Source organism: Bufo bufo, chromosome 7, assembly GCF_905171765.1.
Source record: "Bufo bufo chromosome 7, aBufBuf1.1, whole genome shotgun sequence".
Lineage (NCBI taxonomy): Eukaryota > Metazoa > Chordata > Amphibia > Anura > Bufonidae > Bufo > Bufo bufo.
In genome coordinates this window covers 31,270,628-31,342,716 of record NC_053395.1, presented here as the reverse complement: position 1 = coordinate 31,342,716, position 72,089 = coordinate 31,270,628, and positions in this window count along the sequence as shown.

Genomic DNA, 72,089 nt, shown 5'->3' with positions numbered 1-72,089 from the left:
CTGATGGCTGACTGGTGCTGCAAGAAGATAATTCTAAGGTGGAAGTGGAGGAGGAGGCGAAGGAGGAGAAGTGGGGGTTGGAGCCACTAACGTAGGGGATGGCGTAAACCCTGATGGAATTAGGGCCAGCAATCCTTGGCGTTGGTAGCACCTATGCCATCCCAGGATACAACTCGCTCTCGGCCTCCACAACGTTCACCCAGTGTGCCATCAGGGAAATGCAGCGTCCCTGGCCGAAAGCACTTGTCCATGTGTCAGTGGTTAAGTGGACCTTCCCAATAACTGTGTTGGTCAGGGCACGGGTGATGTTACGGGACACATGCTGGTGTAAGGCGGGCACAACACACCGTGAAAATAGTGGAGGCTGGGGACTGCGTAACGAGGGAGAAATACTGCAGATAATGTCGCTGATGTCAGCAGCGGCTAATATAAAATTACAGGGACTGTCACAGGTATTTGGGATGTGGAAACGTTACACAGGAGAAATACCGCAGATAATGTCGCTGTCCGCAGTAGACAACGTCTACGGAAAAAGTACACTGGATATCACTGATATTTTTTGGATGTGCACACGTTACACAGGAGATGTTACCCTGATAGTTATGCCCAAGGTCTGGACAATGAGTGACCTACTTTCAGGGGCGTAGCTAGAAATGCATGGGCCCCATAGCAAAAAAATGTATGCCCCCCCCCCCCCCCCCCCGTGCCATCCACAGATCCCCCCTCCCCTAAACAGTGCCATCCACAGATCTCCCCCCCTAAACAGTGCCATCCACAGATCCCCCCTAAACAGTGCCATCCACAGATCCCCCCTAAACAGTGCCATCCACAGATCCCCCAAAACAGTGCCATCCACAGATCCCCCCCTAAACAGTGCCATCCACAGATCCCCCAAAACAGTGCCATCCACAGATCCCCCCCTAAACAGTGCCATCCACAGATCCCCCCTCCCCTAAACAGTGCCATCCACAGACCCCCCCAAAACAGTGCCATCCACAGATCCCCCAAAACAGTGCCATCCACAGATCCCCCCTAAACAGTGCCATCCACAGATCCCCCTAAACAGTGCAATCCACAGATCTCCCCTCCCCTAAACAGTGCCATCCACAGATCCCCCCTAAACAGTGCCATCCACAGATCCCCCCTAAACAGTGCCATCCACAGATCCCCCAAAACAGTGCCATCCACAGATCCCCCCCTAAACAGTGCCATCCACAGATCCCCCAAAACAGTGCCATCCACAGATCCCCCCCTAAACAGTGCCATCCACAGATCCCCCCTCCCCTAAACAGTGCCATCCACAGATCCCCCAAAACAGTGCCATCCACAGATCCCCCCTAAACAGTGCCATCCACAGATCCCCCTAAACAGTGCAATCCACAGATCCCCCCTCCCCTAAACAGTGCCATCCACAGATCCCCCCTAAACAGTGCCATCCACAGATCCCCCCCCGCCCTCATAACAGTGCCATCCACAGATCCCCCTCCACGCCGCTCACAGCAGTATATTTATAAACTAATCAGTAACTACTTTAACTTTAATCATTGCTCATTGCTGAGCTCTTCACTTGGATTTTTTGGATATCTTACTCTGTCTTAGCTCCTCCGGTAACAGCAGGCAGTGCGGGGGGCGACGCTCACTCACTGACGTCACGCGCCTGCGCCGCCTAGTGGGAGGAGCAGGCGCGTGACGTCAGTGAGTGAGCGCCGCCCCCCGCACTGCCTGCTGTTACCGGAGGAGCTAAGACAGAGTAAGATATCCAAAAAATCCAAGTGAAGAGCTCAGCAATGATTAGTTTATAAATATACTGCTGTGAGCGGCGGGGCCCGGGATATAGTCTAACCCCCAGGCAAGCGTCCCTGTCACCATGGAAACGCCTGGGGGTTCGAATATACCATCGGATTTGAGTTTTTACAATCAGCCTCGGACCGCCCGCGTCCCACCCACTACACTAGTCTAGTGTAGTGGGCGGGCGGTCCGCGGCTCGGGCCTGGCTGCCTGTGTGTAGTGTGTGTGGAAATAAAAAAATAAATTTAAAAAATCAACAGAAGTCGGCACGGACAGGCCCCCAGTGGCGTAGGGCCCCATAGCCACTGCTATGGTTGCTATGGCGATCCCTACGCCACTGCCTACTTTACATGACAGAACAGAAGAAGTACAAGAAGAAAAAGAAGAAAGATGATGTATGATGATAATTAGTGATGGACGAACATCGGCCGGGACGGTTCGCGAAAGCGATAGCGCGAACGTAATCAAATGTTTGTGAACCACAAGTTCGCGGCGGGCCCCATTCCATTTAATGGCAGGCGAACCTGAAAAACCTTCAGGTCATATTAGCATCCAGCAAACACTTACTAGAAGTACACAAATAGTCCCACAACATGGACAGTGATAGAGCAGAGGGGGGATCATTGGCAAAAATTCCCACAAAAAAATATGTATTTTAATCAGGGAACATTTTTATGCGTCTTAAAGGGATACTCTCAAAAATGTGCCCTGCTAGAGCCTAGAAAATTTTTATTTCCTATCGGTTTGATGTATACAAATGTGCAGCACTCTACGTTTTTGTATCCCGCTGAGTCCGTTAAAAAAATGCATACGTTAACGTAATTTTATTTCTCCCATGGAACTGTATGGTGAACGGACGCCACTGTACGGCATCAGTCTGAGGCATCTGTTAACGCATGCATTTTTAGTATGCATTAAATTGATGGCAAAAATAGGATGTGAGCCCAGCCCTAGTGTCAGAATAAGCACCAGTACACAGCGGAGCAGCGTGGTGGAGAGGGGAGGCCACCATGTACTGACAGAGCGCTACCTGGTCCTGGTGGTTAGGGATGAGGACTGTGTTTCCCAAGGATCATTTTCTACTGGGAAATACAGGGCACAGTATAATACACTAGAATCTATATAATATAAAGATATTATCTCTACTTCCGAATAATAATACAGTTAGGTGATAATTTATTATATAGAAATACATCTATGTTAGGCGTATTTCTGACACAGATTGTGGCGCAAAGGTCCTTAGCACCGCAATCTGCATATTTTTCTCGCTCATGCCAGGTCTAAAAATATGATGGTGTGGGCAGGGAAAGGGATAAAGTTATGGCCATCCAGATATTGGATACCACCGCCATACATTGACCAGAAAACACCCTGTGTACAGTGACCGGATAACACCGCCATACTGTGACCGGATGACATCTCTGTACAGTGATCGGATAACACCGCCATACCGTGACCGGATAACATCTCTGTACAGTGACCGGATAACAACGCCATACCGTGACGGGATAAAAGAGTATAAGTTGGCACAGTACAGGGAATGAATAGGGGCACTGCACAGGGTGTGGTAAGAGGGCACAATGCAGAGTATAAGGGGGCACAGTACGGGGTGAATGCGGTTCATACGCCACTATAATGAGAGGCAGAGGAGTGAGACAAGGGTGTGATTATGTGGCTAGAGATAAAAAAAATGTAACTGTCGGCCAGTACAGGCCCCAAAAATTAGCCAATAGGCATTCACCTCACAGCAAAGAACTTTGGATTCTGTGGCTGGAGGTACATTAGGTTGTCACAGGCCATGTAAGATCTGCTAAAATGGCCAGAGATTTTCCTGGCCTGCCGCAAGACATCCTGGACCCCGGGGTATTTGGCAACGAATCGCTGCAAGAGATTCTCATTTCTTCTTGTTGCATGTTGAAGCTCTACTTAGAACCTTGTTAAGATCCAACAATGTAAAATATGATTTTTTGCCATTTTTCAAGTGGTCTTAAACTTTTGATCAGATCAGGACTGTATAAGTATATTACACCTCTCAGTATGTCACACCTATCGATAGCACACCTATACCAGTTCTTAAAAGGACTTTTGTGGCCCTATTAGATAGCGATTTGTGTCCTTAACAGTCTGTCCCTGCTCCACACAGCAACCTCTCCCTACACTGGCAAAAGACCGAATGTAAAATGGCGGCCAGATCGGGTCTATTTATAAGGTAGGGGGTATCTCCATGTGCTGAAACATCTCAATTGGCTGTCCTGTACCACCTGTGTCATGGGTCAAAGTTCTTCACAATGTAAAAGAATATGGCAGGCGCGAATATCGCCATATGTTCGCCCATTCGGCGAACAGCGAACGAACAAACAAAGTTTGCCACGAAACGACCGCCGGGCGAACCGCAAGGCCATCTCTAATGATAATCTCACTGAAACATGGTTTAAGTCACTCCATGTGTTCTCCTTCCTTTGCTGGTCGTTTAGCTTCCTTTTTGTTTGGACTTTTAGCACTCGCTTAACTCTCTCAGTCAGGCCAACACTGTGGCCAAAGAGAGCCACTGTAGTGACTTAATTAGAAACTCAGACATCACACAAATCAATGCTCTTTTGTGGGCATCTTTATCTAACCCTATCAAAGTGAAGAACAGAGCTGTCCTACTGTTATCCCAATTCTACACCTACTGTGATCACGAGGATTATCCTTCAGATAATCAGGATTTCGGCTTGTGATAGAGCTAAACTGTCCTCTAGTTACTACACCTGATGACAGTAAGAGCAGATGGCAATTCTCCTTACTCATTCCTTGATAGAAAATAAGTGTATCTACCGAGCTGGCTGCTCGTTTTGCTTACCCAGGCATGGAAAGTGAAGTTGAAGCCGTTTAGCTTTCCCTTATCTGCACCCAGCCTGTGATTGGAAATCCCAGGCACTTCCACGTCGCGCAACCCCTTGCATTGTCCCATTTGCCGGTGACACCTTTTGCATTTTGCTTCCATGCTTTTTAATAAGTGACGCTGAAAGCCGCGCACTTTATAAATATTCATTCCGATATGCCCCATCTGCCTCGCCTCTTTTAGATGAATTTTTAACAAGCTTCTTAATCTATTGCTCTTTGACAGAAAAGCAATATCATTTCTCAAAAATGTTGCTTCCCGTCTGCATTCTCCCACGGTAAAATTCACTGTAATGGAATTGACTTTAAAAAAAGAAAACGGTCTTTGTCACCGTGTTGCGGTGTAACACGAGCATCATTCCTGCCCTCCTGGCTCGTTAACGTAGAGGAAAAGATTGCATCTTTTTGAAAGTTTCAAAGAAATGATGCATATTTATTTTATTTTTTCAAATTTTTCGATTCCGCTGACTGGTATAGGATTGTTAAATTTCCCAGCATCCCTTATATAAAATATATAACTCGATCAAGGCAAATAATGAAATGATATTACCTGCGGTGCAGGCACAGCTGTTTGCCAGGGACACCTTGCACAATTCATTTAATATTCCCCCGAATCAGGAGTGGCAGAAGCCGTCCTCAAAAACCCACAATGTGTCAAGGGAAAGAAGAATGTAGTATCACCGAATGCTAAACTAGAATAGACAGCTGGCATCGCTCCAGTCACTGTATCTTACTCCGGGAGAACAGTATAATAATAGTAGATGAAATTGAATAAAATATCATGAAACAAAACATCTGAAATGCGCCGACTGAGGATAATTTATTTTGCTGGGATTTGACCTGAAAATTCTCCAGGTTATAGATATCAATGACCTATCCAATATGAGATCAGTGCAAGTGTGACAGTCACCACCAGCACCGATCAGCTGCCAGCAGCAGCCGCAGTTCCAGGAACATCACAGATTCATACACATTTAGCTCAGTTCCCATTCAAGTGAATGGCATACATATTTCTGATTGGTAAAGGGGGTGATGACATGAAGAAAAGTCCTTATCAGTTAGCAATGGTGCCTTGCTGCTCTAGGGTTCTGCGTTTGAATCTGACCAAGGACAACATTTGCATGGAGTTCGTATGTTCTCACTGTGTTGGCATGGGTTTCATCCGGGTACTTTGGTTTCCTCCCACACTCCCAAAATAGGCAAATTGGCTTCATAAAAAATTAATCCTGGTGTGTTTGGGTCAAGCTGCTATGGTAGCCACTGACTTCTGACTTCTGGTAGCCACTAGTCTCCTAGTCAGAGATACCGGTGCAGAGCACCAAGGAGTCAGGCAGAATCATAATCAGGAACAAGATAAGCTCCTTTCAGGCAGAGTATAAGCAGCACAGTAAATGGTTCAAGGTCTGGCAGGGTCAATGCAAAGATCAGGCACAGGTCAGGCAATGGAGGGTCACAATCCAGAAAACAGGCATAAAGTCCGTACACTGGCAGACCACAATACAGATGCCTTTTTAAGATACTAGCATGCTAATAAACATACTTCTGAGGCATCTGCCTACAGGTGAAGATGTCCTAAGTATCCCAGGGTTGAACTTGCCACACATTGGCTGGAGGAGAACAGAGTGTGTGTACACTGGCCCTTATAGAGCCAAAGGGAGCGAGCACGCACTACAAACACAGCAAAAGTAGGCCTAGTCAGCAAACCGGGCACAACCAAAGTGGAGGGACAGAGCAACCCTGGCGGCCAGGCCCACCAAGAAGGGGAGAGCAAAAGGCAGGCACACTTCTATGGGACACAGAATCCCAGGACTGGTGAGTAAAGCAGAAGCGGCCATGGGATGCCGCTGCAATACCTGATGTCGCGTGAAACATTCTCCCTCCCAATCCTTCCTTACAGAGAAACAGAACCAAAACAAAAACTTTCCAGGCTGCTTCTGAGTGCTGCACCATGACATCTGATTTTTTTACTCCTTCACGACTTCAAGGACTTAGGTGCCTAAATGACCACATCAAAATTTCATAGTTTTAAAATAACACATTCTAATGGTGAATTTTTTTTATTTGATACTTTGTAATTTTTTTTATGGCACTAAATCAAGACCAATATACAGTATTTTAATTTTAAATTTTATATACTGAAAAAGAGGCAAAGATAAAACAAAATTCAAAATTTATTCTTCTTTTTCCTATATATAAGACAATAGAAGAACCAATCAAATGTATACAGTACATCAAAAATATTCCTTTCACTCTCCCAATGGTAAATACTATATGTGTTCTTCATTTCATCTACATTATTGTGGTAATACCTGAACTTGAAGCTCCACATTTTTTATTCTTGTGTGTCTCCTATTTGCTGCTGTATGGGTTAGCTTTGAGCGCTGTGTTTAGCACTTTTTGAGAGCTGACCATTCTTACTCTCTGTCACATCAGTGGAATTCTACTGACAGTGCCAGCCTAATCTCTTTAATGGCATAGCACTATACAGCGAGATTTGCCATTTAAAGTGATGGATGGATGCAGCGAGTCGCAGGCTGGGAATAGTTGTACTCACGGTGGCAGTCCTTGCTATGTCGCTCCCTGAGCTGTGCAATGATGAGAAGGATGCACCTTTCTTCCCTTCAGGGCATTGACTGGCTTTGTAAATTCTCCAGCCTGATGGCAGTTCAGGTGCCCTTTGTGGTGTTAGGTTCTAAGGTGCAAGGCAGGGTACCCCAAAGTGTGAGTCAATGATGAGGCTTCAGCGGAATACAATCTCTGAACAGAGAACCCTTCTGTCCGTTTGAAATGACTGGGAACCTGAAGCTTATATGCTCCCAGCACATGCAGAGAAATCTGTAACCAGAATATAGAGTCATTATTACCTTTCTCTGACAGATACATAACAATCCTCCTTGTATGGACCCTAAACTTTCTGCTGCCTTCAGTAAAGGTGGCATTACACTGCCCAATGTATGGGCAATGGGATCCCTGATGGATGATAAGACATCCGTCCGTGCTTGTTTGCATTGGCCTGATTATACAGGCCGATGTAAATAGAATGCAAGAAGAACCATTAGTTCTTCCTCATTCTGTTCTATTCATTATTGGCAGCCTGATAATCGGGCATCAGTTGATGAACGAGCGTTTGCTCGTTCATTAGTGGATTGACTGCTTGATTATACAAGCCAATTATCCCTATAAACGCTTGTCCCTAATAATTCATCAGATTAGTGTGCGGTCTAATAGGGGTTTTACTCTTTCCCTCAAGGGTTGGTACATGTGATGTCACTTGGTTGCTTTTTAATCCACATGGTTGAGAGGATTTCCCTGTTAGCTCTGCCCTATGGTGCTTACTCATCTACAGCTTACACTAGACTGTCTCACTTCCTCCTGGACAGGAAGGGGTGGTGCCAGCCCTGTTTAGCAACATCAACTAAGGAAAACTCCCACTCTCTCCATATATTGCCTATGGGACATATAATTTTCAAAATACAGTGACATTAACAATTGCAGTTGGATAGTGCATGTATATATATACATTCTAGCTGCACAATGCATCTGCAATTCAGATGTACTATATAGATGAGTGATGCAATTAATATTATACCATGATCAAAGTCTCTAGCTCTAATATTTTAGCTGGAGTATGCATTTAAAGAGTTGCTGCCTGTAAGATCAACTCTATTAAACCAGACATACTGCCTGGAAGGGTTGATCCTTCTGATTAAAATGATATCTGTCTTGTGAAAATCAGTTGGGGCATTCCTGAGAAAAGAGACTTTACTTCTTAATGCAATTGAGAGCTTCAGTGTACCGAGGGGAGTGGCCAACACTGGAAAGCTAATGTTCACCAATGGGCCAGGCCCCACCCCTCATTACACTGATTACCTAATTTGTATAAAGAATAAAAGTCTTTTTTCTTGGAAATGGCAAAACCAATTTTCACAAGAAAGGTATCGTTTTATTCAGCAGAAACAACCCTATTAGGTAGTATAACTGGTCAAATAATGTTGAAAGTGTTCTTTAAAATCAGGACTTATATGATATATGTCTTTGGTAGTCACAGTATTCAAGGAGACTATTTGTCTCGCGAGATTACGGCTATCTATCGTTGATGAAAGGAGGAGACATAGGCGGTGCTGGGCTCCTTTACAGGCGGGCGTGGCTGGGCACGGCTGGGCACAAGTAAGGTTAGTGCAGCCCCTTAGACACATTCAACACTCATTTACATATCTATAAAATCCTTTTTTAAAGCAATTAAAACCACACAGCCCTATAGGACACATATATTGCGGACATGCTAGCGGCGATCTAGCCGTGCATGTCCGTATCTCTATAGCCCCAAACCTGATGACAGAATCCCTTTAAGTGAGCTGATATATATTTAATATATTAATAATAAAGTTACAATAGTTGGCTGCCTTATGTTGTTCCATACAGCGTCTCCATTATATCTAATCTGATTTTTAAACACTATTTGATAACATATTGTGCTGATTTATGTGGCTATCCTTAAAATATTATTGCATGTCATAATTACAACAGCATATTGTCATGATTCAAATGACGAGGTGAATATTTGAAAAGTGCAGTGCCAAAAAGTGCGAGTGCTTGTGCAAAGTGCCATTTTGCGCAAGCACCTGCACTTTTAGGCACTGGAAATTATGACATGCAATAATATTTTATTTGTTTGTAGTGGTATTGTCATCATATTGTTTATTATTTATCTTATATTATCAATCTTCATATATTTAGATCATTATGCACCTTAGCACTTTATTATTTAGGTATTTTCTTGTATAAATTACCTTTGGATTGAAAGGGCTTGTAATGCCCAGAGAATATCGGTATATCATTGTTTGTTTTTTCTCTTGGGGATGTCTTGGTTTGTCCGTAAAGTATGAGGTTGATCCTTCTTTTTCTGTCAGGCACTTTGTACGGTAATCTTTTTAGCTGGGGGAACAAATCACATCTTCCAATAAAAGTATTGGCATTTTTCCCTTCACTAAGTCATGTGATGGTGAAAGGTCACATGGCCGAATAGATTTGTGGTCACATGATATGTGGTGATCGCAAACAGATCATGTGATCACGAATGCACCATGTGACTGCAAATGGGTCATGTGATTGCAAATCACATCCCGCGGGATTTTGGTGCACTACTAAAAATGTGATCTCCTTCCCTCTTTTGCACAGGTATTCTTGTTTTGTAATCATGGATAGGAGGAGTAAACCAATTAGATAGGGTATAAATGATGAGTGGGTTGGATGGTATGATACGCCCCCTAGAGGAAGCAAGGCAAAACGCGTGTCAGGGTTGGTGTTCACTCCTGGCCTCTGGTCTGTATTGTTCTCTTATGCTACTTTTTGCACTTTGTTTTGTCCTTACCAGGGTATACGGGATAGTATTCCAACTTATCAGGTTAATTCCTGTTGGGATTTTTCTCTGTAAGGTTACAGTAGCTACTGGTATGGCTACTTATGGGACTTGTGCAATATTATCTGTAGCTAGATGGGTACAGAGGTGAACTTTATAAGATTTTAAGTGATATGTGTATAATAATTACTGGCACAGTATACCCTATGTAGATGTGACAATGCGGCCTTGAATGACCAGGGTGAACTAATATTGTCATAGTACCTTCAGGTATTGCTGCTAATTATTTTATTCTGTGATATGTTTGTTCTACTAATACATTTTTGTGTAATATCATATGTGCGCTTTTGATTTGGTGTTTTGTTATATATTTCTGCACATATTGCAGTCTCCTTGGATTGCTATATTTGGTGGTTCTAATATCTATTTTTAGCGCATCCTGCGCTAAATAGCGTACAATAGTTAGGCCACTGCAGACAGCTACATTAGCTGCGCCACATCTCCAGTGTAAAGTGTGTGTATCCCAATAAAATCTGGCATCCAGTGTACTTTTTCCGTAGACCGTGTCCACTGCGGACAGTGAAATTAGCGGCGCCACATCTCCAGTGTTAAGTGTGCGCATTCAAAAAATATCTGACATCCAGTGTACTTTTCCAATAGACGGTGTCTTCTTCTGACATTACCAGTGTCACATCTCCAGTATAACATGTGCGCTTAAAAAATGTATCTGTGACATCCAGTGTACTTTTTAAAAAGACGCTTTTTACAGTGACATTACCGGTGGTACCTCTCCTGTATAACGTTTCCTCATCCCAAATACCTGTGACATTCCCTGTAATTTTTTATTAGCCGCTGGTGAAAGCATTGACATTATCTGCGGGATATCTCCTGTGTGACGTTTCCTCATCCCAAATACCTTTTTAAATTTTTGCTGCATACGCTTCCAAATCTTACGCTATTTTACGTGTGAAATACTTTCAAGCATAAATAACATTTAATATGAAGAAGGCGAGCAGTAAGGGACGGGGCAGTGGGCGTGATGCTGATGGGGCACGCAGAGGCTGTGGCCCTGGGCGCGGTGAAACTGTGCCTGCTGCCAAAGCACAAGAAAAAAAATCATCCATGATACCTAGCTTCATGTCCTAGTTTGCAGGGTGGCGCAGGACACCACTCTTGAAGTCAGACCAGTGCGAACAGGTGGTCGGTTGGATTGCAGCAGATAATGCTTCCAGTTGGTTAAGCACCACCCTGTCTTCCACGAAGTCCAGTCTCGGTAGCCAAGAGTCTGGTCAACACAATCCTCACCCTGATCCTCCTTCCTCCCACCATTGATAGTCTGGGCAAACAAGTGATCCCACACTCGGATATTCTGAGGAGCTCTTTTCTGCGCCATTCCTTGATTTGACCCTCTCGCCAAGCACGCTTGAAGAAGGACAGATCTTGTGCCCTTGTTCCCAAACTCTTGAGCATCCCCAGTCACAAGATGATGTCGGTGGGAAACGGCAATTACTGTTTAATGAGGTGGCTGATGATGAGACACAGTTGCCAATAAGTCAACAGCAATTACTGTCTCAAGAGGAGGATGAGACACAGTTGTCAATCACTGAGGTTGTGGTTAGGTCAACAAGTCAGAAGGATGAGCAGAGTGAGGAAGTAGAAGAGGAGGTGGTGGACGATGAAGTCGCTGACCCAACCTGGGAAGGTGGAAAGCCGAGCGAGGACAGCAGTACAGAGGGGGGGGATCTTCTGCACCACAACAGGCTGAAAGAGGCAGTAGGGTGGCAAAAGGCAGAAGGCATACCACACCAAATAGGCCCGCAACTGTTCCACGGAGCACCCCCTTGCGGAAATCTCCCTTGCCAAGGGGTAGGTGTTCCGCAGTATGGCGCTTTTTTGATGAAAGTGCGGACAACAAAAGAATAGTAGTTTGCAACCTGTGCCGTACCAAAATGAGCCGGGGCGTGAACACTAGCAACCTCACCACCACAAAGATGATCCGCCACATGACATCCAAGCACCGTAATAAGTGTGCCGAACGCCTGGGTCCACAGTCTGTGTATGCGGGTCACACCACTGCCCTCTCTTCCCCTGTGTTACGTGCTGGCAAATCAACTGTCGAAGGTGCAGGCCCGGATGCCTCCCACCCTGCACCTAGACCTTCGCAAGCACCATCAGCAATCACATCCACTTCCGTGTCCCCGCGCAGCGTACAAAGGTCAAGCGCAAATACCAAGCCACCCACCCACAGGCCATAGCACTAAATGCGCCACTTTCCAAATTACCTGCCCTGAAAATGTTGCCATTTAGGCTTCTAGACACTGAGGTATTCCTGCAGCCTGATGTCAGCGGCTATCCTGCGTTAAGCAGTCCCCAGCAGCAACAATTTTTCAAGATGTACCGTGCCCGCCTTACACCCACATGTGTCCCATAACATCACACGTGCCCTGACCAACACTGTTATTGGGAAGGTCCACTTAACCACGGACACATGGACAAGTGCATTCGGTCAGGGACGCTACATTTCCCTGACTGGGTAAACGTTGTGGAGTGAGTAGTACCCTGGGATGGCACAGGTGCTACCGACGCCAAGGATTGCAGGCCCTACTTCCATCAGGGTTTCCGACACCACCTACGTTAGTGGCTCTAACCCCCACTTCTCCTCCTCCACTTTCAACTCAGAAATATCCTCTTGCAGCATCAGTCAGTAGCTGGAAACAGTGTAGCACTGCAGTGGGGAATCATCAACAGGCCGTGCTGAAGCTGATCTGCTTAGGTGACAAACAGCACACCTCTGCAGAGCTGTGGCAGGGGATAAGAGACCAGACTGAGCTGTGGCTCTCACAACTCAACCTAGAACCGGGCATGGTTGAATCTGACAATGGCCGTAACTTAGTGGCGGCTTTGGAGCTCGGCAAGCTCACACACATCTCATGCCTAGCCCACGTGTTCAACTGAGTGGTTCAGCGGTTTCTCAAAACCTACCCCAATTTGCCTGAGCTACTGGTGAAGGTGCGTGTGTGCACATTTCCGCAAGTCATCGACAGCTTCAGCCGGTCTGTCAACGCTGCAGTAGCGCTGGAAATTGCCAGCTCACCGGCAGTTGTGCGACGTGAGCACGCGCTGGAACTCCACGTTCCACATGTTGGCCAGGCTTTGTGAGCAGCAGAGGGCAGTAGTGGTCGTCGCCTTTCCAGTCAGCTTCTGCTATTCACAAGCGAGGAGTGGGCATGGATGTCTGACCTCTGTGAGGTTTTAAGAAACTTTGAGGAATCAACACAGATAGTGAGCGGCGATAACGCTATTATCAGCCGCACCATCCCACTTCTGTGTCTACTCAAACGCTCGCTGCTCGCAATTAAGGACGATGCTTTGCATGTGGAAGAGGTAAAAATGGGGGAAGACATTACACAGGGTGATAGCCAGACCACCCTCAGTTCGTCTTCTTCTTGGATGATGAAGAGGAGGGGGAGCAGGAGACGGTTGCTTCTGCTACAGAGTGTAGTACCCATGGAAGTTTAATTCCATCTGTTCTGCGCGGGTGGGCAGAAGAGAAGGAAGAGGATGAGGAGATTGAGAGTGATCTGCCTAATGATGACAGTGAAGTCTTGCCTGTTGGTACTCTGGCACACATGGCTGACTTCATGTTAGGCTGCCTTTCCAGTGACCCGCGCATTATACGCATTTTAGACAACATGGATTATTGGTTTTTCATCCTTCTCGACCCCCGCTACAAAGAGAACTTCTCATCTCTCATTTCTTTGGTGGAGAGGACGAGCAAAACAATGCAATACCAGAAGGTCCTTGTTGAAAAAATACTCCAAAAATTTTCATCTGACAACGCTTGCGGCAGAGTCCGTAGTTCCTTGGGCAACCGAGGAGGGGAGATAAGGGGAACACACAGCAGTTCTAACAGAGGCAGGGCAACACTCTCGAAAGCCTGGGACAGTTTCATGACACCCGCCAGCACCCTCACCCTGATGCGAGGCCTAGTGTCACAAGGAGGGAATAATTTTGGAAGATGTTGAAGGAGTACATAGCAGACCGGGTCAGCATCCTCAATGATCCGTCAGTGCCTTACAACTACTGGATGTCCAAGCTGGACACGTGGCATGAACTGGCGCTCTACGCCTTGGAGGTGCTGGCCTGCCCTGCCGCCAGCATTTTGTCTGAGTGGGTATTTAGTGCTGCTGGTGGCATTATAACATATGAGCATATCCGCCTGTCAACTGAAAATGCTGGCAGGTTGATTCTTATAAAAATGAACAAGGCCTTTATTGACCATGACTTCTCGACTCCACCAGAGGAAAGCTACTGATCATAAAGGCACTTTAAATCTGTTGTCTATAATGTAGGGAATACACTCTATTCCCATGCACCCCTTCCACTACAAACAAAGGTATATGGTTGAATCTTCCTTTTCTCATCCTCCTCCTCTTCCATCATATCCACATGCTTATTCGTTGTGTATAATGCCCTTCGCATATAATGTTTTACAGGATCAGCTCACCTGCCGGCCTTCGCATATAATTTTTTAGAGGGTCAGCTCACCAGCAGGCCCTCACATACAATCTTTTACAGGGTCAGCTCACCTGCAGGCCCTTGCATATAATGTTTTACAGGGTCAGCTCACCAGCAGGCCGGCACCTAAAATCTTTTATAGGGTCAGCTCACCTGCAGGCCCTCGCATATAATTTTTTTGAGGGTCAGCTCAGCTGTAGGCCCTCGCATATAATTTTTTAGAGGGTCAGCTCACCAGCAGGCCTTCACCTACAATCTTTTACAGCATCAGCTGACCTTGAGGCCCTCGTATATAATGTTTTACAGGGTCAGCTTACCTGCAGGCCCTTGCATATAATTTTTTAGAGGATCAGCTTGCCAGCATGCCTTCACCTACAATCTTTTACAGGTTCAGCTCACCTACAGTCCCTTGCATAAAATTTTTTTAGCGGGTCAGCTCACCAGCAGGCCATCAATCATAATTTTTCAAGGGTGTATGATGCCCTCCTTTATGTGTAATAAAGGGTGCATTGGAGCGCCAGTTCCTTGCAATTTTTGGCAGCCCTTTCACTTAGTGCATCGGCTTTATGAGTGTAGGAGTCCCACTACCTGAACAATTGTACCACAATGTGAATGAGGCCCTCCTTTTTGTGATATACAGGTTGTATCGGAGTGCCTCTTCCTTGTGATTTTTGGCAGCACTTGCACTTTATATACAAGTAAATATATAGGAAAGAATGTTTCCTAACAATTTTTCCTCCATCTAAAATTGATTTTATCTTCGGTTTGGTGCGTATTATTGTCAGTCTGTAAAAGTGGCGTACTACTTGGACAACATTGTTCCCAGTGACCTGGGAGTCCAAGATGCATCCAGACATCCACCCCATGCTGTTTCCAAACCATTTCAGTGGTGTTTCCATCAATTTAGGAACTTTTCATATGAACAAGACACCCTCCCCTCTTCAGTGCAGGGGTGCCTGGTTTAATGCTCCGGTTATCCTATTGGCTTCCATTGTGCTCGGTAGAGCACCCGAGCATCCCGAGGTTTTTGGCTGGAGCCCCCGAGCACTATGGTGCTCGATCAACGCTAATACTAATACAAAAAAACTTATGGAAACTGCAGAAGAATTGGAACACTAAAGAATATACTAATATACACCTATAAATTTACTCCAGGATCAAGGATATAAATTAGCCAGATATCCTAAGCGATTGTTAGCCATGGACAAAAGAGTAGAGATGTATTTCCATAGTTATATCCCGACCACTTTCCATAACTAATATAGACCATTGAATGTATCTCTGACACTGATTGCCCATTTTCTTGAGAATTCTTTTTATATTTCTATATTTTATAATTTTAAGTTGTTTTTATCTGATTTATAAAGATGGCAAACGTCAATATATAAAATAATATATCAGATGTATGATACAGCTAATTAAGAAATTATAGACCAGAAAAATGCATGAACATACGAAAAAAAAACGCATGCAAATCACATAAGAACCGCAACATCACGAGATACATCAATCCGTATCCCTAAATCCACTCCAGCTTTTGAAACCAAGTAGAGAACTAAGGATATAAATTTCCTAGATATTCCAAGCGAGTGCAGCCACTGATGAAGGAATAAGGGTGTACTCCGAAACGCATCTGGTATTAACCAAGTCACTTGCAAATATATCTGCTTTTTGGGATACAGACAATTGGATCTCTATTGTAAAATTAAAACAGAAGAAGCGCTTCATAATATTTTTTCCTACCTCTCCCGGGAGCTACGAGATGCCGAACCTACGGCTGGAGCTATTACAGTGACACCAACAGCCAGCAAAACTTTCTTAATACCACTTAGATTTGGATTCAACATCCAATATTTTTACTCATGATAGTTTTACCCACAACAGACATACAAGTGTGGCGGTAAGACTCTAAGTGCCGAAGACCACATGAGACACCACGGCAGGCACTGATTCCTTCGCTTATCTGCTACAAACAGTGAGTAATCTACAACAACCCTATATGCCGGTATATGTATAAACATGAACAAAAACATGGTGAATACTTACTGAATATTGTTGGAGAATTTGGAGGGAGTCATCTATCGGTCCATACCAGTGGAGGACATCTACTCCATATTACGATGCTCCGCTGTGTTGCGTAACAAACAGAGAATAATCTGCATTACTCCTACATGTCGGCACATACATTTGTGTTATTACTGAAATTACATGACTAACACTTATTGAACATTACTTGGAAAGAGACATTTATTGGTCCAAATCAACAAAGGACATACTGTATACCTCATACTACGAAACCTTGCTATACTGTGCAACTCACGGCGGTACCGCAACTACATACTGCAGTACAACACATCAAGGATATCCACATAAATCAGCGCAATATGTTATTAAATAGTGTTTAAAAATAAGATTAGATATATTGGAGATGCTGTATGGAACGACATAAGGCAGCCATCTATTGTAACTTTATTATTAATATATTAAATATATATCTGCTCACTTAATGGGGAAGTAAGCTAGATAGCATTTTTCTATCGATGACTTGTTTTTCTATCGTTAACCTATTATCTCCATTCATTTGTGTGTGCCACATTTGTTGTATATTCCTTGGATTGTGGATGTCTTATATTGTTTGGATTGTGGATGTTATTTGATTTATAGTTTTATCTTTTGTATTTTTATTCTTGGTATTTTTAATAAATTTTGATATTTAATTCAAATGGCTTCCTAGTGGTCCCGACTGTTAGAGTGCCAATCTACATTTATTCTTTGACACAGTTTTTTTTTATCAGGGTGTATCAAAAGATTGGAGCACCTTACCATAGTAGCAAGGGGTGACCCGTCATCCCTTTAAAGGTCCTACTGTCCTCATGTGGCAGAGGTGCATATGGGCAGTGATGAGCGGCAGGGGCAATATTTGAATTTTTGGTAGAAAATTTGTCATATATTCGCAAATTCAAGATTATTTTCTTGATATCGAAAAATCGGCAATGTAATATTCATGTAATGCGTGCGAAATACAGGCGTGGGTCACTATAGCTACATTTTTCAAGCTGCAAGAAGTTTCCTCAGACTAGAGAAAATGGTTGGCACGGCAGAACATTACAATAGCTTTATATGCAGATAGAGTGCTCCAATATATTCGCGATTGCGAAATCGGCACTAATGATGCACATATTTTGGCGCAATACGTTCAACTTCACATTTTAGCAGGTCTGACTAGATATTACTGATTTGTGCACTAAGTATTGTTGTGACATCACAGCACTATGTCTGTAGCATGTATGTATGGACAGCAGAACCTACTGCTACACTACAGGGAGTGCAGAATTATTAGGCAAGTTGTATTTTTGAGGATTAATTTTATTATTGAACAACAACCATGTTCTCAATGAACCCAAAAACTCATTAATATCAAAGCTGAATATTTTTGGAAGTAGTTTTTAGTTTGTTTTTAGTTTTAGCTATTTTAGGGGGATATCTGTGTGTGCAGGTGACTATTACTGTGCATAATTATTAGGCAACTTAACAAAAAACAAATATATACCCATTTCAATTATTTATTTTTACCAGTGAAACCAATATAACATCTCAACATTCACAAATATACATTTCTGACATTTAAAAACAAAACAAAAACAAATCAGTGACCAATATAGCCACCTTTCTTTGCAAGGACACTCAAAAGCCTGCCATCCATGGATTCTGTCAGTGTTTTGATCTGTTCACCATCAACATTGCGTGCAGCAGCAACCACAGCCTCCCAGACACTGTTCAGAGAGGTGTACTGTTTTCCCTCCTTGTAAATCTCACATTTGATGATGGACCACAGGTTCTCAATGGGGTTCAGATCAGGTGAACAAGGAGGCCATGTCATTAGATTTTCTTCTTTTATACCCTTTCTTGCCAGCCACGCTGTGGAGTACTTGGACGCGTGTGATGGAGCATTGTCCTGCATGAAAATCATGTTTTTCTTGAAGGATGCAGACTTCTTCCTGTACCACTGCTTGAAGAAGGTGTCTTCCAGAAACTGGCAGTAGGACTGGGAGTTGAGCTTGACTCCATCCTCAACCCGAAAAGGCCCCACAAGCTCATCTTTGATGATACCAGCCCAAACCAGTACTCCACCTCCACCTTGCTGGCGTCTGAGTCGGACTGGAGCTCTCTGCCCTTTACCAATCCAGCCACGGGCCCATCCATCTGGCCCATCAAGACTCACTCATTTCATCAGTCCATAAAACCTTAGAAAAATCAGTCTTGAGATATTTCTTGGCCCAGTCTTGACGTTTCAGCTTGTGTGTCTTGTTCAGTGGTGGTCGTCTTTCAGCCTTTCTTACCTTGGCCATGTCTCTGAGTATTGCACACCTTGTGCTTTTGGGCACTCCAGTGATGTTGCAGCTCTGAAATATGGCCAAACTGGTGGCAAGTGGCATCTTGGCAGCTGCACGCTTGACTTTTCTCAGTTCATGGGCAGTTATTTTGCGCCTTGGTTTTTCCACACGCTTCTTGCGACCCTGTTGACTATTTTGAATGAAACGCTTGATTGTTCGATGATCACGCTTCAGAAGCTTTGCAATTTTAAGAGTGCTGCATCCCTCTGCAAGATATCTCACTATTTTTGACTTTTCTGAGCCTGTCAAGTCCTTCTTTTGACCAATTTTGCCAAAGGAAAGGAAGTTGCCTAATAATTATGCACACCTAATATAGGGTGTTAATGTCATTAGACCACACCCCTTCTCATTACAGAGATGCACATCACCTAATATGCTTAATTGGTAGTAGGCTTTCGAGCCTATACAGCTTGGAGTAAGACAACATGCATAAAGAGGATGATGTGGTCAAAATACTCATTTGCCTAATAATTCTGCACGCAGTGTATATCAGGATCTAACCTACACTGACTATCTCCCACTAACTATCTGTATTATATATATATATATATATATATATATAAACTAACTAACTATCTAATGTAATGACACAAGAAAGCAGAGAGCACAGCAATAACACTGCTGTCTCTCTCAGATCTGCAAAATACTGCATACAAGGGCTGCTGGGGAGCTTCTTATATAGTAAGGGGTAGGCAACTTTCCTATTGGTTGCTAGGGATGTTGCTAAGCTCAGACAAAAACATTGCAGCCTTCTCATTGGCCCACAAGTAAGAAGGGAGGTTACTGATGAAAAAAATAATAATCTGGAATATTCAAAATTACTAATATACAGTATATCACTATATTCTAAATATTCGCAAATTCTCGAAGTGCCGTTATTCGCGATTAATATTTACAATACGAATATTAGCGCCCAACACGACATATGGGCCCCTTTAGGCACCAGCATCACTAAGGAGAACAATATAAGTTATATTTTCATCTCTAAACCACATTTGCTGATTAAACTCTCTCGGCAGAGATGTAAGTGTTGGAAGCATCAGCTACAAATGTGCTGGCCTTCACAGAACTGACTTTTACAAGCATTTACAGTATAACGTAACATGCGCCATTAAAAAGAAAAATCGCTATAAATTTAATTAAGCAACATCTAAACTCCAAAGTGCCCTTAAGCAAATGAATTCATGCCCATGTTCTTAGGTGAGGACCATAAATGGACTTAAAACTCTCGGTTCAAAAGAAAAAAATAAATAAAAAATTAATACGTTTATTCAGTTGGTCTTTAAATGTTGTAAACTTCTTCCCAACCTTAGGCCTCATGCATGCGACCTTATGTATTCTGCAGTCCGCAAAAAACGGATCCGCAAAAAATACGGATGACGTCCGTGTGCATTCCGTATTTTGCAGAACGGAACAGCTGGCCCCTAATAGAAGAGTCCTATCCTTGTCCGTAGTGCGGACAATAATAGGACATGTACTTTTTTGCGGAATGGAAATACGGACATACAGAAACGGAATGCACACGGAGTAACTTCCGTTTTTTTTGCGGACCCATTGAAATGAATGTCTCCGTGTATGGTCCACGAAAAACAAAAACGGAATGGACACGGAAAGAATATATGTTCGTGTGCATGAGGCCTAAGTAGCATGAAATGAAATCAACTGCAAGAACTCAGCAGCATCTTAAAATAATCAAACTTTTGTTGAAATTGTGCAATGGACCCTGCTTTATGGATTCAGATTTTGGCTCTGCTGACTTTCCTGGTGTTGACCCTGGCTAGGTATTGTTTCAGGCTTTGGCATCCCTTCTGGTTTGATGGACTCTCCTGGTCTTGACCTCGGCCTGGTACGTTTTTTTTTTTTTTGTCTCTCCTGGTTTAGATCCAGTCCAGTTGTTCAGTACTTCTCTCTCCCACTCTCTTGTCATTGCTTTCTAACCCCCTCGCTTTTCTTTATCTCTCTCTTTCCCTCTCCCCCTCTCTATATTTCTCCCTCTCGGTCTCTTTTTCTCTCCTCTCTTCATTTCCTTCTCTTCCCCCCTGTCTCCTTCTTCTTCTCTCTTCCTCGCTCTCTCCCTTCCCATCTCCTCTTTCTGTCTTCCTCTCTTCACTCTTTCACTCAGATGTCCTTATCTCCCTCCCCCAGCCCTCCCTCTCCTTCTTCCACTCTCTGTCCCTGTCTATTCTTTTCTCTCTCTTCTACTCTCTCGCCATCTCTTTCTAACCCCCTCTCTTTTCTTTATCTCTCTTTCTCTCTCTTTTTCTCTCCTCTCTCCTTCTCTCTCCCCCCCCGTCTTCTCCTCCTTTTTCTCTCTTACTCTCTCTAGCCCTTCCCATCTCCTCTTTCTCTCTTTCACTCTCTCTTCCACTCCTTTCTCTTTCTCTGCTTCTCTCTCTACCTCTCCCCCTTCTCCTCCCCCCTCTGTCTCCTCCTTCTTTTCTCTTCCTCCTTCTTTCCCTTCCCATCCCCTCTTTCTCTCTTTTACTCTCTCTTCCACTCCTCTCTCTTTCTCTGCTTCTCTCTCTACCTCTCCCCCTTCTCCACCCCCTTTGTCTCCTCCTTCTTCTCTCTTCCTCCTTCTTTCCCTTCCCATCTCCTCTTTTTCTCTTGCTCTCTTTCACTCTCTCTGTTGATCTCCTTCTCTCCCTCTCCCAACCCCCTTTCTCTTCTTCCACTCTCTTTCCCTGTCTCTTCCTTTCTCTCGCTCCTACTCTCTCGTCACCTCTTTCTAACGCCCTCTCTTTTTTCTTTATCTCTCTCTTTCTCTCCCCTCCCTCTTTCTCATTCTCTCTCTCTCTCTCTCACTTTTTCTCTCCTCTTTCCCTCTACTTATCTTTCCCCGCTGTCTCCTCCTTCTCTCTTCCTCTCTCTCTCCCATCCCATCTCCTCTCCCTCTCTTTCACTCTCTCAGTATCTCTCCCACCCCTCTCCCTTTCTCTTCCTCTCTCTCTCTCTACTCCTTCTCTGTCCCCATCTCCTTCCCTCTCTCTCTCTCTCTCTCTCTCTGATTCTCCCAAATTTTCACATTTAGAATCAATTTGCTTGTGTCTAATTTTAAGCAACTCTTCCCATTGGATCTGAGGAGCTCAGTCCCGCTTGTATATTCGTGCACATTGCTTAGAATAATTTTGTACGATTTGCGACCCTCTCTCCTCCTAGATCACAAGCTTTTCTTGTTAATAATCTTGATACTAATGTAGATGCTATTTTCCCTAAATGTCCCTGCTCTCCTTCCTTGACACAGGGAGGATTTCATTCTAGTAAGAGCCTGTATAGTGAAAGCAGAAGCGATGCCAGCTCCACCTGTATAATGCCACATTCCTCCAGGACATGCTGAGTGAACACATTAAATAATTATGATTCTGCATCCAGTACTGTCACCCAGCTGCTCATTGCCGGCTCATTGACCACCCAGGGGATCTGTAAACTGTAGGAAGCCCTAAGGAGTTATTTGGAAGGAAAGTGTGCATATTCCTGGGATGCCCAGAGCTGGCAGCTTAGCCAGAGCATTTAATTACAACAAATGATGTCGATGACAAGAGATGATGCTTCTCCAGAGCTTACAGTTGGTGAGAGATCCCAGCATGGACGGAAACATGGACTGTGCCAGTGTATAACACAAAAGCGAAATGCTAAGCTTCATGAAAGCTTGCTGAAGGCACTGCTGTTGACGTAATGCCTATTCTTTGTCTACTGCTTGGCAGCTTATAGGGAACTATTATTGATTCACTCATTCTACTTTTTAAGGCAATGTAGATTTTGTAATATTTGCATTAAGCATTGCATACAGAATATTTCATGTAAAGGGTATATATCGGGTACCTTTGATGTCATGATAAAAAGAATGTTTTTTATGAAAGGGGCTGTGTCATCTCAGACAATGGTGGCACATCACTAGGATAATCCACCAACGTCAGATTGGTCCAACCTCTGGGACCCGCTCCTATCTCCAGATCAGGACCCTCAAAGCAAAGGAGAGTGCACCACATATGCGCTGCATGTTCTCCTTACACCTCTGTGGGAGTTCTGAAAATAGACAAGCGAGTGTGTTTGGAAATTTTTGGAAGTCCTATAGAGTTGAATGGAGAGCGCACTGCATATGCACAGCCGCCTCTCCATCCACAGCTATGGCACTGCTGGAAATAGGTGGCTCTGCAGAGGTAGGACCTGCACCTATCTTACATTGGTGGCATGCCCTAGTGATAGGCCACCAATGTCGGAGATGAGACAACTCCTGTAACATTGATTTGTTTCTGTGTATCTTGAGAGGTCTTACTATATTTGTTGATTTCTGTATTACTTATTTTATTGTCAAGATTCCTCCTCTGATGAGTGAAGCTGCAAACTACGTACGAATTCTGAAGAAAAAAAATAAAATAAGTGAACCCTTTGAAATGACCTGTATTACTTACGGAATGCAGTCCGATTGTTATCTAAGTCATAATTATAGAAGAAACTGATGATCTAACTAAACTAAGAACACACAGACGGCTGTGCCATTCATGTCCTTTACTGGGCAAATTGAGTAAATATTCGCAGTGCATTGGAAAAAAGTAAGTGAACCCTTACATTTGGTAAAATGTTAATCCCCATTAGCAGCAATCACCTCCAGCAAATGTTTCCTGTAGCTGCAAATAAGATCTGTACAACATTCAGGAGGTATTTTGTCTGATTCCTCCATGCAAATGTATTTCAGTTCATCGATATTTATGGGATGCCTTGCATGAACAGTCCTCTTTGGTAGCTACCTCACAAGTCAATGAGTCGGCTGATTTGCAGACATTAAGATATAATAGATCTTATCAGAAAAAGATGCTTCCTCCTATCAGACTCCTCAGCTGCTCTCCTCTCACTAACTTTAAATTAACTGCTCAAATCTATTTTCAGTGAGGACGGGCTGCCTGCTCACTTAAGGATAAGATTTCATTGATGACTATGGAGAGGGGAGGGACAAGGGAGAAGAGAAGGCAAGGTTTGCTGCAGATGGGCAGAGACAGAGAGACTGTCACAGAGACTACAGCTGGATTAAGTGGTTTACTGTCCAATTTCACTGCTGGATATACATCAAAACTGCTCGGTACTGCTGCTGCTCCTCAGGGTGCATCACAGAGAGTAAGGAAGCAGAATCCCCTGTTGCTCCATGTCCTGTGTATAGGCCAAGATGAGCCCAACTAGTCTCCTCCCAGAGGGAAAAATTATGAGAAGATGCCATACACAAGTTAAGGCCAGAAATAGTATTATCACTCCTGTAGACCAATATGGCAGCCTACTCTGAAAAATTACCTGAAATTACATTACACTATGTTTTTTTTATATTAATTAGGCTACTAAGCAACAACTTTGCACAATGTCCCAAATTCACACTAACTTTGAGCTGAACGACAAATTTGCCACAGTTACACCTGACGTATTCAGCTCTACAGTATCTTTGTGTATATAAAATATGATGGGAAGACAATTCTACACTATAGCACAAAGAAATCAACACAAACCATATAGCGCCATCTTTAGGATAGAAGAATTCAATGGGTATAGGTTCTCATTTCAACTTTAAAGGGGTTGTGTCACAAAACATATTCTACATATTATCTTTCAAACCAGCACTTGTAGCTGAATATTTTTGTAATTGCATTTAATTAAAAATGTTGTATAGCCAGTGAGCTATTCAATAAAATGTATCTGTTTAGCGCCACCTGCTGTTTGTTCTTTCCCTTATTTCTTGTCCCCCTTACAGAGATGGTCGGACACGCTCAGTTTAAATCTTCAACTGCCACCAGACATATGTTGTGTTAGAAGCAGTGGCAGTTACAGAGAGAGCTGTTGAGGAAAGGACACACTGAGCTGCCAGGCTGAAGACAATCTAGCAGACCAATTGGAGCTACGAGTGTGGAGATCTCTGGACTCACGTGAGGTACAGGTCTGGTTCTAGATTTGTTGGAAAGGTATTGCCATGTTCTATATAGGGTCTAATTTTTTTTATTTTTTTTTACATCAATCATGGCATAACCCATTTAAACGAAAGTTATGATAGCATGAAGATCTGATGGTTGTAAGGACTCTACAACTTCCTTCAGTTTTGGGCTTCAAGGTCGTTCCTGCAAAAATATTACCAAAATGTTAGTCATAAGTAGGCCCGTTGGCTTTGAGAGATGTCATATGTCATAAGATGACTTAGGCTTTTCTACTTGGTTCTAGTGTCTTGCTGTTGAATTTACTAGAAGATACAAAAGCTAACAGACTGTTGAGTGTCACCTTCCATTAAATCAACCCAGGAAAAGCATTAAAGCAATGAGCCGTCTGGAGAGAAAGCCCAGTCTAGCTGAGATTCTCCCCTGTCTGATCGGATGACATGGTGTATCAATTCTCACGCCCCCAAACACAATGTGAAAGCGTTTAGTACTAACCAAAGCCGGTAGAAATGCATTTGTTTAAATTGTCAGGGAAAATTAACTTTTTTTTCCTCTAGCTTGGAAGTGGAGAGTTTCCATGGACTTGAAGGAGCTGTGGGACTGAGCATATTTAATTCTCTTTTTTGCGCAGAATATGTTCCAGTGTGAGCGTTTTGTCAGCTGTTTTCAGAAGTGTTGGTGTAGTGATACTGTATGCTGACACGAAGTTGTCAGGAAGCAAGGGGTGCATCAAATATTTATGGGCTATACAAATATACCAGCCAAGTGTCTCTTTTATAAAGCATTAACAGAATAGTTCATCCCGAAAAAGCCGAATTCAAACTCATCTTGCTAAAGATAATGTGTCACTTAAAGTCATTATTTTTTCAGTTAGGCCCCCTGCACACGAACGTGTGCGCCCCTTGGTCGTGCTGCGGCCCGCAAAATGCACAGTCCGCGGGGCAGCCGCAGCGGATCGCGGACCCATTCACTTTAATGGGTCTGCAATCCGGCCGTTCCGCAAAAAGATAGGACGTGTTCTATCTTTTTACGGAACGGAAGTACGGGACGAAACCCCACTGAAGCATTCTGTAGTGCTTCCGTAGGGTTCCGTTCCGTGCTTCCGTTCTGCACCATTCTGCATCTCCGGATTCGCGGACCCATTCACACGAGCGTGGCGTGTGAGGGCCCGATAAGATGCGGGTGCATTGCGGTAAAACGCGTGATTTTTTCCGCACGAGTGCAAAGCGTTTTAATGCGTTTTGCACGCGCGTGAGAAAAATCGCCATGTTTGGTACCCAGACCCAAACCCGGACTTCATCACTGAAGTTCAGGTTTGGGTTAGGTGTTGTGTAGATTTTATTATTTTCCCTTATAACATGGTAATAATACAGATCGGGTCCCCAGCCCCTATCGTCACCTAGCAACCATGCGTGAAAATCGCACCGCATCCGCACTTGCTTGCGGATGCTTGCGATTTTCACGCAACCCACAAGTGATGCGTGAAAATCACCGCTCATGTGCACAGACCCATTGAAATTAATGGGTCCGGATTCAGTGCGGGTGCAATGCGTTCACCTCACACATTGCACCCGCGTGGAGAACTCGTGTGAAAGGGGCCTTAGAGGTGTGACTGAGGTGTATCACATAAAACAGTCTCTTGTAAAGTGCCTAGGGGTACTTTCACACTAGCGTTGTTGGATTCCGGCAGGCAGTTCCATCGCCGGAACTGCCTGCCGGGACCCGGAAATCCGTATGCAAACGGATAGCATTTGTTTCCGGATCCGGATGCGGATCCAGCTGACAAATGCAATGAAACACTGGATCCGTCTCTCCGGTGTCATCTGAAAAAACGAAGCCGGTATTTTTTTTTTCTTTGCATTTTTAAAGGTCTGCGCATGCGCAGATCGGGAAACCGGATCCATTTTTTCCGGAACACTTTGTACCAGAACTGGCATTAATACATTTCAATGGAAATGAATGCCGGACTTGGCATTCCAGCAAAGTGTTCTGGAATTTTGGCCGGAAAAAATGTAAGAGGGACTAAACTGAAGACATCCTGATGCATACTGAACGGATTGCTCTCCATTCAGAATGCATTAGGATAAAACTGATGCGTTTTTTCCAGTATTGAGCCTCTGTGACGGAACTCAATACCGGAAAACTTTAACGCAAGTGTGAAAGTACCCTAATACATTAATCCTACAGAGCGGAGGATCATGTTGGACATCTGGTGACAAACCACACTTATCTGAAGCACTGATTCTAAACTCCAAAGGCAACTCTTGGATACTGGCTGCTAGTGCTGAGCGAATCGTGGACTTCGATCAGAATTTCAGGATAAATTTGATTCGCCGTGAAGCTAAATTTCCTCATGCTTCGTGGTAGCGAATTGATTTAACCTGAAATAGGGCAAAAAAACTAAAAAAAATATCATACTTAAGCTACTTTCACACTAGCATTTTGGCTTTCCGTTTCTCAGATCCGTCATCGGCTCTCACAAGCGGTCTAAAACGGATCAGTTTTGCCCTAATGCATTCTGAATGGAAAAGGATCCGCTCAGTTTGCCTCCGTTCAGTCTCCATCCTGCTCTGGAGGCGGACACCAAAACGCTGCCTGCAGCGTTTTTCTGTCCGCCATGTGGTGCGGAGCAAGATCTGTTTTCTCTGACACAATAGAAAACAGATCCGTCCCCCATTGACTTTCATGGCTATAGAAGACATAATACCATTGGATCCGTTCATGACGGATGCATGCGGTTGTATTATTTTAATTGAAGCGTTTTTGCAGCTCCATGGCGGATCCGCAAAAACGCTAATGTGAAAGTAGCCTTACTCTGCTCCATTTGCTCGCGACGGGCTGGCCGTCTCCATCTTGCTTGTAGATCTCAGCCAAAATCCAATGCGTGGTGATGTATGACGTCACCTTGCAGGCTGGCATGATGATGTCATCTCGGGCCGCGTGAGATTTAGAGCCAGCTCTTCAAGCAAGATGGCAGCAGCTGGCCCGTCATGAGCAAATGAAGCAGGTAAAAGTATGTAAGTATTTTTTTTGTTTTAGTTTTTTAATTTGACACCATGTTATGTACCGGTATATCGGATGTCGCAATCAGCTACAGTATGAATGCATCATCTGAGGGTACATTGATGGGGGGGGGTACAATCGCGCTCCCTGTTATTGCACCCACAACTTGCGAAGAAATGTGCTTCGTGACAAAGTAATTCATCACAAAGTTAATTTTTGGGTAAAATTTAGCAAAGCAGCTGAATCGAATTTTCAAAAACTTCGCTCATCTCTACTGGCCGCCCATCTCACCCATAGCCAGAATCATCTGACCAGTCAGAATTTTTAGATTTTGTAATAGATGTTACAAGATCCAGAGTGGGGCATCCGATTCCATGCTTGACCTTGTAACCTTCTCTTAACATCCCACACGCCACTATCACTGGATGCCACCACTTTCACCCCAAGCTCACTGAGATCCCCTTTTTATGGGCTTAGTCAATGAAATCTGAAGTTATAGCTACAGTTGAGCAAAGCGAGCTTTAGATGCTTAATCCGAAGTCGCTTTGTTTAAAACTTTGGAATAATACTGTATGGAGATCCGTCTCTGTACAGTATTAGAATGAATGGGCTGCAATGAGACGAAGTAAGTTATTCACGATGTCGCGCGTGACTTCGTTGAATAACTTCGGTAGTTGAGCTAGGTTCGGATTAAAGTTTTAAAGTGGGTTTTCCACGTAAAAAATCAACTACCGAAGTTATTCAACGAAGTCACGCGCGACTTCGTGAATAACTTACTTCGGCTCATCGAAGCCCATACACTCTAATACTGTACAGAGACAGATCTCCGCACAGTATTATTCCGAAGTTTTGAACGAAGCTCGCTTTGATCAACTCTAGTTATAGCCTACATGCATGAATGGTCCTTTGTGTTGCTTTGTTACTTTAAGTTTGGTGGGTTTTGTGGTTGTTATTAGGGTTGAGCGAATCGAAGTTCACGAAATTTGATTCGCCCCAAAGCCGAATTCCCTCGTGCTTCGTGGTAGCAAATTGATTTGGTGCAATGGTGTAAAAAAAATAAAAATAAACCATACTTACTTCATCCATTTGCTCGCCATTTTGAATAAGGATCTCACACGAATTTACGTGCGCAGTGCCGTATGATGACACCGCTCCAGCCGATCTGATGATGCCATCACGGACTGCACGAGATTTCGTGCTACATCTTGAATCGAGAAGGCGGAAGCCGGCCCGTTACGAGCAAATGGATGAGGTAAGTATGCTTTATTTATTTTTTATTTTTTATTTTTTTATTTTACACTGTGTTATAACTGTCAGATGCCGCAATCAGCTATGAACGTGGCATCTGAGGGGTTCAATGACGAGGAGCAGAGCAATCGCTGTTCCCTGTCATTTCACCCACTAGTTACGAAGAAATGTGCTTCTTGATGAAGTAATTCGTCACAAATCAAATTTTTGGGTAAAATTCGGAGAAGCAGCCAAATCGCTCATCTCTAGTTCTTACCCTCTAGGTGTCTTATATTTATTTCAGTCAAAACACCATTGGTGTAGTTGTTGTCCACACTCGTGTACTGCGGTAGCATAGCTATACAATCTGGTCAAGTGTCTACATTTTTTGTCATTTGTTACATCAGAACTTGCAACATGATGTCATTTCAGTTCAAGACGTTGACACTGAAAAACTGAACTTGTTTTGCTCATTTAGACAGGGATGTTATCCATGAAACCGAACCAAATTTTTTTTTGCCCAGTTAACACCAAAAAGCAATTTTTTCGAATCTGTTTTTAATTTCCAATTGCAGATTTATTTGTTCTGTTTCCTGAACATGATTATGGGGGCGGCCATCTAGTCTGAGCTGTACTTAACAGCATTTAGAAAGCATTAAGAAAATTGCTTTACAGCAGCCCCATGGGAGATAGGCACAATGGGCAGGATGGGACCTCATTGGCTTCTATGGGAGAGTTTTCTAGGCATGCTCTGTGACCTGTGCGCAGGTCAGGAGGGAGGAGATAAGCTGTGATATCACCTATTGTGAATAATGGATCATGTGTTATCTATACTAAGATGATATCTGTCAGTGTAATCCTGCTGTGATGATAATACAATGGCTACCAAAAAGTTAAGCTCCATTCACATCTCTTTTCGGTTAGGCCTCATGCACACGACCGTTGTGTGCATCCGTGGCCGTTGTGCCGTTTTCCGTTTTATTTCGCGGACCCATTGACTTTCAATGGGTCCGTGGAAAAATCGGAAAATGCACCGTTTTGCAGCCGAGACCGTGACCCGTGTATCCTGTCCCTCAAAAAAATATGACCGGTCCTATTTTTTTGACGGACAATGGTTCAAGGACCCATTCAAGTCAATGGGTCCGTGAAAGAACACGGATGCACACAAGATTGGCATCCGTGTCCGTGATCCGTGGCCATAGGTTACTTTCATACAGACGGATCCGTCTGCATAAAAGCTTTTTCAGAGCTGAGTTTTCACTTCGTGAAAACTCAGATCCGACAGTATATTCTAACACAGAGGCGTTCCCATGGTGATGGGAACGCTTCAGGTTAGAATATACTAAAAGAACTGTGAACATGACTGCCCCCTGCTGCCTGGCAGGTGCTGCCAGGCAGCAGGGGGCAGGCCCCCCCCCCCTGTAGTTAACACATTAGTGGCCAGTGCGGCCGCCCCCCCCCTCCCTCCCCTGTAGTTAACTCATTGGTGGCCAGTGGGCCCCCTCCCTCCCCTGTAGTTAACTCTTTGTTGTCCAGTGCGGCTGGCGCCCCCTCCCTCCCCTGTAGTTAACTCATTGGTGGCCAGTGGGCCCCCCTCCCTCCCCTGTAGTTAACTCTTTGTTGTCCAGTGTGGCCGGCCCCCCCTCCCTCCCCCCCCTGTAGTTAACTCGTTGGTGGCCAGTGGGCCCTCCCCCCTCCCTCCCCCTCCTAATTAAAATCTCCCCCCCTATCATTGGTGGCAGCGGAGAGTACCGATCGGAGTCCCAGTTTAATCGCTGGGGCTCCGATCGGTAACCATGGCAACCAGGACGCTACTGCAGTCCCGGTTGCCATGGTTACTTAGCAATTTGTAGAAGCATTATACTTACCTGCGAGCTGCGATGTCTGTGTCCGGCCGGGAGCTCCTCCTACTGGTAAGTGACAGGTCTGTGCGGCGCATTGCTTGATGATCTGTCACTTACCAGTAGGAGGAGCTCCCGGCCGGACACAGACATCGCAGCTCGCAGGTAAGTATAATGCTTCTACAAATTGCTATGTAACCATCGCAACCGGGACTGCAGTAGCGTCCTGGTTGCCATGGTTACCAATCGGAGCCCCAGCGATTAAACTGGGACTCCGATCGGTACTCTCAGCTGCCACCAATGATAGGGGGGGGGGATTTTAATTAGGAGGGGGAGGGAGAGCGGAGGGCCCACTGGCCACCAACGAGTTAACTACAGGGGAAGGAGGGGGGGCCGGCCGCACTGGACAACAAAGAGTTAACTACAGGGGAGGGAGGGGGGCCCACTGGCCACCAACGAGTTAACTAAAGGGGAGGGAGGGTGGCCGGCCGCACTGGACAACAAAGAGTTAACTACAGGGGGGAGGGGGGGCCGGGTGCACTGGCCACCAATGAGTTAAAAACAGGGGGGGTCTGCCCCCTGCTGCCTGGCAGCACCTGCCAGGCAGCAGGGGGCAGTCATGTACACAGTTCTTTTAGTATATTCTAACCTGAAGCGTCCCCATCACCATGGGAACGCCTCTGTGTTAGAATATACTGTCGGATTTGAGTTTCACGATCTAACTCATATCCGACAGTATATTCTAACATAGAGGCGTTCCCATGGTGATGGGGACGCTTCAAGTTAAAATATACCATCGGATTGGAGAAAACTCTGATCCGATGGTATAAAAGGGACTCCTGACTTTACATTGAAAGTCAATGGGGGACGGATCCGTTTGCAATTGCACCATATTGTGTCAACGTCAAACGGATCCGTCCCCATTGACTTGCATTGTAATTCAGGACGGATCCGTTTGGCTCCGCACGGCCTGGCGGACACCAAAACGACTTTTTTTTCATGTCCGTGGATCCTCCAAAAATCAAGGAAGACCCACAGACGAAAAAACGGTCACGGATCACGGACCTACGGACCCCGTTTTTGCGGACCGTAAAAAAAAACGGTCGTGTGCATGAGGCCTAAATCCGGTGGTGTGTTTTGGCACAGGAGCAGTCTACTGGAGTTACCGACATAGCTGCAAACTGCCAGGCACCATTGGATTCCCATTCACTATAATGGGATCCAGCAGAGTACAAAGTAAAAATAGATACACTTTGACAATCACCTATTGTAAATGGTGGATCATGTCTTATCTATACACATAGGTGATATCATTACAGGCAGGATTAGAATGACAGATTAGCAGATAACTGCAGTAAAGTGATCTGTATAGACCAAGAAATGGCACTTATTATTTAGGCTTAAGGCTGTATTACACTGGCTGATAATGCATTACATTTCGGCCGCTAATCGCTAACGTGCATTCACACGAACACTCGTTAACGATCATCCTGTAGTGTAATACTGCAGCCGATTGGCCGATGAAAAAAACAGCACAATCTGCCTCCAGCAAACCACTCGACAGCATGGGGACGAGTTATGACATAGCGTTTGCTCCTCCCCATGCTGTGGAGGAGATGGCTGCATGTAATAGCAGCGGTCTCCACCGTTAGCTAGCAAGCGAACGCTTCCCTCCTGACAATCCCTTGTTGATCTGCCTGTCTAATACAAGCTTTAGGCTGGGTTCACACGAGCGTGTCCGGATTAGGTCCGGATGCGTCCCGGTGTGTTGCGGCAAACCCGCGCGAGTAGGAATGCAATTGCAGTCAGTTTTGACTGCGATTGCGTTCCGATGTTCAGTTTTTATCGCGCGGTTGCAATGTGTTTTGCACGCGCGTGATAAAAAAAACCGACTGTGGTACCCAGACCGGAACTTCACAGAAGTTCGGGCTTGGGATCCGTGTTCTGTAGATTGTATTATTTTCCCTTATAACATGGGTTATAAGGGAAAATAATAGCATTCTGAATACAGAATGCATAGTAGGTGATCAATTGAGGGTTAAAAAAAAATAAAAAAATTAACTCACCTCCTCCGCGTAGTTCCCGGTCTCTTCTTTACTTCTTTAATGATGAGCTGTCGGCTAAAGGACCTTTGGTGACGTCAGATCACATGCTCCAATCACATGGTACATCACCACGGTGATGGACCATGTGATTGGAGCATGTGATCTGACGTCACCAAAGGTCCTTTAGCCGACAGCTCATCAGAAGAGACTGGGAACTACGCGATCAAGAGGAGAAGGTGAGTTAATTTGTTTATTTTTTTTAACCCCTCCAGCGCTATTTTACTAAGCATTCTGTATTCAGAATGCTATTATTTTCCCTTATAACCATGTTATAAGGGAAAATAATACAGTGAATAGACTGTCACCTAGCAACCATGCGTGAAAATCGCACCGCATCCGCACTTGCTTGCGGATGCTTGCGATTTTCACGCAACCCCATTCACTTCTATGGAGCCTGCGTTGCGTGAAAAACGCAGAATATAGAGCATGCTGCGAATTTCACGCAACGCACAAGTGATGCGTGAAAATCATCGCTCATCTGAACAGCCCCATTGAAATGAATGGGTCCGGATTCAGTGCGGGTGCAATGCGTTCACCTACCGCATTGCACCCGCGCGGAAATCTCGCCCGTGTGAACGCAGCCTTAGTAGCTAGTGCGAAAACTGCAGGATTTTATAGTTTTTGTTTAAATATCAAGATTGATATGAAAAATTTAAAATAACATAATATCCGAAATTGTTTAACCCCTTCAGTACCGAGCTACTTTTCACCTTAAATCCCAGGCCGATTTTTGAAAATCTGACAATTGTCACTTTTAGAGATGAGCGAATTTTTCAAAAAATTTGATTCGACAGTTTTCCGAATTTTTCGGGAAAAATTAGGTTCGATCCAAATAAATTCACGGTGAAATACGTAAAAAACTGCTATTTCCTGGCTGCTGAGAGACTTTATAGTGGTGTAAAAACACTGTGCCTTGCAGTAACACACATAGGGAGTCTGCTGTGGTAGTGAAACAATACTGTGAGTCAGAATGACATGTAGATGACAGGCGTCGCTCTTAGAATCACTGCACATTTCACTTATTTGGGCCAAAACTGACCAAATAACTCAAGTATCAACTCAGCCTTACAGGTAGATGTTAGCTCTAAGAAGAAGCGCACTCCTTTTACACAGTCGTCAGCTGATTCCACATAGATGTCTACAGAACCTGTTCTATTAAATGCTTATACAAATAGAGCCCCCCTGACAGAGTGGAGAGGGTTTCAGCAGTTTGTGTTGATGTCACTGATTAATTTTCCCCATTCTCTGATCCGTCAGAACAATTACCCAGAAAAAACGGATCCTGTGGAGCATACGCCTTAACTCGGTCAGCATTTACTCAATAATCCATTACTATTGCTAAAGGCAAAAAAAAAACGGAGTGGATCTAAAACAGAGATGACACGTGAACTGGATATTTGCATGTCTTCTGTGTTTTGTACCCACTCCTGCTTTTGGCTACCAAATCATAAGCCAATTCTGATGCGACCATACAGGCCTTACAGCTGCTACACAGACCTGATCTGTCAGAAGGAGGGAAAAATGAAACGCACAACAGATCCTAAGTGTCAAATAAATGATGATATTAGCCAGGCGAAAGGCAAAATAGTGGACCAGTCATGAAGTGGGGAAGGGTGGGAACAGCATGAGAAGTCCACAGAGTGGACCTATGAGTGGACCTTTTTTTTTTTTGGGCGATTGTCTTAGGTAGAGTCTCATTTTTTGCGAGATGAGATAACGGTTTGATTGATACAATTTTGTCCTAACTAAGCCTTTTTGATCACTTGGTATTACACTTTTTGTGAGGCAAGGTGACCAGAAAATGGCTGTTTTAGCACAGTTTAAGTTTTTTTATTTTTTATAGAGCCGGTCGGAAATAACTAATATGTCTAATTTTCTCTTTTTATTATTTTTTTTTCCAATTTTTTTTTTACTTTATTTTCGGAAAAGGATATTTTGTTTTTTTTTACTCGAAACTTACCTTTTTTTTGTAAAACTTTATTTTTATTACTTCTTTTTTAACTTTATTTTTTGTCCCACTCTGGGACTTCAACTTTTGGGGGTCTGATTACCTTTACAATGCATTACAATACTTCTGTATTGTAATGCATTGGCTGTAAGTGTATTACACTGTGTAATACACTTATGCAGCATTGCCGTCGCTAGGTGTCCCTTTAAGAGGGAAAAAGTTACTTGTTTTGTTGTGACGCCAGTTGCAGTGAAGTAACAAGGACACAGGGCCCCTTTTAGTGATACTGTGGGTGGTACCCAAGTGTAGGAATGACAGAGTAGTGTAGGGTGGCCTAAATGTCCCATAATGTTGGTGCATGTGTCACGGTGCTTCTACCTGGATAGGTGTTGGCTCTGATGCGATGCAGAAAAAGGGATAGTTGATGAAGGGGATGATAAAATAAATTGTGTCCAGACCTTGTGATAAAGTTGATAATGTGCTTTACTTTTTTAATTTAACGCTTCTCCAAACAGTTTCAGGCTTGGTCTTGGTTACCAGCAGGCTTTGGCATTAACTGTGGCAGGCAAACTCCTATCTGCTACGTTTGTTGCTCTCTGGCTCTGCTGTGCCAACAGGATAGCTATAGAACAGCTTCATCTTTAGGCTGTACTTCACTTTGTAATCTGGTCGGTCTTTAGCTTTGTCTAGGGAACTTTGCTTATGGTTTCTGAGGCTTCTGCCTCCATGTCCAGCTGAGCTGAAGGTGCTCAAGCTGGTTTAGGGATGGGCTCCCGCTGCCTTCCACTAGAAGGGGGGTAAGCTAGACCTTGCCCTAGCAGGGGGTACTCTAGACTCTCACTAGTCCCCACCCTTCCTGCAGGAAATGGGACACGCCCACTATACCACAGAGGGGGTGTTAGAATAGAAGGGAAAGCTCCATTCTCTCAAGCTCTGCCATTTATGCTGCCACCTGCTGGTGAACCAGGCATATTACATTTAAACATAAACAGTTACATGGAAAGATATATGCACATTATACAGGACCTGGAAATAAATGCATAGAATGAACATTAGGTTAGCACATTAGAGATAGTAGTGAGGTGCAGAAGTGATAATGCACCTCTAGGGCATTACACTTACAGCCTGCTTCCTGTGAGATCTAGGGGGCTGGATCTCACAGGCTGACATGGATGGCAGCCATGATGCCTAAGGAAGGCATTGGGCTGCCGTACAAGCCGTCGGGTCCCCGTCACAGCAGAGCGATACCGCACGTGCCTCGGTCAGCGCCGACTGCGGCAGTGCAAGTGCGAATGCACCAGCATCAGTGTTTTCACCGATGCCGGTGCATACAGCAGGGGTCCAGCTATCAGTGACTGCCGGACTCCTGCAGCTGATCAGGTGGGCGCAGCTCCTGTGCCCGCCTGATCAGAGCGCCGTAGTTGTACGGCGCTGGAATTTGTGACCCTGTTTACAGCACCATACATGTACGGCGCTGGTATCCTATGGATTAAAAATATGTTAAACTTAACAATGTAATTTAAACAATAGGTCATTTTCTGATGATTCCCTTTATGGACTAAAAATCTTACCTAAAAAAAACTTCTTAAAGGGGTTGTCTCATCACAGACGATGGGATTATATCGCTAGGATATGCCCCCATTGTCTGATAGGTGAGGGTCTCACCACTGGGACCCACACCTATATGGAGAATGGAGCCCTGAAATTGATCTTATATCCTGAAAACAGGCCATCAATATCAAATTCCTGAATAATCCCTTTAATGCCATTTAGACAGCACCAATCACCCAAGGATCCACCAATCACAAAACATTAAAGATTTATTCTCATCTCAAACAATGGGGTGATATTGATAGGACATGCCCCCATTGTCTGATAGGTGTAAGTCCCACCACTGGGACCCGCACCTACTGTATATTGAGAACGGTGCCCCAAAAGTGGTTGAAAGCGCACTGCGCACTCCATTCATTTTCTATGGGCCGCCGAAAATAGACGTAAGCTGACTCGGCTATTTCCATTGGGCCCATAGAAGTGAATGCGAGCGGTGGCTGGTCATGCTCGGTGCGCTCCCATTCACTTTTATGGGGAGTGTGCTTAGTGGTGGCTGGACCGCAGTCCTTCAGCCACCACCTTCCGGTGCTCCGTTCCCGATATAGGTGCGGGTTCCAGCGGTGGGACCCGCACCTATCAGACAATGGGGGCATATCCTAGCTAGCCATATGCCCCCATTGTCTGACATGTGACAACCCCTTTAACTCCTCTTTGCATGTGAAAGTGTGCATCAATGGATATAGGTAATTACTAAAACTGTCAAATATCATGTTGCTGTTCTTATTCAATTGAATAAGCAATAAATCGTGTGCTGGTCCATAGCTATAAACGCTCATCTGGATTCACTTAAAATGCTGGATGTGAGCGGAGCTTTTCGAGAAATCAGACAATGAGAAAAATAATGAGGCAAAAAAATACAGGGGGAGAAGTAAAAATGCAGTTATTACCGAACACAAAATGTTAATTTATGTTGACAAGTCCATTTTAGAGATCAGAGTGCTGCTGCCTCCTTACAATTCTTTACTTTGTGAAGAAAATGTCATCTCGAGTGCTGGGGAATTTGCTTCTTTTCATTTATGTAATATTTATTGGTGGAGCCTGACAAAACTTCATTTCAAGGGGAATAAGGGAAAGTAAAGCTGACAAATATTTTGATGGTCATTTTCATGCAAAGATGTAAAGTGACATCAAATAATATCAAGTAAAGATGAGCAAAGATTTTCACCAGGCTAAAAACCGGATCCGTCTTGCTCTGCATCCCATGATGGAAAGAAAACCGCAGCTTGCTGAAGTTTGCTCTCCAGTATGAGAACGCAATCAAACGGAACATAATGCATTTTGGAGCATTCCGTTTTGTTCAGTTACGTTTTGTCCCCATTGACAATTAACGGGGACAAAACGGAAGCGTTTTTTTTGGTATTGAAACCCTATGACGGATCTCAATACCGGAAAATAGAAGTGCTAGTGTGAAAGTAGCTTCCAGTACTCTGAAGAAGGCCTGTGGCAAAAACGTTCAGTTGTATCTAATTACTGGAATACTCACCTTAATAAATTAATACAGCATATACACTCACCTAAAGAATTATTATGAACACCATACTAATACGGTGTTGGACCCCCTTTTGCCTTCAGAACTGCCTTAATTCTACGTGGCATTGATTCCACAAGGTGCTGATAGCATTCTTTAGAAATGTTGGCCCATATTGATAGGATAGCATCTTGCAGTTGATGGAGATTTGAGGGATGCACATCCAGGGCATGAAGCTCCTGTTCCACCACATCCCAAAGATGCTCTATTGGGTTGAGATCTGGTGACTGTGGGGGCCATTTTAGTACAGTGAACTCATTGTCATGTTCAAGAAACCAATTTGAAATGATTTGAGCTTTGTGACATGGTGCATTATCCTGCTGGAAGTAGCCATCAGAGGATGGATACATGTTCTCATTCTGTTTACGCCAAATTCGGACTCTACCATTTGAATGTCTCAACAGAAATTGAGACTCATCAGACCAGGCAACATTTTTACAGTCTTCAACAGTCCAATTTTGGTGAGCTCGTGCAAATTGTAGCCTCAAGGTTGTGCGTGTTGTGGCTTCACAAATGCTCTGCTGCATACCTCGGTTGTAACGAGTGGTTATTTCAGTCAACGTTGCTCTTCTATCAGCTTGAATCAGTCGGCCCATTCTCCTCTGACCTCTAGCATCCACAAGGCATTTTCGCCCACAGGACGGCCGCATACTGGATGTTTTTCCCTTTTCACACCATTCTTTGTAAACCCTAGAAATGGTTGTGCGTGAAAATCCCAGTAACTGAGCAGATTGTGAAATACTCAGACCGGCCCGTCTGGCACCAACAACCATGCCACGCTCAAAATTGCTTAAATCACCTTTCTTTCCCATTCTGACATTCAGTTTGGAGTTCAGGAGATTGTCTTGACCAGGACCACCCCCCTAAATGCATTGAAGCAACTGCCATGTGATTGGTTGACTACATAATTGCATTAATGAGAAATAGAACAGGTGTTCCTAATAATTCTTTAGGTGAGTGTATAAGCAGCATTGTGGAATACAGTCTTCTTTTATTACTTAATTTGGTTTGGTGATCATCTCCTGCGATCCACGCTACCATATTTGGTGTGCCACCTAACCTTACAGGACCCAGATCATTAGGGACATTTTATTGGCATTCTCACCTCCTCTTAATGTTGAAAGTGGCAGCAGTAATGAGAGAGAGACGTGCAGCAAAGTCAATGATATACTACTCTTCTTCCACCAACTCTCACTGGAGATCACCAACCAACTCTGCAGGGAAATGTATCCATAAACAATTATGTAGCTGTCTGTACTGTAAGGTGGTACAAACTGAGGTTCATTTCATAAGGAAGCCAGGTGTCATGTAAACCACTTTTCTGCAACCAGAAGCAAGTCACTCCCTACCTTTTCATGATTTTCCCAAACTAATCTACTACACAGTATAGCTCAGATGGAACAAAAAGGCAAGTAATAAAAAAAAGGTCGGTCTTATATATTTTCGTGGTTCGCCGAAATTGCAGCAGTTGTGCCATAATGTAACATGTAAACCCATCTTGAGGCGGCACATTCCTAGTTACTGGACTGTTCAGATTATAGACTTTTTCATCTGAAGGCAAACTTAGTGAGGACAGAGAAGCAGCACCTATCGCAGAGAGTCTGGCTTAAATTTCCCTGTGATTTTCATACTGCAGTATTACCCCATTTTTGGTAAAAGCAAATTTAGGGGGAGACCTGTGTGAGGACATTTTAGGCAAAATAAAGTTACAGCGCACCAAATGCTCATGGCTATGTCTGCTGGTGGACACCAATAGTGGGAGCCAATCAGCTGTATACATCTGTCTACAGTGAGCTCCCCCTAGTGGCGGCAGCAGGCAAGTAAAATGATAGCAATTATGCAATTATGTGACTAAGTGAAAAAAACTGAGGTTTTCAAAGGTCTCTTTTACGGTAAACATTCTCTAAGTACCTGTTATATAATCACATTTGTAGGAATATTAAAATTGCGTGCAATTTCCAATGCTGTTGATTGACCTGGTAGTTAAGATTTTTTTTACACTTCTTTTTTTTTTCTATTTCTCACAAATAGGTCATTAGGAAGATGATCTTCACAGGGAAAGAAATAATATAAGGAAGATGGTAGAAGTTTCCTGGGAGTCTACCACCGGATCAATATGAATAAAAGAAGCAATCCATTATTCAATCTCCTCATGCATTTTATTCTGAACATTACGGTGTCTCCTTTTATGAGCGAAGGGAGTTTTGCAATATTTACAGAGCAGCATAAAAGAGAAGTCAACTTTAAAAAAAAAAGCTTGTAGAAGTTGATTTGCATTTTACAATTCCCTTTTACAGTAACCTTAAACCATAATTACATTTATAATGGCAGGTATGGTAAGTGGATGAGGGCAGAATGAGCAGTGTAGGTCCAAGATAGTCAAGTTGTGGCCTCTACTGTAGGGCACCATGTTGGGCAGATGACTCCTCGAACCTGCTGGTGTGAGTGAAGATTACAGTCTTAGTTTTTTTTTGAACAAGCACTTGTCACCAACAACCAGGGTCTCTGTGGTTTGTCTAGTAAAATAAGAGTACGTCCATTAGGGAAAAAAAACATATACCACGTGGTAAACCTACTATGTTATACAATACGTTTTTTGTGGCATATTGGCATGTACCAGGGAAGGCCAAAGGACATTTCTGGCCTCTGTCTGGCTAATAGAAACCAAATGGGATCCTATGGACATGCTTCAGATGTATGACGCTAGGCGAAGGCTGAAAAGGATCTCTTTCGGTGCTAGATTGGAAAATAGAAACAAATTCCTGTCAACTTATTTTACAGTCTTCAAGTGTTTCACTGGCTTTCTGAGATTTTTAAAATCAGCTTGGTCCAATGGTATACCTGACACAGAGGTAGTCCAAGTAGCTGACATGAATACATAGTATACTTAATTTCCTAGTATTTTAAATGATATGGGAAGAAAATATTCTACAGTAGATAGTGAGCAGAGAAGTGAAGAAAAAATCAGACCATTCTCGGTGGCGCTGGTGCAGTAAGGACTCGATGCTCAGAAGGTACCAATAAAGGTAATCTTTTTATTAAAGTAGGTCTACGCGTTTCGGGGTCAAGACATCCCCCTTCCTCAGGACAATAAAACTTATTACATGTAATGGTCTGATTTTTTTCTTCACTTCTCTGCATACAATTTATCCTGACAACCGCAACCACGGCAAGGGATACAGACCAGGGGCAGCAGACGCAGTCTTCTCTTCTCCCGCAAACTGGACGGGTAAACATCCAGACAAGCGATTCGGAGGTGTTGTGACCTTTCACAACCCCTTCTGGTAAGCATAATCAGTAGCTTCTTTGCTTATACATAGTGCTGTAAGGTTCTACACACGAGGCGCTGCCTCCTCTCTTTCTTTTTTCCTTCTATAAAGTAGATAGTGAGAAACATACCATGTGGTTGTTGTGGAGCTCTTGGAGAGACAGGGCCTGTTCTGGTTAGTATTTTCCAGTGGCATTTTAACCATAGGGCTAATGATGTTGCTGCACCAAACCCCCTGGCAGCCAGCAAGGTGTTCCCTGAAATACCATGTGTTACAGGCAATATCACTTCCAACTGCACAGTAACTGTGCCCTCAGGCTGCACATGCTGTCAAAAACTGTGGCTATCCTCTGTAGTAGACTTAAGATTGTACGATGTGGTGGTGGCAATGTGCCTCCTGCTCAGGGCTGCTGAGAACAAAAGACATCAGTGGCCTGGTGCGAGTGGTGTGATGACCTCACTGCACCGTACCACCAGCGCAAACGTTTTTGGCCAGATAGAAAAGGACATTTGACATCTCAAATCAGAGAAGAAAAGGGTCAGAAAACACATCACCTGTGAGTCGAAATTCTTCACATTAATGTGTCTAAAAAATTGTCTCTGGACAGAACTGTTCTTCTGATGTTTAAGTGGTGACTGTACTTTCAAACAACTTTGCATAAATCAATAGTAAATGTGACTGTAAGAAATGTTGTAATATATCTTAGTAACATAGTAGTAACATAGTACATAAGGCCGAAAAAAGACATTTGTCCATCCAGTTCGGCCTGTCATCCTGCAAGTTGATCCAGAGGAAGGCAAAAAAAAAAACTGTGAGGTAGAAGCCAATTTTCCCCACTTTAGGGGAATAAAAATTCCTTCCCGACTCCAATCAGGCAATCAGACTAACTCCCTGGATCAACGACCCCTCTCTAGTAGCTATAGCCTGTAATATTATTACACTCCAGAGATACATCCAGGCCCCTCTTGAATTCCTTTATTGTACTCACCATCACCACCTCCTCAGGCAGAGAGTTCCATAGTCTCACTGCTCTTACCGTAAAGAATCCTCTTCTATGTTTGTGTACAAACCTTCTTCCCTCCAGACACAGAGGATGTCCCCTCGTCACAGTCCTGGGGATAAATAGATGATGGAAGAGATCTCTGTACTGACCCCTGATATATTTATACATATTAATTAGATCTCCCCTCAGTCATCTTTTTTCAAGTGAATAACCCTAATTTTGATAATCTTTCAGGGTACTGTAGTTGCCCCATTCCAGTTATTACTTTAGTTACCCTCCTCTGAACCCTCTCCAGCTCTGCTATGTCTGCCTTGTTTACAGGAGCCCAGAACTGTACACAGTACTCCATGTGTGGTCTGACTAAAGTGGTAGGACTATGTTCTTATCACGGGCATCTATGCCCCTTTTGATGCAACCCATTATTGGCCTTGGCAGCAGCTGCCTGACACTGATTTTTTCACCTTAGTTTGCTGTTTATTAAAATTCCTAGATCCTTTTCCATGTCAGTGTTACCCAGTGTTTTACCATTTAGTATGTACGGGTGACTTGCATTATTCCTTCCCATGTGCATAACTTTACATTTGTCAGTGTTAAACCTCATCTGCCACTTATCTGCCCAAGCCTCCAGTCTATCCAGATCCCTCTGTAGTAGTATACCTTCCTCTTCAGTGTTAATTACTTTACACAGTTTAGTGTCATTTGCGAAAATTGATACTTTACTATGCAAGCCTTCTACAAGATCATTAATAAATATATTGAAGAGAATAGGGCCCAATACTGACCCCTGAGGTACTCCACTAGTGACAGTGACCCAATCTGAGTCTGTACCGTTAATAACCACCCTCTGTTTTCTATCATTGAGCCAGTTACTTACCCACTTACAGATGTTTTCTCCCAGTCCAAGCATTCTCATTTTATATACTAACCTTTTATGTGGTACAGTGTCAAATGCTTTAGAGAAGTCCAGATACACGACATCCATTGATTCGCCGCTGTCAAGTCTAGAACTTACCTCCTCATAGAAACTGATTAAATTAGTTTGATATGACCGATCCCTCATGAAGCCATCCTGATATGGCGTTATTTGCTTATTTCCGTTGAGATGCTCTAAGATAGCATCTCTCAGAAAACCTTCAAACAGTTTACCCACAACAGATGTTAAACTTACCGGCCTATAGTTTCCAGGTTCTGTTTTTGGACCCTCTTTGAATATTGGCACCACATTTGCTATGCGCCAATCCTGTAGGACATTCCCTGTCAGTATAGAGTCCGCAAATATCAGAAATAAGGGTCTGTCTATGACATTACTTAATTCCCTTAGGATACGGGGGTGTATGCCATCTGGTCCTGGCGATTTGTCTATTTTAATCTTTTTAAGTCGCTGATGTACTTCTTCCTGGGTCAGACAGGACACTTTTAATGCGGAATAAATTTTTACATTCTGCATGTCATCTAACAGTTTATTTTCCTCAGTGAATGCATTGGATAAAAAAATATTTAACAGCTTTGCTTTCTCCTCGTCGCTCTCTGCGACTCCCCCCTCATTACTCTTTAAAGGGCCGAAACCTTCAGATTTATACTTTCATTTATATAATTGAAGAACATTTTAGGGTTAGTTTTACTCTCTTTGGCAATTAATCTCTCAGTCTCTAGTTTGGCCGCTTTTATTTGTTTTTTACATGTTCTATTTTTTTCAGAGAAAATTGCATACCTTAAAAGTTATCTGCTGTTTTCTTCCTCACCTTTTCTAAACAAACATTCCCTCTGAGGAGGAAGATGGAAGAAGAAGTGCAGAGAGAAACAGAGAGGCGAGCATAACACAGCAATGACTTACCAGATTCAGCAGCTAATTGGAAGTGTTACAGGTTAACCCAGGTGCCTGATTCACATCACTACTGCTAAGTACTTCTCTATAATATTCTATATGGCAATTCTGAGTGAGAGGCAGGAAACAATCTTCTGTCTCTGTGTGTAGTCTATGGGCAGACATGAAAGCAGCTAGTGTCCACCCACCAGCTCATAGACAACTGAGAATTAGAGATGTGGCATGCAAAGGAGGAAACTGCTAATAATGCCAGATCCGAGTCATATAATGGTTAGGTATGCCTTAAATGAATATAAAGTAGCCGTGTTTGGGGCGGCCCCAACGCTAACCTGGGCACCCCAGACACTGTTGAGGTGTCATCACGTGTTGCTGCTCTCCTGAAGGGATGGTAAGGCGTGGTGCACCCCAATGGAAAATAAGTCCAAAGAGTCAGGGTCTGCAGTAAACCAGTGCGCTTCTTTACTGGAGGAATTCAGATGCAAAACAATACAGACGAGGCATTGGGCTGGCTTCTCCAGTCTCTTAGCTGGCAGAAGAAGGTTCTGTGCTGAGGAAATGCCTGAGCTAGCTGTCCCTCTCTCTCTCTCTCTCTCTCTCTTTCTCTCTTCAGAAGGCTGGAACCCTGGTCAAAGGCTGGAGGCCCAGGGTCTGTAGCAGAGTATCCCTGTCTCCCAGCATCTTCTTCTGGTCACTCAGGTAGTCTGGCAGAGTATTCCTCTCCAAGCACTGTTTGCTGTAACGCAATAAGCAATGATCAGGGGGGGAGGGAAAAACAATGTATCAAGATGGCCCTGGTCCCATCACCTTTGGTACTGGATGCCAAGAATATGTGTATGGCTCCCCTTTAGAGATGAGCTGCATTTTTGCAATAGGAATGGGATAAAACAGGGCTGGATCACGCTCTATGGCTCAAAAAGGTAGGATGGGTACTCCTTTTGAAGGGACTGCTGTTGTTTATGTAGCAAAACTCATATCATAGGAAGGACCGTCTCAATACTGTATATAGTGTTCATTTTATTTTTGTAGGAAAAGAGTTTTTGAGTCTGACTTGGCTGTTTAAAGGAGCACACCAGGTAAAAATTATGTGATAAAAATTACTTTGTACTGCCTATTAGTGATGGATGAACATCAGCCGGGATTATTCGCGAACATGCGTTCACGATCAAATGTTCGTGAACCGCACTTTCGCGGCAGGCCCCATTGACTTTAATGGCAGGAGAACCTGAAAAACCTTCAGGTCATATTTGCAGCCACCAAATACTTACTAGAAGTGCACAAATAGTCCCACAACATGGATAGTGACATACCAGAGGGGGATCATTGGCAAAAATTCCATTACACGTGGTCATCACAGGTGTTGAATTCCTCCGAGATCCATGCCTCATTCATTTTTAGAAATGTGAGGTAGTCTACACTGTCGTGAGCTAGTCGAGTGCGCTTGTCGGTCACGATCCCCCCTGCTGTGCTGAACGTCCTTTTCGACAGAACACTCGACGAGGGGCAAGCCAAGAGTTCCATGGCAAATTGTGCCAGCTCTGGCCACAGGTCAAGCCTGCACACCCAGTAGACCAGGGGTTCTCGCTTCTCAGAGCGTCCACATCGGTCATTAACCCGATGTAGTCGGACACATGTCAGTCCAGGTGTTCCCTGAGGCTGGATAGGAGGGCGGCAGTCGATGGGTTGGCTGAAAGAATGATCTCATATCCGAACTCCGAAGTGACCAACACATCTTCAAACCGCCCTCTTCTTACAGGCGCGGTAGGATTGGTACCCGCACCTGTTTTGCTGTGGGTGAAAATTCCTCTGCCAGCGCCTGCAACAGAAGAATGCAGCATCTCTCGCAGCAAGGCCTGGAAATGCTGCATTCTGCCAGCCATCTCTGTCCGCCATTTTCTGTTTGTACCAGGGGTCTAAGTAAGTTGCCACCCAGTACTGGCCCTTGCCCTTTATGCATTTTATACGGGGGTCCCTCTTCAAACACTGGAGCATTTGCACTAAATTGGAAGCGGTGGAGTGCCCTAGCTCCTGCTAATTGCCCAGGAGAATGTCGTCCCCGGTCCCCCTCAAACCCTGCTCTTTGTGCTCTTCCTCCTCCCCCCAGCCACCAACCTCCTCTGACTCCTCTTCAGAGTACTGCTGACTTGTCTCAGATAGAGTAGCCCCCCCCGGGAATTCATTCAGCATTGCGACTTCCTCATCCTCCAGCTCCTGCTCCTCGACTGCTTGATCAATGACACGACGCAATGCACGCTCCAGAAGGAAGGCGTAAGGTACAATGTCACTGATGGTGCCCTGGCTGCGACTGACCAGTTTGGTGAACTCATCAAATGGCCGCAGAAGTCTGCATGTGTCGCGCATGAGCAGCCACTGGCGCGGTGAAAAGAAACCAAGCTCCTCAGAACCTGTCCTGCTGCAGAGTTCGTACAGGTAGTCATTAATGGCATGTTGCTGCTGGAGCAGCCTATCAAGCATTTACAAGGTGGAGTTCCAGCGCGTCGGGCTGTCACAAATCAGACGTCTGACAGGCAGTTGGTGTCGCCGCTGAATGTCAACAAGGCGAGCCATGGCCGTGTAAGATCTTCTAAAATGGCCAGAGTAGCGAGGCAAGTAGGCAGGGCCAGGGGTAAGGGTGGAGCGCAGTGGTCACTTCCCTCCCCCCTGTGTGTGTGTGTACGCGACCGTTACAGATTAACAGGCCCAATAACCACTGTATTATGAATCCTCTGGTGACCCTGACTGACTATGTCTCTAATCTGACGCAGATGGTGCAGGAGTTAGGGGAAAAACTCAGCTCTTTTGAGATAGGGCAAGGCTCTTCCACTCCTCAGGCCTCCAGTCCGCATTTTGAGCCCCAGATTAAGCTCCCAGAAACCTTTTTTTGGAGACCGGAAGAACTTTCTCTCTTTTAAGGAGAGTTGCAAACTTTACTTCCGTTTGCGCCCTGTGTCCTCTGGCCCCGAGAGTCAACGCGTGGGCATTATCATTTCCCGATTACAGGGTGATCCCCAGGACTGGGCGTTCTCTTTACCTGCTAGCGCCAGTTGTTTATATTCTGTGGAGGGGTTCTTTCAGGCCCTAGGTACCCTCTATGATGAACCAGACAGGGCTCTAGTAGCCGAGACGGCTCTAAAGGCACTGGTTCAGGGCAATTTACCAGCGGAGGATTATTGCACCCAATTCAGAAAGTGGTGTGTCACCTCAGGATGGAACGAACCAGCCCTGAAGAGTCAGTTCAGGTCAGGTCTGTCTGATAAATTAAAGGATCTTCTGGTCAGTTATCAACTTCCAGAGACCTTAGAGGAGATGATGACCCTTGTTGTCCGACTTGACCGACGGGTTAGAGAGAGACGACAGGAACAACAGTTCTCTTCCCAGATGGTGGTCCAGCCAGAGGCCTATCCCAGAGACAATGCTGAGGTCTCCACCGAGGAACCTATGCAGGTTGGCATGACCCGAGGGAATCTTCGCCGCAGACGTGGAGAATGCTTTTACTGTGGAGATTCTGACCATTGGATCAACCAGTGTCCTAAGAAGGTCCTCTCTGTCAAGTCTCCTAAGGCAAGGCAACCTAAAGACCAGGTACACCCTGAATTTTCTAAATGTAAGCTTTCGGTACCCATTACGATTTCTCTGGGAGTAGATAAATGGTCGGGTAAGGCCTTTATTGATTCTGGCTCAGCGGCTAGCTTTATTGACTCTGAGTATGCTGTTAGATTGGGTATTCCTATGTTTGCCTTACCAACTCCTATCCATGTCATGGCTATTGATGCTACTCCTCTTATTGGTGGTACGGTGAGCTTATGTACCTCGGAGATTTCTCTAACCGTGGGTGTGTGCCACTCAGAGAGATGTTCGCTTCTAGTCCTGGATAACCTACCTGCTGAGGTGGTACTAGGGTTGCCTTGGCTCCGACTACATAACCCCACTATAGATTGGTCCAATGGGGAGTTGGTGAGATGGGGGCCTAAGTGTGACTCGTGCCTGTCCGTGGTACAGGCTGGGGTCTCAGTAAAGTCTGATACTTTACCCTCTGTTGTTAGAGAATATTCTGATGTATTCTCATCACCAACCCCGGAGGTTCTACCCCCTCATAGACCTTATGATTGTACCATAGAGCTAGTAGAGGGGGCCAAGTTTCCTAAAGGACGAATTTATAATCTTTCTATGCCCGAACGCAAGGCCATGGAAGATTATATTAAGGAGAGCCTTGGTAAAGGGCATATTAGACCTTCTGTCTCTCCTATGGGGGCGGGGTTTTTCTTCGTTAAGAAAAAAGATGGTGGTCTTAGGCCATGTATCGATTACCGGAGATTAAATAAAATCACTGTCCAGAATAGATACTCCCTCCCATTGATTCCGGATTTATTTAACCAGGTCCTGGGGGCAACCTGGTTTTCCAAGATTGACCTGAAAGGGGCATACAATCTAATCCGAATCAAGGAGGGAGACGAATGGAAGACGGCGTTCAATACTCCGGTAGGACACTTTGAATATCAGGTGATGCCTTTTGGACTCAGCAATGCCCCAGCTGTGTTCCAAAACTTCATGAATGACATTCTTAGGGAGTTCTTAGGTAAATTTGTTATTGTCTATCTTGACGACATTTTGATATTCTCTCCTGACTTCGAATCCCATGTGTCTCATGTTAGACAAGTATTAGAGGTGTTGAGGGAGAATCAGCTATCCGCTAAACAAGAGAAATGTGTCTTTGGTGTGCAGGAGATTCTGTTTCTAGGGCATGTTCTGACTCCTCACGCCTTCAAGATGGATCCTGGTAAGGTACTAGCAATTAAGGAATGGGTAAGACCTTCATCCTTAAAGGCCTTACAACGGTTCTTAGGTTTCGCCAATTACTATCGTAAATTTATTATGAATTTTTCCGTAATTGCTAAACCGTTGACCGACCTTACTAAGAAAGGGGCGGATTTGGAGAATTGGTCTACTGAGGCCATTTCTTCATTTGAAAAATTAAAAAAGGCATTCAGTAGCGCTCCCATTCTGATCCAGCCTGATCAGGAGAAACCTTTTATTGTGGAGGTGGATGCGTCCGAGGACGGCGCAGGAGCAGTCCTTTCACAAGGTCCTGCCAGCCTCACTAATCTGAGACCATGTGCCTTCTTCTCCAGGAAATTCTCTCCCACGGAGAGAAACTACGACATAGGGAATAGGGAGCTGCTGGCCATTAAATGGGCATTTGAGGAGTGGAGGCATTTTCTGGAGGGGGCAAGGCATTGTGTAACTGTTGTCACTGACCATAAAAACCTTATGTTTCTCGAGTCTGCTAAGAGGTTGAATCCCCGTCAAGCCAGATGGGCTCTGTTTTTTACTCGTTTTGATTTTTCCATCACGTTCAGGCCGGGAAGTAAAAATGTGAAGGCGGACGCATTATCTCGGAGCTTCCAGGCTTTTCAACCTACTGAGGTACCACCTGAATCCATCCTACCAGCAAAAATCTTCTTAGCAGCTCTTACCCAGGATATCTCGGCTCGCATTAGGTCGGAACAACATCTGGCACCGGTATCCACCCCAACAGATAAGTTGTTTGTTCCCGTACAATTTCGTCTCCAGCTGTTGGGTGAGTGTCACGATTCTGCCTTTTGTGGACATCCGGGTGTTGAGGGCACTAAGGATCTGGTTTCTAGATCTTATTGGTGGCCCACTCTAACTAGGGATGTCAAGTCCTATGTGTCAGCCTGTGAGGTTTGTGCCAGGTCCAAGACACCTAGGACTCGCCCTGCTGGTAACCTACGACCCCTACCCATTCCCAGTAGACCCTGGTCCCATATCTCGATGGACTTTATAACTGACCTACCGCTGGCGGAGGGTAAGACTGTAGTGTGGGTAGTGGTGGATAGGTTTAGCAAGATGGTCCATTTCATTCCCCTGTCTAAACTCCCGAATGCCAAAACCCTGGCGTCTATTTTTGTAAAAGAAATTGTTCGATTGCATGGTATCCCGGAAAATATTGTTTCGGACAGGGGTGTGCAGTTTGTGTCCAAATTCTGGAGGGCCTTCTGTCAAAGATGTAAAATTTTGTTGTCTTTTTCTTCCGCCTACCATCCTGAGAGTAATGGGCAGACTGAACGCCTTAATCAGTCTGTGGAACAATTCCTGAGGTTGTATGTTGCTGATGACCAGCAATTATGGGTCAAATTCCTTCCGTTGGCTGAATTTGCTCTGAATAACCGTGTCAATTCTTCTGCTGGGGTCTCCCCTTTCTTTTGTAACCATGGTTTTCATCCCCGTTTTCATTCTGGGTCGTCCGTCTCCTCCTCTAACCCTGAAGCTGATAAACTCTCCTCCGAACTGTGCACAGTTTGGGCCCGGGTTCAATCGAACCTAGAAAAGGCTCAATGTTCTCAAAAACTCAAGGCCGATAGGAGACGTTCAAGGGGGGTAAACTTTCAGGTTGGAGATAAAGTATGGTTGTCCTCCAAGAATCTATCTCTCAAGGTAACTTCTAAAAAATTTGCTCCTCGATTTATTGGATCGTATAAGGTCACGGAAGTGATTTACCCGGTATCTTTTAGGTTGGAGCTGCCTGAGTCATTCCACATTCATAATGTGTTCCATAAATCTCTGCTTAAAAAATATTTTGAACCGGTAGTACCATCAAAAGCCTCGCCAGTTCTTGTTAATGATGCTGTCGAGTATGTGGTGTCTAAAATAGTGGATGTCAGGAAGGTGCGTAATTCCTTGCAGTACCTGATTCACTGGAAGGGGTATGGACCTGAAGAGAGATCTTGGGTACCTGCCAGGGAGGTTCATGCTCCTAGACTTGTTCGTAAATTTCATTTAGAACACCCTGAAAAGCCATCGCCTGAAGTCTTGGGTCCGGTGGCCCCTCGTAAAAGGGGGGGTACTGTCACGGGGTTCCGAAGGTGCACTCGGTCCCCCATTGCCCGCAGAACTGTTGCTTAGCTTTTGGAATGAGGTTCTGTGTTTGACCTCATTCCCAGGGCGGCTTTACTAGCTGGGTGGCTCCTTGCTCCTAAGTCTGCCTTGAGCGCCGAGCTGATCACTCGGTGCTCGACTGGTTGGTCTGTCGGTCATGTGACGCTGGCCACGTCACATGACCCTCACTCCCCACTATAAATACAGGCAGCCTGCTGGCTACAGGTTGCCTATTAATTTCTAGGTTCCTGGTATTTGTTGGACTGCTGAATACTTACCTGATCCTGTTCCTTGACCATCCTTTTGCCTGATCCTCCTGTACTGCGCATCCGTCCTGGTATTGTGACCTCGGCTCCCACCTGACTACTCTCTTAGGACTGCTCTTGTAATTCTCTGCTCTCCTGGTATTTATGACCCCGGCTTCTCCTGACAATTCTCTGCTTGCTCCATTTGTACTTTGCAGCTTTCCTGGTATTGACTCGGTCCGTTCACGTCCTGTTGTTTGTCTGTCTGTCATCCCTGCACTTACTCCAAGTTAGGGATTGCCGTCCAGTTGTCCCCTGTCATTAGGACTCGCGAGGCATGTAGGCAGGGCCAGGGGTAAGGGTGGAGCGCAGTGGTCACTTCCCTCCCCCTTGTGTGTGTGTGTACGCGACCGTTACAGTTTCAGCTGATCTGCCTACTGTCGTCAGACAGCTGGGTGGTGGCCATTGCTAACTCCTTTTCCTCAAACGATGTCAAGAATGGCTGCGCATCGGTAAGCCTGGGAATGGATGGGAAAATAATTCCTCTGACTCGAGTGGAGGGGCTATGGTGGTGGTGGTGTCTTTGGGGGTGCACACTGCAGAGAGTAAGGTGGGTTCAGATACAGAGGATGAGGAGGGTGCAGAAGCGGTAGGCTGAATGAGCCACTCAACCAACTCTGGTGCGTCCTTTGAAGTACGGATGGAGTACAGTTAACACTCCTGTTTTCTGAGATTTCTGAGTTGTGTTATCTAATCTAAGCAAACATCTTCAATAGCTTTTCAATGGCTTTAGTCTCAAGATAACGCGATGAGTTAAGAAATTTGAGTTAAGAACTGGAGTGCTAACCCTACTACATCTGTAATCGCATGCACCTTCTTCAACTTCCCACTTAGGCTCCAGCCTGGTGCACCTGCCCGACCCCTACCACCCCTGCGGAACTGCCTGTCTCTTTATGTGTCTGTCATTATCAAAATGCCCCTGATCATAAGTCCCCAGAGAAGAGCAGTATTTTCTGGAAGCAGGTATCTCGCAGGCCTCAATCAATATTTGGTGGAAGCAGGTATATCCATCCCCTTAATCAGTATTTTGTGGAAGCAGGTATATTGCAGACCTCAACCAGTATTTTGTGGAAGCGGGTATATCAATCCCCTTAATCAGTATTTTGTGGAAGCAGGTATATCGCAGGCCTCAATCAATATTTTGTGGAAGCAGGTATATCAATCCCCATAATCAGTATTTTGTGAAAGCAGGTATATCGCAGTCCTCAATCAATATTTGGTGAAAGCAGGCATATCATTTCCCTTAATCAGTATTTTGTGGAAGCATGTATCTCGCATGCCTCCATCAATATTTGGTGGAAGCAGGTATATCAATCCCTTTTATCAGTATTTTGTGGAAGCAGGTATATCGCAGCCCTCAATAAGCATTTTGTGGAAGCAGGTATATCAATCCCATTATTCAGTATTTTGTGGAAGCAGGTATATTGCAGGCCTCAATTAATATTTTATGAAAGCAGGTATATCAAACCCCTTAATCAGTATTTTGTGGAAGCAGGTATCTCGCAGGCCTCAATCAATATTTTGTGGAAGCAGGTATATCAATCCCCTCAATCAGTATTTTGTGGAAGCAGGTATATCGCAGACCTCAATCAGTATTTTGTCGAAGCAGGTATATCAATCTCCTTAATCAGTATTTAGTGGAAGCAGGTATATCGCAGCCCTCAATGCTTTTTTGGTGGAAGCAGGTATATCAAACCCCTTAATCAGTAATTTGTGGAAGCAGGTTTCTCAAAGGTCTCAATAAATATTTGGTGGATGCAGGAATATCAAACCCCTTAATCATTAGTTTGTGGAAGCATGTATCTCACAGGCCTCAATCAATATTTGGTGGAAGCAGGTATATCAATCCCCTTAATTAGTATTTTGTGGAAGCAGGTATATCGCAGGCCTCAATAAATATTTTATGAAAGCAGGTATATCAAACCCCTTAATCAGTATTTTGTGGAAGCAGGTATCTCGCAGGCCTCAATCAATATTTGGTGAAAGCAGGTATATCAATCCCTTTAATCAGTATTTTGTGGAAGCAGGTATATCGCAGACCTTAATCAGTATTTTGTGGAAGCAGGTATATCAATCTCCTTAATCAGTATTTTGTGGAAGCAGGTATATCGCAGCCCTCAATGAATATTTGGTGGATGCAGGTATATCAAACCCCTTAATCATTAGTTTGTGGAAGCATGTATCTCACAGGCCTCAATCAATATTTGGTGGAAGCAGGTATATCAATCCCCTTAATCAGTATTTTGTGGAAGCAGGTATATCGCAGACCTCAACCAGTATTTTGTGGAAGCAGGTATATCAATACCTTTAATCAGTATTTTGTGGTAGCAGGTATATCGCAGACCTCAACCAGTATTTTGTGGAAGCAGGTTTATCGCACCCCTCAATCAGTATTTTGTGGAAGCAGGTATCTCACAGGTCTCAATCAATATTTTGGGGAAGCAGGTATATCGTAGACCTCAATAAATATTTTGTGGAAGCAGGTATATCAAACCCCTTAATCAGTATTTTGTGGAAGCAGATTTATAACACCCCTCAATCAGTATTTTGTGGAAGCAGGTATCTCACAAGTCTCAATCAATATTTTGTGGAAGCAGGTATATCAAACCCCTTAATCAGTAGTTTGTGGAAGGATGTATCTCGCAGGCCTCAATCAATATTTGGTGGAAGCAGGTATATTAATCCCCTCTATCAGTATTTTGTGGAAGCTGGTATATTGCAGACCTCAGCCAGTATTTTTTGGAAGCAGGTATTTCGCAGGCCTCAATCAATATTTTGTGGAAGCAGGTATATCAAACCCCTTAATCAGTATTATGTGGAAGCAGGTATATCAAACCCCTTAATCAGTATTTTGTGGAAGCAGATTTATAACACCCCTCAATCAGTATTTTGTGGAAGCAGGTATCTCACAAGTCTCAATCAATATTTTGTGGAAGCAGGTATATCGTAGACCTCAATAAATATTTTGTGGAAGCAGGTATATCAAACCCCTTAATCAGTATTTTGTGGAAGCAGATTTATAACACCCCTCAATCAGTATTTTGTGGAAGCAGGTATCTCACAAGTCTCAATCAATATTTTGTGGAAGCAGGTATATCAAACCCCTTAATCAGTATTTTGTGGAAGCAGGTATCGCAGCAGAATGGCACACAACTGCGGCACAATACAAATGCACTATATACTTTCTATGTTAGAAAGTATATTATAGGTATATCAGAACCCTCAATCAGTTTTTTTGGGGGCAACAGGTATATCACACCCATTGCAATTAGTTGTTCCAATAGCGTTTTTCTCTCTGTATAGCTGCGGTATCGCAGCAGAACCACACACAACTGCTGCACAATAGAAATGCACTATATACTTTCTATGTTAGAAAGTATATTTGTCACGGCCTTTGGTGTACGCTGTGACACTGTTGCCACACTTGCGGTTGCACGCGGCAACGTGTTGCTGTGAGAGCATGCGGTGGCAGTGTCTCTGCCTTCTGGGTGATTGCTGTGACATGGTTGCCACGCATGCTGTTGCCGGTGGTTACGTGTTTGGTATGCTTGTGTGTGCACTTTCCCTTTTAGTTGTAGCCTCCCTCTGTCTGGTGCTGTAAGGGTTGACTCCCTGACTGGGTTTGTTCACTTGGCTTATCTTCTGTGGTTACCTGGCCTTCAGTCAGTTGTACTTCAGCTGTTGTTGGTGCTGGAGTTCTGCTCCAGTCCAGGGTGTTCCATTTGTCCAGTGAGGGCCACCCTTGTGGTCTTCAATGTTATCCCAGTGTCTCCTTCCCTTCCTGTCCCTATTTGTATGGAGTGGGTTATGTTCAGGGTGTTTGTATGTCTAGTTTGGGGTTACATGTCTGGTGGTGTTTGGTGATCAGCATGTTTACTAGACATTCCCCTGTCTCATGTTAATTGCAGCTATGGATGTCCTGGGTTCCTGTGTGGTTTGTGGTGTGTGCTGTGTCCTTTAATGTTGGTGTGGACAGCAGCACTAGTGCACGGGTTCCAGTCAGTGTGTCTGTGGAAGGTAAGTGTGTTATTGGTTTCGCTTACCTGCCATCTCCTTTTGCTGTATGTGTTCCCCTCTCCTTGCAGCCTGGCCTCAGATAGAGACTCCTTTTCCTCCATTACTGGGATGAACAGGTCGTCTCTTCCCTGCTCCTTGGTGAGGGATTACCAGGGCGACTTAGGGTCTCTAATAATCCTGAGTATGAATCATCCCACCATCGGGGTCCGCTCATACGGTGAGTCAGGGAGAGGATTAGGGACGCTTTAGGAGGTGACCTGCTCCCTTATTACTCCTTTTGGCGAGGCTGATTCCCTTTTACCCTTTGACACCGCACCGTGGGGGGTTTCCCCCACTCCCCACTGTGACAATATTATAGGTATGTATATCAGAACCCTCAATCAGTTTTTTGGGGGCAACAGGTATATCACACCCGTTGTAATTAGTTGTTTCTAATGGCGTTTGTCCCTCTGTATAGCTGCGGTATATCACACCCCTCAGTAGGTCACACTCTGCATAGATTTCAATAAATAAAATACAAGTTGTAATAAATCTTTTGTAACAAAACTATAATTGACACCATTTTTGACATGACAAATTATAAGCCAATCATATAACATCTAACTAACCCTACTTGGCTAGTTATAGCTATAACTATTACGGTAGGTACCGGGCGCAGCAGATGATATGGGGATTACCTACTGTTGGGAGACACCTCTAGGCAGGGGCGTAGCTAAAGGTTCATGGGCCCTGGTGCAAGAGTTCAGCTTGGGCCCCCCTTCCCTCAGTGCTTTGTGGCCAGGGGCAGGGAAGCACATAGCCTTCATGCTGCCTGAGGCAAAAATTGAAACGGCACCTCCCTCCCCCCCATGCCAAATTTCTGACATAACCCCTTTCCTCCAGCCGGCAACTTGACCAGTATGCATTTGCTATAATACTGGTGTCTTCTTATGTGGCACAAGGGTCTTTGGGCCCCCTCAGGCTCCTGGGCCAGGTAGCGACTGCTACCTCTGCACTCCCTATAGCTACGTCCCTGCCTCTAGGTAGAGGTCACTGTGGATAATCAAAGGGAGAGTCAAATGCAGATCTAAGGCAAGGAGGAAATGGACACATAGGACAGAAGGGCCCAAATAAACATAGGATGTCATTTACTAACAAAAAATCACCTATTTTGGGTGGAATTTCTGGCGCAGATTGAGGTGCAAAGGTTATTTGTGCCACAATCTGCAACTTTTTCCCGCCCACTTGGGACGGGCTGGTCGATGCGTCTCATTTATCATTTTCTACTCCCGTTTTAGACGTAGAAAATTGTCTAAATTTAAGCCATCAAGGAAGCTGGCATAGATTTAGACTGGTGGTGGATATGCTGAATTTATGTAGAGGCTGATCCACTTCATAATTTCAGCGAATCCACCGCTAACACACGGGGTTAATAAGGCCGGCGTCTAAAATGCCTGTCTTAATAAATCACCCCCATAGGCTTTTTATATTGGGTCCTATTTCAAGCTTTGTTAGGGGCTACCTGTTACATCACTGGTACATTTAATATGATAAGCTAACATACCAAGCAAAGCAAGAAGGGCATGACCTCCTCTATGAGTGAGAATTCAAAAGAGGCAAGAAATTCCACCCTACAGGTAAAGTTATGGATGCTGCCAACCTAAAGGGAATTTTCAAGATATAAATTTTAATGGTCTTATTTAATGGGAGATTGGCGAAAGTCCAACTTTCAGCACCACAACCGATCAGCTGTTTAAAGAGGTCGTGGCACTAGGGAAAGAGCTACAAATTTGTTAAAATCTTTACATAGGTCAGTAACTAGGAACGCCATACACTTAGTAGTTCGAGTCCTGGTTACCGCACAGTTGTCCATTCATTTGAATAGGACAAAGCAAGATAAACCGTCAATATTGTCATCTCGGAAAACATCTTGAAGGGCAATGTGACTGACCTTGTACATCTGTTTTGCTGTAGGCAATAGTGTTGATCGCGAATATTCTAATCGTGAATTTTTATCGTGAATATTGGCACTTCGAGAATTTGCGAATATCTAGAATATAGTGCTATATCTTTGTAATCACGAATATTCTAGTTTTTTTTCCATCAGTACCCATGTTCCCTCACTGTGTCTTGCTTGTGAGCCAATGAGAAGGCTGCAATATCTTTGACTTAGAATTTTCCGATTGCGGATTTTTGCAATCAAGAAAATAATGACTGGAGATCACGAATTCTATAATTTACAAATTAGGCCAAAAATTCAGGATATATCGCAAATACGAATATTGCCTACGCTGCTCATCACTAGGCAAGATATGGGAAATGAGAGGTGCCCAACATTAGCGTTTAGTTCAGTATAGTAGGAAATTGCAACACTTCCGTGGATCAGAAGCTATTTATGAAGTCCCCCGTAACATTATGACTTTCAGTCTCCTGCTCGCTGCAGATTTTCGAGCCATTGCCATTGAAACAAGTCTACACCCACCATTAAGCTTCTTTCAGAAGCATTTATTTTATTTTTTTAAAGACAGCTATTCTTTCCACATGTATCGCTAAATATTATAATCAGTCAAATGACAGCTGTTCTGTTTTTCTCCGTTAGATTCAAGTTAATTTTAGAAAAGAACAGGACAAGGTTGGAGTTATTTTGAGCCGGCGTATCATCTGATAGAAACCTTAGTGAGATGTCATTGCGTTAAATGCAAAACGATCGGAGTGTACATAATGTTGGAGATTATATGTAACAGGACACATCCTCATCTCTCTCCCCCTCTCTTTCTCTTGATCCCATCCAGATGGAACATCTGCTCAGTGTCTGAAGTCAGTCAGGTCCGTCACAAGAACTCCCAAGATGGTTAGACGGGTTGCAGGATTACCATAAGATTTACTCACTGTGCACTTGATACAGGAAACAACCTGCTGTCACAAGGCTGGAATTACATATGTATTGCCAAAAATGATGGAGAAGTGGATTGGGAATTGGACGATGACCAACAGATTCCAGCTGACCACATTTTCACAGATAGGCAACCGTGCCAAACACCAGGTCCAACAGGATCTTCCTTGATCTTTGATCCTTGTTCTCATGTCTATGGAGTTCCGAGGAAGTCGATACTTAGCCAATACATGGAGCAAGATTATTCTGCACTGCACAGGTCCAAGATGCATTTCGGGCTACTCTCTGCCTTGTACATAGCATGCACAGCTTTATATGAATAAGAGCTAGAGAGACCCAAAATGGATGAAATTGTCTGTGCTTTTATATCACAATTCCATAAAGATCCTGTTTTATTGGACCTGTGCAGTACAGGATAATATTACGCTCTACTTTCTCCAGCAAATATAATGGAATCTTCTAATGAAGGCTTCTAAAGGAGGTTCCAGCGCACAAGATGGATGGACATTTTACTAAGGTCTCTTTTATGCCATATCATACGTACAGTCGTGGCCAAAAGTTTTGAAAAAGACACAAATATTAGTTTTCACAAAGTTTGCTGCTAAACTGCTTTTAGATCTTTGTTTCAGTTGTTTCTGTGATGTAGTGAAATATAATTACAGGCACTTCATACGTTTCAAAGGCTTTTATCGACAATTACATGACATTTATGCAAAGAGTCAGTATTTGCATTGCTAGCCCTTCTTTTTCAGGACCTCTGCAAGTCGACTGGGCATGCTCTCAATCAACTTCTGGGCCAATTCCTGACTGATTGCAACCCATTCTTTCATAATCACTTCTTGGAGTTTGTCAGAATTAGTGGATTTTTGTTTGTCCACCCGCCTCTTGAGGATTGACCACAAGTTCTCAATGGGATTAAGATCTGGGGAGTTTCCAGGCCATGGACCCAAAATGTCAACGTTTTGGTCCCCGAGCCACTTAGTTATCATTTTTGCATTGTTCTTCACCAAACTGTTGTTGGATTGTTGGAAGAAGTTGCTGTTGGAGGGTGTTTTGGTGCCATTCTGTATTCATGGCTGTGTTTTTGGCCAAAATTGTGAGTGAGCCCACTCCCTTGGATGAGAAGCGACCCCACACATGAATGGTCTCAGGATGCTTTACTGTTGGCATGACACAGGACTGAGGGTAGCGCTCACCTTTTCTTCGCCGGACAAGCCTTTTTCCAGATGCCCCAAACAATCGGAAAGAGGCTTCATCGGAGAATATGACTTTGCCCCAGTCCTCAGCAGTCCATTTACCAAACTTTCTGCATAAGATCAATCTGTCCCTGATGTTTTTTTTGGAGAGAAGTGGCTTCTTTGCTGCCCTTCTTGACACCAGGCCATCTTCCAAAAGTCTTCGCCTCAATGTGCGTGCAGATGCGCTCACACCTGCTTGCTGCCATTCCTGAGCAAGCTCTGCACTGGTTGCACTCTGATCCCGCAGCTGAATCCTCTTTGGGAGACGATCCTGGCGCTTGCTGGACTTTCTTGGACGCCCTGAAGCCTTCCTAACAAGAATTGAACCTCTTTCCTTGAAGTTCTTGATGATCCTATAAATTGTTGATTGAGGTGCAATCTTAGTAGCCACAATATCCTTGCCTGTGAAGCCATTTTTATGCAACGCAATGATGGCTGCACGCGTTTCTTTGCAGGTCACCATGGTTAACAATGGAAGAACAATGATTTCAAGCATCATCCTCCTTTTAACATGTCAAGTCTGCCATTTTAACCCAATCAGCCTGACATAATGATCTCCAGCCTTGTGCTCGTCAACATTCTCACCTGAGTTAACAAGACGATTACTGAAATGATCTCAGCAGGTCCTTTAATGACAGCAATGAAATGCAGTGGATCAAGTTAATTTTCATGGCAAAGAAGGACTATGCAATTCATCTGATCACTCTTCATAACATTCTGGAGTATATGCAAATTGCTATTATAAAAACTTAAGCAGCAACTTTTCCAATTTCCAATATTTATGTAATTCTCAAAACTTTTGGCCACGACTGTATACTCAGGGGTATCACTATAGAGGGTGCAGAGAGCCATGACTTGTGCATGAGGGGGCCCAATAGTCACCAATAATATGCCATTTGGTAAGAAAAGGTACCAGCTTTTGCATTGGGGTCCAGAAGCTTCATGGTGCATCTCTGCAACTACAGTAATAATACAGTATTGTCCAAGTATTTGGAAGATGTATAATGACTTTAGAAGATTTGTTCTATTTAGGATGACAAGAAAAGGTATTTTGCGCCAATATTGTGGGGTATCATGCCAAAGTGTATTCCAGTACGGTAGCTCAGCAGTCAAAACTATCTCAAGCCATGAAACGCGTAAGGGGTGAAAACTAAATCTGGTATTGTTTTATCATGACATCAGATGCCAGATAACTTCTACTTTTCTTCCTAAAATCACTGGTGCCGTGGCAATGACAGAGCAATTACATGACATGACAAGGCAATGTTGACATGATGGTGGGCAGCTAGGAAAGATTAATTGTGTTCCAAACCAAAAGAGTTGTTATGTTGTCTACAGGTCTACAGACAGAAGCTTAACTTGTGCAGCGAACTGCACTGCAGGGGCAGTATGTGAGTGCACGGTGGACGGATGAGGATAGTAGTCGAACTCATGTTTTTGCAGCTCCCTGGGTCGGCGTGCAGTGATGAGGCAGCACTAAATCTTCCAGGGCACTCTCTAGTACGAGGATCACCAGCCATATGGTAGTTGAGGTGCCCTTGATGGTATAGGTGTGTAGGGTGCTTTGGGACTTTGACCTCGGTTGTTTGTGAGGCCAGCACCGTTAGGTGCAATTATGAGATAGAGTAGAATGATGAGACAGGCAGTAGTTGAACCAAACAGGAACTTTACTTGTAAATTGTAATCTTGCAATAAGTATCATCCAATAGCAGCACTTTGTCATACATCAAGATGATAGAACTACAAATCCCAAAAGCAGGCTTAGTGAGATGGTGTAGATAGGTTTCCAGCTCAACTGTGTAGGAATGATGATCTTACTATACTTGGTTCCTGATCTTGCTCTGGTTACTTAGCCTCAGCAATTCAGCAATATCCAGTGCTTCATTTATTCAGCAACCCAAGGGCTGTCTCCCTCATGGCAGGCAAACTCTCTGCTCCATTCTTTGAAAAGGTTGCACAAGATACAGCAATTATTCTCTTAATCCCAGGAAGGGATCCCTGGAAGGGGGTATTACAGTAAAGGATCAAAAAGTCCTAGTCTTGGACTAGAAAGGTTGCAGTAGTGTGGTCCCCTGGGCTAGGCCTAGGAGGACAGAGCCAAGTCTGTCTCCTCTCCTTCTCACTCCTAATCTCTCTTCTCCCTCTAACTTCCTGTAGCTGACCTATATAAAAAAGACCTCTACTGTTGGGTTTATGTAATGCATCCACCAGCCTGAAATAAGAATTTTGCAGCATTGACAAAGGAAAATACAATAAATAGTGCAAAATGACATAGGATGGCATAGACAATTTTGGAGTGTTCCCATCCACCTGGAGTGGGACACTACACTTGTAGCTCCTGGGTCCCAATGCAAAATCATCAACATGGCCCCCACCTACCATGCTTAATATATAGTACTGGTCTATTCATGTAGGGAGGAGAGACTTCATGGACCCCTCAAGCACCCCTTATAGTTACATCCCTGACTGCAGAATAATGACAGTGCTATATTAATAGCAGGCAGTGGCTTCTTGGCCCAAAACCACAATCTTTAACTGAGTCCATCTTTAGCTATTAATTATTAAGTTCTGGCCTACGGAGGGAGAGGGACTTTTTGAACCCCCTAAGTCTTCATGACCAAGTGTGACTGCAAACTCTGCACCACCTACCCTATAGTTATGTCCCTGATAGAGGATGGACACTATACCTAGTCTTTATACCTAGTATAAAGACTAAGAAAAAGTCACCAAGTAGCATTGACTACTGCCAGTAAATGGTGTGATGATATCTCCCCGCATCAAGAGGATATCCTGTGTTATCAGTCACTAAAGAGAGGGAAAAATTGGGCATTGGTTAATATTATTGAATTTTGGGGTATGAAAACAAAGTTATGTCTGAGGCCCCCACCACACCGCTAATTTCCTCCCCATTGCACCACTAAGCTCCTCCTAATTGCACCACTAAGCTCCTCCTCATTACACTGCTAAGCACCATGTTATCGCATCTCTAAGCTCCTCCTCAGTTGGCTCGCTAAGCCACATTCTCAGCTTAATAGTGCAGTCTGGTCCCTTCTACTGATGCTCCCTGGATCCCTGTGCAGCTGATCCAGCAACTGCTTGTGACCAGAAGGGCCTCCTGATCTCTGAGGCCACAAGCATTTTCTTGCCTTGCATGGTGGTACATTATGCCACTGTTTACACTGTGAGCTAAGTATGCCTTTTTTTTCTTGCTTTCCTTAAATTGGGCGTCCTATCTTCTGATGGCCATGAGGGAAATTTATGAAATCAGATGCATACGTTTTGTGGCTTAAAAAAAAAAAAGCTGTAGTCATGGCGATTGTGACGTTTTCTGAGACATTTGGTCAATTTTTGTGACAGTTGGTGTTCCTTGCCACTTTTCAAAGTAGTCCATGTTTAAGAGCAAAAAGTGATATTAAACATGGATTATGGCACATTTGCTACGAGCGACTTTTACAAAAATTGCAAAAAAGTTGCAACCTACTCCAGGCAACTCTCTAGTGTACTTTTATGTACAGTACATATATAGGTGTACACCACATTGCACACACGCCAAATAGGTTATTAAGGTGCGAAATAAATTCGGAGCAGACACACAAAGCAAAGACAAACTTACAACCGACAAAAAAACAACAACCTCAAATGATAAATGTGAACCCTGTCCATACTCCTACAACATAGAGGCGTTAGAGGCAGAGATGATAACAATCTGGTGAGATGCCTTCTCTAACGACTATTCTCATAGTAATGGGGGTCTTCGCCATAATCTGTACTAAGTATGCCATTGCCTGTATTTACACTGTATTCTTGGCCCATGGCCATAGATGAGTCATATCCCATTCAGAAACCCATCCAGCGAGGATCAGATTGGTAATAAGGTAACACTTGTGAGCAGGTGTGATAAGACTGCCGAATATATTAATATTTCTGACATGAAAGTAGCAAAATACAAATACAAAAGGGCCCGAATGGTGAGTAAAATGAGAAATATCATTACAATAGCTGTCAAATCTTAGACGGTACAGCAGCAGATGTTGTCTTACGGAATTAAGGGAGGCAAAGAGAAGAAATCTTCTTTTCTGATGAATGTCAGCAGCAGCTGCTTTTATGTGCATCACAAGATTTCCGACACCTACCATGAGCTCAGACACAACTGTCAGAGACAATCGGCAATAAGAGTTACATATTTTGGTCTTGGAAAGGCGGGGGGGGGGGAGGGGGGCGGATGGCGTATTTTTTTACCCCTCTTCCTGACTTACTAGCCTCTAACCTATCCCACCAGCATCTCCAACTGATGAGATTCATCCTGTACCAGAGTAAGGAACAATTTTTGTGAATACCGGTAATGCTTGTATGAAAATGTGGGCAAATGCATCTTTTATTATCATCCTCCTTTGTTGGCAGTACATAGACCAGGAAATTTGTTGCTAACTGAATGGGGGATGAATGATCGTAGTAACGATCGTTCATCCCTCATTATTCTCTTTGCATCTGGCCGTGTCAAACACCCTTTAAACGCCCTTTTGACTTGTATATCATCAATCAAGGCTGATTATGAACCCAGTGTTGGCCCATGTGCCAAGAACCAGAAGTTCCCCACTAAAATTGATGGCTTATCCTTGGATTCTTATTTTAAGCTTCTTAAGAAAGGCCATCCACATCAGTTCAGTGTGAGTCTGACTCTCTGCATCCCTGTCAATCAGCTGATTGAAGGGTCATGGCGATCTAGCAGAACTTCAATGTTTGCTAGGGACAGCTGAGGTATGTGCCTTTAGTGTTGGACAGCCCTGGCGTTGATCTCAAATTGGAAGGCAAGGTAACGAAAGAGCAAAGAACAATCTGTTTCTCCATCCTGAGAAACTACCAGATTGAAATCGAGCAATGCATGCTTTGTATCACTTTCAATAGTGTTGCGGTTAAGTCAATCCTGTGACCACAGGATTATGAGTTGCTCCTGCACCTTGGCAGCTCTACCACTTGCCTGTGGCTAAGCCTAACTTGACTCTGGTCAATTATACAGAATAGGCACCTTGCAGGATAGTTCATATTAGTCCCTAATCTCTTGGGGACAGTCTTGGGGGCAGTTGTGCCTGGGGTCTAATGCCTGAGGGGGAACATAAGCTGACATCCACATAACAAATGGCACATGATAGGGGGAGGTTTTGTGTGAATTACATAACTACAGTATCATGGAATGTGACTGTTATGAAGAATGGGCAACACGTATATGAAATATTCAGGTTCTTGAAATAACCAAGCATCTCCTGGCCCACCATTTTATGCCCGGTCAAGACCATGAGCTCCACAATTTGTTGTTTAAATGCTGCATATCAGAAAAGTTATACTTGGCGAAAGAAAATAAAATTCACTTTATGACTGTCATAACTGATAAGGAGAGCAAAAACACCGCAATAAATCTCTGCAATAGCCACCCATCAATCTTCAGGCACTTCTCCGCTAAACCACAGTGGTGGAGGACACGATGGGGAGAGGGCAGAGGGAGATGAGAATATGATGAGTGAAGACACGGTCGGCTGAGAGGAATATAAGATGAGAACTTTAGGTAAGCTGATACCAGCATGGGAATTGTAAAGCACGGCAATGCAGAATAAAGAAAAGAAAATCGTTCCAGGAAGCTGGTGAAGAACTTTTCTCTTCTAGTTACATTCCTAGCAATGTTTTCTGAACTACAAAAAATGTAAAGGGGTCCCAGTTTGCCATGGCCACATTTAATATCTGAAAATGTTATCCTTGTCAGGGTTTCTACTCCAGTCTTTGGCATCTTTTTTCTCAATTTCTTCTATTGTCTCCCCATCCACTCAGATCATTTCACATCTGAACTTTGTGACGTAAATTGGGCTTCGTCTTCTTGGCCCCATTACAGGTGCTATAGCTTATTCTCATAGTTATGTCCTTGGTATGAATTCACCTGGTAGGAGGTATCACTTGATATATGAGTCCATGTAGTGTTCTGTTTGTAGTAAAAGCACTTACCTGTACAGCGTCAGTTTAGGATCAGAAGAATGGAGGAATCGACATTTAGGGAACTTTTGAGCAGGCAGATGATCAGGCTAATCATCAGGAATGAATATTTGTGTGGAGGCTGATAATTGGCCAGAGTAAAAGTATCAAGAGGAGGAAGACAGCATCGGCATAGTTGCAACTGTACACAGTACAATTCTTATCAGATAATGATGTGTGGATTTCGGCATGGCCTTCTTTGCTCATTAACTGTCTGTCACCGCCAGTTCTGTGAGAAGATCTGGCAGACGTTCTTCTCTACCTCTTGTATGATGTTCTTTGTTTTGGTTTCACTTTCTCATCTCCTTTCCTTCTGCCAAGTGTCACTTATTTCGACTAATCGTCTTCCTTTATAATCCCTCCCATACTGCCTCACTTTGCGGTTTAAACTACTTCCTGGACGAGGTGTTCACTGCTGGAGGCTGCTTCTGCTGTTTGTTCAGATAAGTCATTTACTTTATTGTGTTTCCTTGCTGGCTTGATTCTAGGTGACCCTGACTCCGTCCGTATTAAGTGCAGGGAGCCGGTGGTCGTGTCCCCTCACTGTTATAGGGTTTTCAGGTGTCACACAGTATTAGGTACGCGGGCATGCAATCGTCTAACATACAGACCCTTGCATGTGCATAGCAGTCAGGGAGAGCTCTTAGGGTTTTATAGGGCTCACCTTTAAGCTCCTTAGTTTGGGATCAAGCCAGTCGCTCGTTTATTTATATGTTCCAGCTATCTGCTAACTTCATCCGTGACATTATAAACCGCCATAACCGTCTTAAGCATGGATCCGATTTCAGCCTTGATTGACCGCATGCAAGGTCTTTCGCTGGAGGTAGCAGATCTCCGTAAAACTGTGTCTCAGTTTCAGGTGACCGGTTCTGCTGGCGTTTATGGAGTTTGTTCCGAGCCTAAGATCTCGCTCCTGGATACGTTCTCCGGGGTAGTGAGAATTTTGTTCGCTTTAGAGAGGCTTGCAAGCTCCATTTTCGCCTACTTCCCCATTCCTCTGGTGATGAGGAGCAGAGGGTAGGGATCATCATCTCGCTGCTCAGGGATAATGCTCAGTCTTGGGCCTTTTCGCTGCTGGTGGGGGCACGGCCCCTCCAATCGGTGGATGAATTTTTTGTAGCCCTGGGGCAGATATATGATGACCCGGATCGTATTGCTCTGGCTGAATCTAAACTGCGTCTTTTATGCCAGGGTAAACAGTCCACAGAGATATATTGTTCTGAATTTCGGAGATGGGCAGCTGATACTGGTTGGAATGATGCTGCACTCCGAAGTCAATTTTGCCATGGTCTTTCGGAAAGATTGAAAGATGCATTTGCTTTTCATGAGAGACCAGCGTCCTTAGAGTCAGCCATGTCTCTAGCTGTTCGTATTGACAGGCGTCTTAGAGAGAGAGAGGAGACTACTCTTTCCTGTCATATTCAGCCCAAGGACAGTGGGGCTGTCTCATTCAGTGCGCAGGGGTCTCAGTCTGTCTCAATCCCCTCTGAGGAGGAGGCCATGCAGCTGGGTTTGCTTGCCTCTGATAGTAGAGGATTTAGCTCTCAGAGGAGGGTTTGTTTCTGTTGTGGGGGTATAAATCATTTGGCTAATGTTTGCCCCTCTAAGAGATTCATGGCGTTTTCTGAGGGTAATAAAAACAAAACAAAACAAAAAAAAAACTCGAAAAACTTTCCATTTGCTATTATTGGCAAGGTTGATGTGGAAATTGAAGGTTTGCCGTTTGCTTGTAGTTCCCGTTTTCTCCTACCTGCCAGGGTGGCGCTAGACAGCAAGAACATTGTTTGTGAGGGTTTTGTAGATAGTGGAGCAGCTGTCAATCTTATTGATAATCAATTTGCAACAACGCATGGTTTCCAGGTGTGCACTTTGGAAAAGGATATACCTGTTTTTGCTATCGATTCCGCTCCACTTTCTCAAAGATCGTTAAAGGGCATAGTTCACAATATCCGTTTGACTGTGGGTGACGCTCATGTTGAGGATATGTCATGTTTCGTCTTAAGCGGATTACCTACTCCTCTAGTGTTGGGGCTACCCTGGCTCACTAAACATAACCCCACCATTGATTGCAAGCAAGGCAAATAAATGGTTGGAGTGAGTTTTGCAGAGAGAATTGCCTCACGGCGTCTCTTTCAGAGGTTTCTACCAAGACTGTGCCATCTTTTCTCTCTGAATTTTCGGATGTGTTTTCCGAGAGTGGTGTCCAGGAGTTACCCCCTCACCGGGAGTACAACTGCCCTATTAATCTCATCCCAGGCGCCAAGCTGCCAAAATCACGACTATACAATCTCTCCCAACCTGAAAGAGTCGCTATGCGTACTTTTATCTCTGAGAGCCTGAGAAAGGGACACATCCGATCCTCGAAGTCACCTGTTGCCGCTGGGTTTTTTTTTTGTTAAGAAAAAAGATGCTTCTTTAAGACCTTGTCTGGATTTCAGGCAGCTGAACTGTATCACGATTCGTGACCCATATCCGCTTCCTCTGATCCCGGACCTGTTTAACCAGATTGTTGGGGCTAAAGTTTTTTCTAAGTTGGATTTAAGAGGGGCATACATCCTAGTCAGGGTCAGGGAAGGGGACGAATGGAAGACGGCCTTCAATACCCCTGAGGGTCATTTGCGAGAATTTGGTTATGCCCTTTGGTTTGATGAATGCTCCGGCCGTCTTCCAACATTTTGTGAACATCATTTTTTATCATTTAATGGGGAAATTTGTACTGGTGTATCTAGATGACATTTAGATTTTTTCTCCTGATTTCAAGACTCTTCGGGACCACCTATGTCAGGTCTTGCTGATTCTGCGGGAGAATAAATTATACGCTAAACTGTGTGTTTGCAGTTCCGGAGATTACATTTCTTGGTTTTCTTCTCTCCACTTCTGGTTTTCGGATGGACCCTGAGAAGGTCCGCGCTGTGCTTGATTGGGAGCTTCCTGAGAATCAGAAGGCGCTGATGCAGTTTTTGGGTTTTGCCAATTAATACAGAAAGTTCATTTTGAATTATTCCTCTGTTAAGCCACTCACTGATATGACTAAAAAGGGGGTGGATTTTTCCTCGTGGTCGGCAGATGCGCTTAAAGCCTTTTCTAGTATTAAAGAGAGTTTTTCTTCCTGATGTCTCTCTACCTTTTATTGTTGAGGTGGATGCTTCTGAGGTGGGTGTGGGTGCGGTCTTATTTCAGGGTCCCTCTCCTGCCAAATGGCAACCGTGTGCCTTTTTCTCAAGGAAACTCTCCTCTGCAGAGAGAAATTACAATGTGGGAGATAGGGAGTTGTTGGCCATTAAATTAGCTTTTGAGGAATGGCGCCATTGGTTAGAGGGAGCCAGACACCCTATTACCGTGTTTACCGACCATAAAAATCTGGCCTACTTGGAATCGGCCAAGCGTCTGAACCCGAGACAGGCCAGATGGTCTTTGTTCTTTTCTAGGTTTAATTATGTTGTTACGTTCCGCCCTGGGGTTAAAAATGTGAAGGCGGATGCCCTGTCACGTTGTTTTCCGGGAGGGGGGAACTTTGAAGACCCGGGTCCCATTTTGGCTGAAGGGGTGGTCGTCTCTACTCTTTATCCTGATTTGGAGGCAGAGGTTCAGGCAGCCCAGGCAGAGGCTCCTGATCTTTGTCCTCCTGGGAGGTTGTTTGTGCCTCTCGCTTTACAACACAAGGTTTTTAAGGAGCACCACGATACTGTCCTTGCTGGGCACCCGGGGAGTGGAGCCACAGTGGATCTCATTGCTCGGAGATTCTAGTGGCCGGCTCTTCGTAAGACGGTTGAGGGTTTTGTGGCAGCCTGCGAGACCTGCGCTCGTGCCAAGGTCCCTCATTCACGGCCATTGGGTTCTCTCCTCCCGTTACCCATTCCTTCCCGTCCTTAGACGCATCTGTCCATGGACTTCATTATGGACCAGCCTCGTTCCATGGGGAAGACTGTGATTCTGGTGGTAGTTGACCATTTTAGCAAAATGGCACGATTCATTCCCTTTCCTGGGTTACCCAAAGCTAAGAAGCTGGCGCAACCGTTTGTTGATCATATTGTTAAATTGCATGGCATTCCTTCAGACATAGTTTCTGATAGGGGCACGCAATTTGGTTCCAGATTCTGGAAGGCCTTCTGTTCTCGCTTGGGGGTTTGGTTGTCGTTCTCTTCTGCTTTTCACCTGCAGTCGAATGGTCAGACCGAACGCGTCAATCAGAATCTGGAGACATATCTGCGCTGTTTTGTGGCGGAGAATCAGGAGAATTGGTATTCTTTTTTGTCCCTTGCTGAGTTTGCTTTAAATAACCGTCGCCAGGAGTCCTCTGATAAGTCACCATTTTTTTTGTGCATATGGGTTTCATCCGCAGTTTCGGACATTCTCTGGAGAGGGGTCTTCTGGTTTACCTGATGAGGAGAGATTTTCCTCGTCTTTGTCATTTATTTGGCAAAAGATTCAGGGTAATCTGAAGAGGATGAGTGAGAGATATAAGCGTGTGGCGGATAAGAGACGTGTGCCTGGTCCGGACCTGAATGCTGGTGATCTGGTGTGGTTGTCTACAAAGAATATCAAACTGAAGGTTCCCTCCTGGAAGTTGGGTCCTAAGTTTATTGGGCCTTACAAGATCTTGTCCGTCATCAATCCCGTTGCCTTCCGTCTTGATCTTCCTCAGACTTGGAAGATCCATAATGTTATTCACAAGTCCCTATTAAAACCTTATGTCCAACCCACTGTACCCTCCTCTTTGCCTCCTCCTCCGATTATTGTTGATGGTAATCTTGAATTTCAGGTCTCTAGGATAGTGGATTCTCGCATTATCTGTGGTTCTCTTCAGTACCTCGTTCATTCGGAGGGTTATGGTCCGAGGAGAGGATGTGGGTCCCAGTGGCAAACATTAAGGCCACTCGTCTCATCAGGGATTTCCATAGGTCTCATCCTGAGAAGGTGGGTTCTGAGTGTCCGGAGTCCACCCGTAGAGGGAGGGGTACTGTCACCGCCAGTTCTGTGAGAAGATCTGGCAGACGTTCTTCTCTACCTCTTGTATGATGTTCTTTGTTTTGGTTTCACTTTCTAATCTCCTTTCCTTCTGCCAGGTGTCACTTATTTCGACTAATCGTCTTCCTTTATAATCCCTCCCATACTGCCTCACTTTGCAGTTTATACTACTTCCTGGATGAGGTGTTCACTGCTGGAGGCTGCTTCTGCTGTTTGTTCAGATAAGTCATTTACTTTATTGTGTTTCCTTGCTGGCTTGATTCTAGGTGACCCTGACTCCGTCCATATTAAGTGCAGGGAGTCGGTGGTCGTGTCCCCTTACTATTATAGGGTTTTCAGGTGTCACACAGTATTAGGTACGCGGGCATGCAATCGTCTACCATACAGACCCTTGCATGTGCATAGCAGTCAGGGAGAGCTCTTAGGGTTTTATAGGGCTCACCTATAAGCTCCTTAGTTTGGGATCAAGCCAGTCGCTCATTTATTTATATGTTCCAGCTATCTGCTAACTTCATCCTTCACTCTGTCTCAAGTCTCTTGCAGTAGAATATATGGTGGGATATAGTAATCTTCTATGGTGGTTCTAATGTCCACTAAGGGATAGAGTGTTTTAGAGATATGACTGGTCATGGTCAGGTCATGTCCAGGTGTGAAGGGTGTCTTAGTAGTGTCCCTCACTGCAGTAAAGTCTTAACAGCTTTTGTGGCAGGTACAGTAACAATACTGACTCCAGTGCTCAGTCATGCAGACTCTAGGTTCTCTAGTTCTTTCTTTCAAGCCAGTCCACACCTAACCTCTTACAAGAGCTGAGCCAAGATTGTTAGCTCCAGCTGTGCCATCCATATTTGATTATACTATGTGTAATATATAGCATGACATAACATTACATTACATATCATAATAAAATAAACAATTTGCAGATACCCCATGCTGTGGGATACTGCATACTCAAAATACCTTCTCACAAGAGCCCATGGGATCTGGACCATTAATTTTTTCCTTGAACAGTAATTCATTTAAATGGCCACCAGTTGATACCATATTGTGTGATCTTCTGCAGCTAAGATTCCAAAGCTAGATCAGTGGTGATCAGCAGATCATAGGACCTGCTTTAAGGTGGGTTTACACCGCACGATGCAACAGCTGATTGTCAGGGAGAAAGCGTTCTTTCCTGACAGTCGGATCCTCATGTAGAGAAGGAGACCATTGCATTTACATACAGTACAGACCAAAAGTTTGGACACACCTTCTCATTCAAAGAGTTTTCTTTATTTTCATGACTATGAAGGCATCAAAACTATGAATTAACACATGTGGAATTATATACATAACAAACAAGTGTGAAACAACTGAAAATATGTCATATTCTAGGTTCTTCAAAGTAGCCACCTTTTGCTTTGATTACTGCTTTGCACACTCTTGGCATTCTCTTGATGAGCTTCAAGAGGTAGTCACCTGAAATGGTCTTCCAACAGTCTTAAAGGAGTTCACAGAGATGCTTAGCACTTGTTGGCCCTTTTGCCTTCACTCTGCAGTCCAGCTCAACCCAAACCATCTCGATTGGGT